The 72,089-nt window shown below is 36.9% G+C and overlaps 4 protein-coding genes and 2 non-coding genes across 6 annotated transcripts; 5 read left to right on the plus strand and 1 right to left on the minus strand.

Moving 5' to 3' along the window:
* The first annotated feature begins 9,644 nt into the window (after positions 1-9,644).
* LOC112638172 lies at positions 9,645-11,291 on the plus strand. The gene is made up of 4 exons (XM_025409313.1): positions 9,645-9,763; positions 10,095-10,320; positions 10,759-11,208; positions 11,272-11,291. Exons 1-4 carry the CDS (start codon positions 9,647-9,649, stop codon positions 11,289-11,291), a joined length of 813 nt encoding a protein of 270 aa, XP_025265098.1. The 5' UTR covers positions 9,645-9,646.
* Positions 11,292-28,466: 17,175 nt separating this feature from the next.
* On the minus strand, positions 28,467-28,538 carry Trnaa-ggc. Its single transcript has one exon. It is a non-coding gene; the product is annotated as a tRNA-Ala (tRNA).
* Positions 28,539-29,156: 618 nt separating this feature from the next.
* Positions 29,157-29,228, plus strand: Trnaa-ggc. The gene has a single exon. It is a non-coding gene; the product is annotated as a tRNA-Ala (tRNA).
* Positions 29,229-47,250: 18,022 nt separating this feature from the next.
* LOC112638173 lies at positions 47,251-49,062 on the plus strand (the record flags this gene model as incomplete). Its single annotated transcript, XM_025409314.1, has 2 exons — positions 47,251-47,932; positions 48,035-49,062. Coding segments are annotated over exons 1-2 (1,710 nt in total), but the record flags the coding sequence as incomplete, so codon positions are not given.
* A 797-nt stretch (positions 49,063-49,859) lies between these two features.
* LOC112638174 lies at positions 49,860-51,286 on the plus strand. The gene is made up of 4 exons (XM_025409315.1): positions 49,860-49,939; positions 50,083-50,176; positions 50,254-50,476; positions 50,808-51,286. Exons 2-4 carry the CDS (start codon positions 50,153-50,155, stop codon positions 51,284-51,286), a joined length of 726 nt encoding a protein of 241 aa, XP_025265100.1. The 5' UTR covers positions 49,860-49,939; positions 50,083-50,152.
* A 72-nt stretch (positions 51,287-51,358) lies between these two features.
* On the plus strand, positions 51,359-52,770 carry LOC112638170. Its single transcript, XM_025409311.1, has 4 exons — positions 51,359-51,575; positions 51,831-51,990; positions 52,256-52,355; positions 52,682-52,770. Exons 1-4 carry the CDS (start codon positions 51,516-51,518, stop codon positions 52,731-52,733), a joined length of 372 nt encoding a protein of 123 aa, XP_025265096.1. The 5' UTR covers positions 51,359-51,515; the 3' UTR covers positions 52,734-52,770.
* Positions 52,771-72,089: the final 19,319 nt, after the last annotated feature.

The following is a 72,089-nucleotide window of genomic DNA, read 5'->3' on the forward strand; positions in this document are numbered from 1 at the left end:
TGTTTGATGCAGGTGTCCAATTTTTTCATAATATATTCCTGGCGTATTATCAAATTCCGCCACTTCAAATGGAAGATGTGTTTCATTTTTCTGAGTGCGGACAGGGTTGGTTCCCAGCGTCAGTGTTCTGTAATTACATATTGTAGGTATTATATTTATATATATGTATATATGTATAAATGTATGCACTCTATGGGTGTCATGTTGTTTCTTGCCTGCTAACTTTATCAGTGTGGGATTAGTTTTTAATCTTTTTCAATTTGGCTTTGCTATGCATTATGTCGTTTTGCGAGCTTCAGTCTCTCGCTGGTCGCTGGACTGTTTGTTATAAAAAATGTCGAGCTATCCATCATCTTCTGGTGAATTTATTTGTGGTGACGATGATCTTTGTGAGGCGGATGTTCCGCGAGTGCGGGACGTGTCATGTGGCCCGCCCTTGCCACCTGGCCGATTTGAGCAGGCCTGTGCAAGGGTTTATCTGCGTGGACCTTTATCGCTGCGGGTTACCTATGACTTTGAATTGGAGGAGCGTATTATAGAGGAGGTAGTTCCTCTCTCTCTCAGTTTCCTCCACTGGGAGTGGGAGTTTTTAAACATTTTTCGGGCAGAGGAGGCTCGCCTCTTTGAAAAGATGCGGGCCCAACAGGGGGTTGGTCGTGCGGCGCGTCTTCGCCTCTTGTGCCGAGGTGGACCCGGCATTGGGAGGGCCCGTGGCCCGCTGCCTCCTGCCCACCTTCTGGAGGGATTGCCGCCCTTGGGACGCGGCCAGGGTCGAGGACCTGGTCGTAGACCTGGTCGTGGACATGGTCGCCCGTATGGGTAAGTAGATTTTTATTATTTCTAATGTTCTACGAATAGTTTTAATTTGTTTGTGTGTATCCGTATTGTTTTTCTCCCCTTTTTTATTGTATAGTTTACGTCGGAGTTCTTTTCTAAAATCGTATATGGTCCTGTCCATAGTGATTCTAGCTTTTTCGATCTTCCGCGTCGTAACGTTTCATCGTATACTAACACTTTGTCTCCTACTTTGAATTGTGTATCTTTTGTATTTTTATCATACTGTTTTTTGGCTTTATATTTTTCTTCTTTTATATGTTCTTTTGCGATTTGGTTTGTTGCGCGTAATCTTTCTTTTAATTCTTGCGCGTAATCGTCATAATTATATGTTAGTTTCGGCGGTTTTGTTAATGCGGTCGGCATCTCGGCTTGATGTCCGTACATTAGTTCAAACGGTGTATATCCCGTGGCGGTATGTGGCGTCGTATTATACGTGAACATCGCGAACGGTATCCATTCGTCCCAGTCTGTTTGGTCCTCATTTATGTAATGTCTTAGATATTCAGCTAGTGTTCGATGCGATCGTTCTAACGCGCCGTTGCTTTCCGGGTGATACGCGGTCGTTTGTATTTTATTTATTTTTAGTAATTTGCACGTGTTTTTAAATATCTCGCTCATAAAATTGGTTCCTTGATCTGTTAAGATTTTTTCCGGTATTCCGTGTTCGAGTATTATTTTCGTAACGAATTCTTTACTAATAGTATTCGCTTCTTGGTTTGGAATCGGAATAGCTTTACTAAATTTTGTTAAATTATCCTGGAAGGTCAGTAAATATTTATTTCTATTATTGGTAATTGTTAACGGTCCGACTATATCTAACGCGCATTTTTCAAATGGTTTGTCGGGCGTGTCAGTAATTATTAAAGGAACTTTATTTTTTCTCGATAGTTTATTCTTTTGACAAGATTCACATTTCGCGATATATTGTTCAACGTCTTTAGTTAATCCTTTCCAGTTATGTTGTAATCGGATTCTTTTAATTGTTCGTTCTATTCCTTGATGCCCTCCTATAGGTGCATCATGATATTCTAATAATATCTGTTGCTTCTCTTCCTCTGTATATGTTTTCATATTATCAGCGTCTGTTTCTTCCTCTTCTTTTTCTATCTTCAAAATTTCTTTATCTTTTCCTCTTGACGTTTCTGATATCGCGTTGCGACTTAGTGCGTCAGCGTTCGCGTTCGCTCGTCCGGCTTTATGGATGATTTCATATTCATATTCTTCTAATTTTAATCTCCATCGGATCAGTCTTGATCCGGGGTCGTTTACATTAAATAGCCATATTAGTGGTTTATGATCGGTAACAATTTTGAATTTTGTTCCATATACGTATGGCCTAAAATGTTTAACAGCCCATACAATTGCTAATAATTCTTTTTCTGTAGTATTATAATTTTGCTCCGCCTTTGCCAGTATTCTGCTGGCGTAAGCAATCGGTCGGTCGTTGCCTACCTCTCCTTGTGATAACACTGCTCCGATCGCATAGTCGGATGCGTCGGTGGTCACAATAAATTCTTCTGTAAAATCAGGATATTTTAGGACTGGTGCAGTCATTAATTTTTCTTTCAATAATTCAAACGCTGTTTGCTGCTCTGTTGTCCATAAAAATTTTTCTGATTTTTTGGTTAGTTTTGTTAACGGTTTTGCAATTTTTGAAAAATCTTCAATGAATTTCCTGTAATATCCAGCTAGTCCTATGAAGGATTGGATATCTTTCACTTTCTTCGGCGTCGGAAATTCTTTTATTGCCGTTAGTTTTGACGGGTCTGGAGATATTCCGTTTTCGGAAATAATATGACCCAGGTATATTACCTCCTTGCGTAAAAATTCGCATTTATCTGGCTGCAATTTTAAATGAGTTTTTCGCAATTTTTGCATTACCTCCTTTAATCGCTTGTTGTGCTCCTTTAGGCTTGATCCGTATATGACGATGTCATCAAGGTAGACTAAGCATCTAAGACCTTGCATTCCCATTAATACTGAATTCATCAGCCTTTGGAAAGTCGCTGGTGCATTCTTTAATCCAAACGGCATTCGATTAAATTCGTAGTGTCCGTAGGGAGTTGAAAAGGCAGTTTTATTTTTATCCTTTTCAGCCATTGGAATTTGATGATATCCTGACGCTAGATCTAGTGTGGTGAAATATTTTGCATTTCCCAGTTGATCTAGAATATCAGTAATATTAGGCAATGGAAATGAGTCGCCTATAGTTAATTCATTTAATTTCCGGAAGTCTATGACTACTCGGAGTTTCGGTTTTCCTGATGCATCTGTTTTCTTTGGGACAACTAATAATGGTGCGTTCCACTGACTCGTGCTTGTTCTGATAATTTCATCTTGCAGCATTTCTTGTACTTGCCGATTTACTTCCGCCTTATGTTTCTCAGGTAATCGGTATGGTTTCACGTTCACCGGCGCGGTGTCGGCACGCGTACTTATCTCATGCTCGACCGTCGCGGTGCATGTCAGTGGTTCTCCTTCCAAATGGAATATATCATCGTATTCTTCACAAATTTCTAAAAGTGTTCGTTCTTCTTCTTTATTTAGATGGTGTGTTCGCAATAAGTGTCAAATTCGCTGCTTGCGGGATATATTATTTTTTATTTTTCTTCCCGTTTCTATGAGGCTTATTTCCCTTGTATCTTCCTCCGTGTCTTCTAGTGTGACTATTGGAGTAGGTATTTCGACTTCTTTATCTGTTATATTTATCATACTTACAGGACATGCAAAATTTTTGGATTCCACCAGGCAGCTTCCAATATATACTCCTGGCGCTGTCTCGCTTGCTCGGATTATTCCAACATTATTCTGATTCACGGCTGCCTTGATAATTGTCTCGCTGCGTGGTTTCAGGATTATTTTCTTGCACGGATGTAATTTGAATATACTATCCTTTATTTTTATTTGATTTCGTCTATAATCGCAGATTGCTGTTTGTTTTTTAAGGAAATCTATTCCTAAAATTCCATCATGTTCTATCGCTATGTCGTCCTTTATTATGTAAAAAGCATGTTTAATTTTATGATCGTTAATTTTAATTGTAGCGTACAATTTTCCTAATGTATATATTTTATGTCCGCTTATTCCAGTAAGTGCAGTTTTTTCTTCGTAAATCAATGCGTCATCTTTTAAATTTTTTAATTTGATCAGAGAAATAGTTGATCCGGAATCATACAGCATGTTGATTTTTCCGCCTTTTACTTCGCGAATTGGCAAGGTTAATTGCAATAATTCGTCTTTCTGCGGTGCATGCATATTCTTGACATGCGTTACACGATACTCTAGAGCAGGTCGCGGTTGTTTCTTTCTCGCCTCCTCTTGCTCTTCTTCCTCACTATTGCTTAAAGAGTCAGTGCTCTTTTTCCTCTGTCTATACGGGGTCTTTTGTTCACGCATGCTTCCTGTATGTTTTATTTTATTAACTGGCTTGGAGTTATGGTTATTTGTACCGTTTATTTTAGGATGTCCGTTCAAGTTCCAGCATTCCTCACGGGTATGTCCTGTCTTTTTACAATGTTTGCAAAATTTACTCATAGTATTTATTCGTGTAGACTTTTCCGGTTTTGGTAATGTGAATTTATTACTGCTTCGACAATCGCGTCCGTAGTGTCCAGATTTTCCGCATTTATAACATTGTATGTTAGTATCTCGAGTTGGTCGCGTTTTAACGTCGAATTTATTTTTATAGGAGAAGCCGGATGCTCGTGTTACAGACGGGCCGATAAGCTTCTCCTCCGCGCTCGCGCCGTTTATCGCTTCTTGGAGCGAAGTATACCGTTGCGATCGTACAAGAATTTTTAATTCATCGCGTAGTCCGATTTGAAAATTTATTAGCGCTTGTTTTTTAATGGTTTCTTGTATTGCTTGTTTAAATGAAGGAGGCCGTTCTTCTCCTTCCACCATGGACTCATATAGTTTCATGGCTAACGTATCGACACGTTGGCCGAATGCATGGGCGGTTTCGCTTGACTTTTGTTTTAAAGAATTAAATTCTATTTGTAAGTGCGTTGTACTTTGCTTCGCTTGATAGCAAGTTTCGAGTTGTGTTTTCAATTCTTCAAATGTCTGGATATCTCGCGTTTCGAAATCTTGCATGGCTTTACCTCTTAATTTAGTATACAAAATTGCTTGTATTAACGATTCTTCGTCCGCGGGATTAATATTTTGTACCGCGTACGTACAAGCGTTTAAAAATTCCTGTAATTTATGTCGCGTCGTCCCATCAAACTCGGGAATCATTGTTCGCGCTTCTTTTAATGATACATAGTGCGGGGCTGCGCTACGTCGGTTTCGTATATCGCGTTGAGTGCGTCCGTACGTTACGTCGAGTGGGACAGTGTTTGCATTTACTCGCGCTTCGTTTAAATTTGCTTGTGCGGTTTGTATCTCTCGCATTTGTTCGCGCATGTACTGCATTTCGGTTTGCATTTCGCGGAAACTGTGTACGAGTTCGGCGAGTAATATGTTACTCGTTCCTTCGGCCGGCTGACCTGCGTCCTCATAGGCCGCGGCTGCGTTTAGTTCGGCCTGTTGCGCTCGCATGCGTTCGATTTCTCTATCGACGGCTTCGTTTTCCATATTTACTTGCGCACGTGGCTCGAATAAACTAATATCAACTGATAACGGTGAATAATTTCTTCGTACTGTAACGCGACTTGGTCCGTCTTGTACAGTGTTATCGTTATTACTCGGTTCGTGTTCCTCGGATGAATTAGAACTCGAATAGTGTTTTTCTAAATTTTTTCGCACGCTTTTACGAATATCGCGAGCAGCCTCTTCTGCTACTCGGATCGGAGTTACAATTCCGAATCTATTTGCCAATCGTGCTGGCACGCTCAGAAATCGCGGACTCTTAAATTTTACTTGTTTTGACGGTGCTGACATTTAAATAAAGTTCGACTTACAGTAATAGTACGGTGATTCGCATGGTCGTAACTTATCAGGTCGCTTATCGTATCGCTCGACTGTTGATGCTGCTGGTGGGTCGTTGTCCCGTTGGTGCGCTATCCGTCGGTGATGCGTTGTCCGTCTGCGTTGCGTTGCCTTGGCCGTGGATCGACGTTGGTCCTTGAGCGCTGGTGTTTCCTTTCTGCTTTCAGCTGCTTGGCCGTGATTTCCTTATCACTGTCGTCCGTGTACGTTGCTGGTTGAGACTATCTGCTTTAATGTAGCCGGTGCTCTCTCCAGTTTATTAATTTTGTATTTTCTTTTTGTTGCAGGCGTTAAGGATCCAGGATGGTCCTCGATCTCGGCTATCCCACCGCTGCCACCAATAATGTTGTGCCCGGCGGGGCACGGGGTGTGGGGTAGCCGGGAGTATAAAATAGAACCGTATTATCCTTTAGAGTTTTTATTGTATTTTTAGTTTACAAATATATATTCGCTTAATATCTTCTATTCTTATCAGTTTCTTTCGAGCCTTCTCTTCGTTGTCCTTTCCTCGAATCGTTCGTAAATAGATTTAGAGCGTTTACAATTTCTTTGGGTGTCTTCGTTGCACAATTTTAACGGTTTAGCACTCGGCACTACTTTAGTGATTGATTTATTACTTGTGACTGTCCGCCGCGGATTTGCGGTGGACGGCTTTTATTCCCTCTGTTTTGAAGGGTTTTTTGGAGGGGATCGCCTGGCAACATGACCATATATGGTCATGGGGTTTTCTGTGGCGTTCATAATCAAAATGCAAGCGAAGGAAGTTCAAAGTCGAATTCCTTCGTTAGCGTCTTTCGCGTTTCCGGTGAGCGAGGGTAGTTCGCTGAGTTAGCGGTTCTTGGCGCGGCTCGCGAATGTTCTTTACGATATTCGCGAATGTTTTATATAATTACTAAAATAAGTTATAGTCTCTCGGGCTATAACAATAATATTAAATAAAATATTATTTACAATCTGAAATATATTTAAGTTCACAATTTAATTTTACGTGTAATTTTACGTGTTTATAAAATGTATAATCGAACATTTTAAAGTAAGAAAGTTATATAACTTTTAATTTTTTTAATTATTTGTAAATAAAACACACTATGCCTACAAATTATCAACCTTGCTTTAATAACATATATCATTAACATAACATGTATCATTAGATTAGGTTCATTTTATATTTGAAATATTTTGTAGTAAACATAAACTACAATTTTTTGTAACACTGCTTTTATTAATGAACAATTATTATTTATTATATTATAAAGTTACTATATATTATCAAGTTAATGTAAATTAATATATTATTAATGGCCAGATTATTTTTCCTAACTGTTAATATAATTTTTTTAGTTTTATTTGTATTTATTGTGTGTATATTTATTTATATGTAGGAAAATAATGCAGAGAGATAATATTCATTCAGAAAAAGTGTTGAATGAATCAATTCAATGTGACGATAACATAGTACTTACCAAGAATAATGATAGCAATAGTGACAATACAAGTTACAATAGCAAAGACAGTTCAAATAACTTGGATATTTCTTTGTCTACAAAAATATATGAAAGAAATGTAGACAATGAAGATGAATTTAAACATGACATCCAAAAATGGGCTGTTAAATTTAGGATTCTCCATAATGCTATCAATGCACTATTATTAATTTTAAATAAGTATACGAGTTGTAATTTTCCAAAAGATAGCAAAAACTTGTTACATACGCCTAGATGGACAAATATTGTGCCTATAAGTAGAAGTCATTATTATCATTTCGGCTTGAAGAGAGCAGTCGAAGAATTGTTAAATAATCGCGAAAAGATTACAAATAATGAAACTGTTTGTCTTTTAATTAATATTGATGGATTGCCATTATCAAAAAATATTGAAGGCTCAATTTTTTGGCCAATTTTATGCTCAGATAACATTTCGAAACAAGTTTACATTGTTGGATGTTTTTGCGGAAAAAATAAACCAACACATGCTGAAGAATTTTTACGACCATTTGTTGATGAAGCTATCGAATTAAACCGAGACGGTTTTTTATATAACAATGTGCAAGTTAAAGTTTGTATCTCTGCTTTAATTTGTGACGCTCCTGCTGCAGCATATGTTTTATCAGTTAAACAACATACTGGTTATAATTCTTGTCGGAAATGCACTATTCAAGGAGAATGAATCAAAAGTTTGCTTTCCAGGAACATTACAAAATGCTCTAAGAACTGACGACAAATTTGCAAATGAGGAATACAAAGACCACCAAATTGGAAAGTCTATTTTAAATGAAATTCCCAATTTTGGATTAATAACAAATACACCACTGGATTATATGCATTTAATTTGTCTAGGAATTATGAAAAAGTTATTGTGGCTTTGGTTAAAAAGTCCTAATAATGTACGATTAGGCTTACGTATAATTGCAAAAATATCAAAAATAGTACAATTGTCTCAAAAAAGATGTCCAAATGACTTTGTTCGAAAACCACGAGGTCTTAAACATGCTCTACAATGGAAAGCAACTGAATATAGACAATTTTTATTATATACTGGACCAATCGTATTAAAAGATTATTTACCAAAAAATATGTACGTTCACTTTCTTACGTTACATGTTGCTATTACAATTCTTGTTAATCCTAGTTTGGTTACAGAATATTTGGATTATGCACAGAACTTATTAGAACATTTTGTTATATCGTTTTCTATTATTTATGGTAAAGAATATGTTACTTATAATATACATAATATCTTGCACATATGTACAGACGTTGAGAAGTTTGGTTCTTTAGATATGTTTAGTGCATTTCGCTTCGAAAATTATATGTCAACTATAAAGAGGCATTTAAGAAAAAATGAGAAGCCTCTTGAGCAATTAGCACGAAGACATGAAGAAATAATACGTGCAGATTATAAAAGAACACTTAAATGGCCTTTGCAAAAAGATAAATTTTCACTTAAGGATGTACATTTTGATGGACCACTTTGTGAAGAAATTGAAGTAAAAATACAATATAAAAGATGTTTTAACAATTTGTATGCGATAAATTGTAAAGATAAAAGAAACAATACCTGCATTTTAAAGGATGGTACAGCAATAGTAATTTATAATATTATAGAAAGCTGCGATAATAGAATTTACATAATTGGAACCAAGTTAATACCGATAGGAAACGTGTATTCGTCTCCATTATTATCGAGTACGCTTCATATCACAATCGTGACGAAAAATGAAACATTATGTGTATATCCTATATCAGAAATAGCAGGGAAATTATGGCTAATGCGCTACAAGAATAAATTAATTATTTTTCCGCTATTACATACTGCCTGACATAATAAAAATATAATCTTAACACGTATGTACTTGCTTGTTCGTTTGCATGCAAGGTATTTTCAAGAATGTAAATATAATTGGTATTTATATAATTTTTACATAGTGTGAAGATATTTATTATATAATTAAAAAATGTAAAGTTAAAATTGTTTCAGTGAGGTATTTGAAATTAAGTATGTTACATTTACGTTATTAAATCTAAATACTTATATTAATTTTAAATGTTGCATGTATATATTTCTACCTTTTTGTTTTTTTTTGTTGGTTTTTTCCTTTTATTTATATTAACTTGTTAGATATTTTTGATCTTGCATAATTTTTAACATCTGTCAGGTATATATATACTCAGGTAAATATATTATTGATATTAAAAGTAATAATGTAAAGTTGAGAGAGAGTGCATGAGCAATGTGCATGCTGAGAGCATGAAAAAAAGCTCTGTGTGTAAATATTCTTTTACTGTATATTCTTTTATTAAATATAATCGCTGATTAACACCTATAATTTATCTCGTAACTTTATCCAACAATAATATTAATTGTTTGTGCAGATTTCATGGCCACTAAGTATAGACAAGCATTACGAAGTTCTTGGACAAATAATTGTTTTGAACAACTAAATTGCAATTGCAGAAGCAATAACTATCAGCTGAACCAATCACGTCAATTAAAAGTAAAAATACTCAAATTCGCAATTCAAATCTGAAGATCTTTACTATTGATAATTTTTTTAAATGAAATGGATAATTGTTTAAATAAATAATTTAATTATTTATCGAATAACTTATATAAATACTTATATAAATTATATATATTATATAATTACTTATATAAATTATATATATTATATAATTATAAATTATTTGGTAAATAAATATATACATATTTCTATATTTCTTATTTTCCTTTAGCATCTATAATATACATATAAATACCTCGAATTCTTATATACTATATTACTTGCAATAATATATTTAATTATATTTATGATTTTTATTAAACAGTGCCTTTTTTCATTCATACATTGGAACATGGGAAGATTTTCGATAGTGGAGTTCGAAGATGGAATCCAACTTATTCCCACGTCTTGGATATTTAGCGATAATAAAAAATGTTATTGGCCATATTACAAAAAACAAGAAAAAATAAATCAAGCTATTTTTAATGAAGAATATCCGGACAATGACAAATGGTCATCATATGATATATTACGAATTTTTGGTACAGCAGGTATTATATTTCTTTCAATTTACAGTTTAAATTTTTAGTAAATGTCCTTTTTATGTTTTTGTGTATAATGATGTTTATGTTATTTTTACAATATTTTTATCTTTATATTTACCCTTCCCCCATAACACTGGTGGAAAAATGTCACCCAAATTGATGTTTCAAGAAAACGAATTTGTACTGGTCTTTATACATATCTGTATTGTAACGATGCGTTAAATGTATGTTATATAGACTTTATAATTTTCTAATTCGCAAATTTTTATTTCTTTGGTCGATGTTTCACTTAAATTTTGACTTTGTGAGCTAATCCGAACGTCTGAAAAGACAGAGAAATTTTCCACCAGAGAAATTAATTTTTTTCTATCCTATTTCTCACAAAACATCTTTCTCAGTTCGATATTAACAATATATATTTTATTAAATACTATATTATTTCAGATACATATACAAACGGCATGCGAAAACTGAAATTGGCTGAACAAATTTCTGATATTGAGTCTAGGAAAGATGATATTGACAAAAAAATGTGTAGACGTAATCGGGCAAACAGAAGATTCACTTCTAGTTCTGAGGAGGAAGATTTTGAAAATGAAGCAACTGAAGAGGAAGATTCTGAAGAGAAATCACGTACAACTCAAGAAATCTGTAAAAAAAAACCCAGTAAAATTCCGCCTTTGCCCACATTATCAATTGTAAAACAGACACAGACGCTACCAGAAAAGAAAAAAAAGATATTTCACAATCAAACAAGCAATACTGATATTAATTCATCATTATATAATTTTAATAAATATAGTACGAAGGAATCTTCCAGTAGCGTGCAATCTGATATTTCATGTACGGGAAAACAATCTACATCATCATGTAAAAGGCAATCTATATCATCAAGTAAATATTTAGTCATAATTAAGTATAGTTAAAACAAAATAAACATTTTTTACAAAATTTTAGGCGAACAAATTATTGAATAGAATGAATCTGCAAAATAATTATTTTTTATTATTCATTATAATCATTAAGTTATTTCCATTTGTGTACTTTTTGAATATTTGGATAAAGCACAGAATAGAGAATTGTTTATTCATATCATTTTAAATACTTTTGCAAATAATATATTTCTCAAGAAATTTTAATATTTTAATATTATGTAAAATATGGATTACAATGCTCAAAATGGGTATTTTTTACATAAAATATATATATTATTGCGCCGATTGGTCGTTCCTATGTGTTCATATAAAGGATTTAAAATTTATTATGCAGATTTTCAAACAGAAATACTTCGCAAACTGAACATTATTATTCATCAAGTAAAAATGGTGGACAAGAGACTGGAGATTCACAAAGAGTAATGTCGTTTCAGCCTTGACAGACGTGAAGATGATATTCTTCAAGATGAAGAAATAGGATTACCTTTGCATAATGAATTGGCATTGGATATTTTAGAAACAAAATTGAAGAACAAAGAATTTTTTGAAAGCATGGTATGTTATTTCTTACCTTTAAATATTTTTAAATATTGTTTTTAAATATTTAAATTTGTATTTTTAAATATTTAAATATTTAAATATTGTTATTATATTTGCTCGCGATGCAAAGAACATTTTGAATATTTAGAAAGTTATATATTTTAAAGAGAATATCTTTATATATATATACAAATTTAATATTTTATAAAGTGTACATGTTATTTATAAAATCATAAAATAAGTGCATTTAGCAGAACGTTTTTACAACTGGTGGAAATTTTCTGAATTGAGATTGGATTATTTTTTTAGACCTAGATAAATCTAATCTCAACACAGAAAACTTTCAACAGTTGTAAAAAAATGTTCTGCTAAATCACTGTTAAATTAATATTTATCAATATGTATTTTTTAAATTATTTATTTTATATCATAGGTATATACATTAAAAGGCTTGGGAGGTTTCGATGTGCATTCTTGCACGATTAATTTATTGAAAAAGTTGATAACTAATCCCTTGGCTGAAATGTACAGCATGGCTGGAGCAAAAAAGAAAAAGCTTTTCAAGATTTGATTTTGTATAAAATCATACTTAGCAAGTGTTATACTATTACAGATTTTTAAGACTTAACTTCTCCTTGATTATGTGTCAGCATGTCATATTGGTATTAATATGTTACTAATTTTATGGAACTACAATAGAAACTGTCCGCGTTCATTATAAAGATACGACTGAGACGGAGATTGCCCAAATCATCGCAAAATGGCTAGTACAAGCCAAAGCTCGTCGCGAGAGAAAGTATTGTGACGTGGCCGTCCCGTCGCGTCTATCCGCCCCGGCAATTTTGACGGGGCGGGAGCCGAGTGGCCGCGCCAAAGGTCAAGAGAGAGAGAGAGCTACCGTACTCCCCGGAGAGACGAGCGAATTGGTATAGTTGCGTATAATATTAATTGTTATTTTTTCTATTTTTATTTTGTATCGAGTTCGGCTAGAGGCACCTCACCACCGAAGAACAGGATAGAACAGCATCGCCGCTCCGCGACAGCTATAAACGACAGCCGAGGGAAATTCGGAAGAACGGAGGAGCCTGACTCCGAGAACCCGGCATCGGAAATCCGAACAGGAGAGAGCAGCATTGCCTCTCCTCGACAGTCGGGAACGACAGCCGATACGACAACCATCCTCCAAGAGAGGATCGGCGAGGGAAGGACCTCACCCGAGCCGAACAAAGGCCCGCGGCAGCGTTCAAGCTTGGCGCTATTTCGCGCGGGGCGCGATAATGCCTCGCGTGGCGCGCGAGGCGCCAGGACCTCGCGCGTGTCGGCCGCTAATTGGCCGGGGGTCCGCGCATCCCCCTGCGCGGCCAGCGACCCCGCTATCGACCCTGGATCGCGAGATCCAGGGATCACTTTTGCCGCGGCCGCTCGACTGAAGAGTCAAAAAGAAAAGTATACTGTGTATTGTCGTGTGGGCTCGAGACGGACCGTGAAGGAAGAGGCCGAGGATCATCCCCGCAGCCGGGAGAAGCCTTCATCGGTGAGGTTGCCCACGTAATTTTGTGCTCCGCGAGCGTGATTGTGTCCGCTCGCCGGCCGTTCTGTCGCCGTCGTCATTACGGCGTTTATCGCGACCGCTCGAGTCTTCTGCTGAGTCGGTCGATTTTGGGCATTTCGGGCGACAGGAGACAAGCGGCTGAGGATGCGCGGACACTGGCGACGGAAGTGCGTATCGTAGGGTAATTCTCGTCTCTCTCCGGGTGTCAGGGTGCGTAATACGCGTAGCATTCGACCGTTGGGTATCGACGTGTGCGTCGTAAATCGCGAGCGATGCGTAGTTCGCACGGGCTGTCGTTTGGTTGTCGAAGCCGCGTCTCGCACCTCTGAAATATGTCTCAGAGCGAGTCTGTGGAACGTAATTGGTCGTGATTAAGGAGTCTTCGTGTAGTATCATCATCGTTCGTGAATATTGCGTGAAACTGCGTATTATTGTCGCGTCCATTGTGTGCGTGCGAGTTGTTCGTCTCGCAAAAGGAAACTTAATTCCTCGAATTTGTCGTGGTGTGCGGGTATCGCCCGATTCTAAGTATCGATATCTGAGGTCAGGAAATTCCTGGCAAATATTGCGGCTATCGAAGGAGGCGCGGTGCGGGACTGTCGCCCAGCCTTCCTTATTGCCTTGAGACCGAGAAGATAATTAATTCTCACGCTGTTGAAGGTATCGGGGGTGTGACACGACATTGTCGCATCGCCCCGATTGCCCGAAAAATTTAAGTTGCGAGCGTCGCAGAAAAAGGCGGAAAAATCTCCGACCGCCGCCGGCTATCGAACTTCGCCGGTATCGTCCGCCAATCGTATGCGAGATCTCTCCTCGCGAAACTAATATCTTTTCGCTTATTGCGTAACTAATCGGCCGTCTTGTTTCTGGGTTGTCGACTTCGAGTACGCTCGGAGGAAATAGCGAGATACGCAGTTAATTAGTAAGATCTCCGCGAGGCTGTCGAAGCTGCGAATGATAGGCAGGTACTATCGCTCTCTCTCTCTATCGCGTATGGTACGACCGTTAGCGAGAATTCGAATTACCAAAATTCCGTTATAGAAATTATTGTTCTCAGGAGCTTCGACTTTAGGAAGCCTCCGTAATAGACGCTCTTTGTTAGACCGACTTAGAATATCGCGCGTTTTTCTAGTTTCGAGATTTATTGTCAATTCGTGGCTAGTATATTATTTCTGTTTCCATTCTGTATCGAATTTTATTTCTTTTCTGTTAATACTTTCTTAATCTCTTAATAAATCTGTTATTTTTTTATTAAATCTCGCGTTCTTTATTTGGCTGGCGATCATCCGTAATTTCTGTGTCCGTCTTTGTCTGTCAATTTAGTAAGCTCGCTCAATCAATTAACTTTTTCTTTCAAACCCCGCCCCTCTATCGTTAGGCGAGCTAGCCAGCCCGTGGCGAAGCGGGCTGTCGTATTCTTTCGCGCTTTTCGAAAAATTCGTGAAAACTGGTACGTGAAAGACCGTGCCTGGCGCCCATTTCCGAGGTATCGAGACGGCCTTCGCTCCGCCGCGGCTCGCGCGCGGACACCCTCCATCCCTGTCCCGCCGATCGCGAGTACACCAAAACCCTTGTGTTTTTGACGGCGCTTCCGCTCCCCCGCGAGAATAAAAATTAGAATTGAAAAAGCGTCGCAGTATGTACATAATTTTTTTTATATATAAATAAAATGTGTACATAATGTATAATTATACAATTCATTAATGTAATGTGTTTTTAGAAAATGTCGATATATTGAAGAAAATATACATAGATAAAGCGACCTCGTCATCATCACATAACTCATAATAATCTTTTATAATTATCAACTCATATACAGTGACCGGCAAAAATAAAAAGCCATTTTCCTAGTTATACTGTTTTGCTTAATGAAAGAGTAAAAATATTAAAACAATGAGATTTTCATTGATGAAAGAAGAAGCATTTATTATTTATTTTAAAATTTTATGTTACAATCACATAAATTATTTTTTACTTTTCAGTTTTATTTATATTTCTTAAATATTGCTGTTTATTATATTGACAAAATAAAAAAGCCATTCAGATTTGTTCGATTTAATATATACAATATTTTGTTTGGTTGTCATGTCAATATGTTCATGTTATTGCGCTCACTTCTCGTTGTTGTTAATCATTTTTGCAACATTGGCTTATCTCGATTATTACAAAAAATTCGCGGTCAAAAATGGGAGGAAGATCAATTTCCACACAAGTTCGAAACTTAATTGTGCGAGATATTCAAAAAGGTCTTTCCCAACGGAATATAGCCAAAAATTATGAAGTAAGTAGAGGAGCAATAGAACAGATCAGAAGAAAATTTCAATCAACTGGATCGGTGGCAGATAGAATCGGAAGAGGTCGAAAACGAGTAACATCCAAGCGGGAGGATATGAAAATAATCCGTGAAGTTAAGAAAAATCCAAAGATTACTGTTAGAGAAATTCAGGAAAACATTTATCTTACTGTTTCTGACCGCACTGTACGTCGAAGACTCAATGAAGCAAATTTACACAGCCGGTTTGCACGTAAACGACCTTTCTTTAGCGTCACCAATAAGAAAAAACGTTTGCAATTTGCTCGGAAGTATGCAAATATGTCATTGGACTTCTGGAAAAATATTTTATGGACAGATGAAAGCAAATTCGAGTTATTTGGACAAAAGAAGCGGTTTAGAGTCTGGAGAAAACACGGCGAAGAGCTTCAAGATCGTTATTCAGAAAACTGTAAAGTATGGCGGAGGAAATATTTTAGTCTGGGGATGTTTCTCATGGGCAGGAGTGGGAAATCTTGTCAAAATTAACGGAATTATGACAGCAGATGTCTACATTGATATAATAAATGAAAATTTGGAGGAGTGTTTGTTGAAACTCGGACTAGAAGATAATTTCATTTTCCAACAAGATAATGACTCGAAACACACAGCAAAGAAAAGTCAAGCTTTTTTTCGTTCCTGCCGAATTAAACAACTTGAATGGCCTCCGCAATCTCCAGATTTAAACCCTATCGAAAATTTCTGGGCAATTTTGGATAATAGGATTAATAAAAGCGGAGTAACTAACAAGAATTCTTATTTTGAAGCATTACAACTAGCCTGGGAGAATTTGGATCCACAACATTTAAAAAATTTAATTGAAAGTATACCAAAAAGACTGCAAAAAGTAATTGAGGCTAAAGGAAATCATATTAATTATTAATTAAAATAATATTGTTGTTTTTTTAAATCGTAATACTATGTTACCTTAACTGGCTTTTTTATTTTGTCACTCTTAAATAAATGATTATATAGAAATAAATACAGTATTAAATAAAAAATGATTTCTTTTTAATTAAAAACATTAAATTACTTAATAAATTTTCAGTTTTAGTTATAAAAAACTTTATAATGAATTTTTTTTACCTTTTAGCATCAAATCAGTTTTATAGTTAAGGTGGCTTTTTATTTTTGCCGGTCACTGTATGTATGTAACTTTTTATTATAGTAATTAATTAATAATGGAGAATAATATATATATATATATATATATATATATATATATATATAATATTTTTTAAATAAAACATCTTTATACAAATTTAACATTTTATTATGAAGTTATTTATCATGAAATCGCATAATATATATGTATAGATGTGTTTAGTAGAACATTTTATTTACAACTATTAAAAGTTTTCTTAAATTGAGATTGGATTAATTTTTTAGACTTAAAAAAATCTAATCTCGACACAGAAAACTTTTAACAGTTGTAAAAAAATGTTTTACAACTGCTAAGCAACCATTAAGTCAATATTTATCAATATTAAATCAATATTAAACCAATATTAAATCAACATTAAATCAATATTAAATAAATGTTTTTTGAATGTTGAATTGCTACATTTACAAGACATTGCAATTCAGCGGACATTAGACGTTTCTGTAATTTATTTTCAACGTTGAATCTATATTTTATAACGTTGATGCAACATTGCAAAATTGTATTGCAATGTTTCTGAGATGTTTATTCAATGTTCATGTGCTGTATGGGATGATTGTGTGTTTTGATTAGATGTAGAAGCAAAAGAATTGCTATCAAAACCTTTTATTATCATTTCTGTTTCTAACTTAGCTATTTTTCTTCGATATGAGGAACTAATTATATGTTTGTATTTATTAGAATTTTCACGCGACATTTTTTATATTCCTACAAATAAATTTTCATAATAAAATTTAAAAAATTAATCAATTAAACATTACTTTGTATAATAAAGACTAAATTCTCATCGTATCAAGTCTCATCGAATAAATACTTCATACGATGAGAAATACTTTTTAACCTTTTTTATCTTAATACAAAAGAATATATATTATATATATATATATATATATATATATATATATATATATATATATAATAAAGATTACATTATTTACATAAAAATATATTTATATATAACTTACGTGTATCATCGAAATCAGCTTAGGTCCAAAAACCTTCAAACTGATATTTCGCAAGATAAAAAACTGGTGTTAACGTATCCACCTAAAACAATGTAGAAAGAATTGCATTAAGTAGTTATGATTATTTCTTAACAAACACAAAGTAACAATAACATATATGACAATAATTTATTATAATTTTCCATTCAAACTATAACGTAAAATATGCCTTGTAACAATTACATTGAATAAGAATATGTTATGTTACTCTTTGTGTTTGCTTAATTAAAAGTTTGGATAGTTCTAAAAACATTTATTAATTAAAATTTATTCATTAATAATTGCTAAACGCTGATTTTTAACAACAACAAGCAATGAATATAACCTATTCTAACCTAATGTTTCTACAATTATTCTGTAAAAAAATATCATGTATTATATGTTTGTATATTGTTCATCTCAAGGAATAATTTGAAAAACAAATAATTAATTAATTTGCTAAAGAAATTACACTTACCTATATTCTTCCACTTATTGTAAAAAGATTTCAAGCTCCTGAAATAACCGGCAATACTGATCACAGTAATCACTATGGCGCGCTTATGGAGGATAGATCGGGAAACATTCCACCGGTACTACCCCACGTGACGATCTTAGCAGACATGTGATACGCTATTGAGGCCTGTTGCGCTGGCTTGCGCTACTGCACATGTGCAAGCTCACAATCTTTTCTCACGATTTTTGATTTTTGCTCTGCTACATTAGTGATGTACACTGCGCGTCAACGATTCGCAGGGTTGTGCAATGGCCCTAACTTATTGGCTATGTATTAATACATTAGGTTGATAAGTTAGGACTACTGCATGACCCTACGAATTGACGCGCAGTACTATATCCAGATGAGACTCGGAGTCGGAGTCTCATCTGTTGTGAGAAAAAAGATTATATATAGTACAATTTTTTAATTACATATATATATTTATTTTATCAATTAATCGCCAAACGTAGGATATCCTCCAGACATCCAAAGGACATCCAATATAATACACAAGGACAGATATCTTACAGATATCCAGTGGTTATCCAATGAACATTTATGAAACATTTATACTTTAAATTATATTAAATATTTTGTATAACTGACAATATCATGCATGCATATTAAATTTTCATAAAATATATTTATGATATTTTAAAATGTCCTGTAAATGTCCTGAGCCGTCCTGGATATATTCAGGATGATCCTGAGGATGTCTTGTGCTGTCTGGGTAGTGGCTCAAGAGGCCCTATTTCAGAAATAATATCTGGATAATGGATGTTTATGTGCATTTTAGGCGTTAGATTTTTATTAAACAAATTCAAATAGAGCGAGTGATGTTGTTTTAAAAGATCTTTTAATAAAGGAAGTATTGTAATAGATACGAAAGATGCAGTTAAGATATCAATAATTTGACGAATAATTTGATATAATTTTCAAATATCAGCATCATTAACGGAAATTAAATGACCAATCATCATACCAAACTAACGAGTAAAACATCGCATTTCACTGGCTGAGAAGGCTAATCTAATTCCTTTATTATCTTTAGTTACGAGAGGAGGTTTATTACGCTGTTCAGAAGGACCATAATAAAAACCTTGAACTAAGTTATTTAAAGTATCTATGTCAAATCTTTTTCTCTGTATCAAAGTATTAATTATACAAGTCATTGTCCGTTTCCACATCCAAGTCGTGCATAATATCTAAATGAATATTTTCAACAACATGGAAACTTTTTAATTCATTGAAAATACATTCAGATTTAATATCAGTATCACTACTGTTATCAATTATCAGATCAGTATTATAATTTACAATATTTCGACGCATTGATGGATTTGAAATAGTTTGCTTTTGCATAACTTTGTTGTGCTCTTTACGTATACGATAATAATGATTTGCTGAGAAACTTTCTACATAACCCAAAATACTATTAGCACCTAAATTATCTCCTATAAAAAGGCACATAGCGAAATAAACTTGAATAATTTCATCTTTTGTTACAATAGGAATGACAGAATCTTCTAAATATTTTAATTCATTTAAAACTTTACGAAAAATGTTTGCATTTCCAAAAACTTTATCAGTTGAATGAAACAAATTTACAAGAAATATATTTTCAAGCGATGACTCAAATTCTGGTGGAAGACAGGCAATTTTACAATAAGTAGCTCCTAGCTTGTGCACACCAGTATGACTTCCTAATTCTTTATTCGTTTCATAATCATCAAAATATAAAATTAACGGTAACACTACTTTGTCAAGAAATTTCGGAGCAATATTTTCTCTCCAAAGCTTACCTTGAATGATATTGTAAAGCGGATCTGAGATATTTTCAAGTGTTTTCATATAATCCAAAATTATTTTCAAAACATTTGGTAATTCGAGAAACTTTTAATACTGAGCGGAGAGGAATAAATTGTCCATTAATAAGAGTTGGTACGATAGCAATTTCTCCACCAGAATTTTTTTCATCTATAGTGGTTCCTATTATATATGTTTCAGGGTTAATAAATGCTCCACAAGATTCAAATTGTTTCATATGTAAATAGTGAGTTTCAAATTCACTAAACATATTTTGACATGAATCGAACATTCTTGTTACTTCATTCATCTCATGAAAAGAAATTTCTTTTTGCATTTTGGCTTTGTCCAATAATTTAAAAACATATTTTTTCAAAATCATTAAAAATCCTGCTCCTAAGAGAGTTTTATGACAATCAATAACTTTTTGAATTTCTTCTTCAGACATTGAAAAATTATCATACAACGAAGCAACATAGGTGATAACAGTATTTGTTAAAGCTTCGTGAAAACTGTTATTATTGTCAATTTCATAAAATTCAATGTTAAGATCAGACATAGTATTATTTTTTCCGTAGTTAAATGCATCTGCTGGACTTTTATTATCATTTGAATCTTGTGGTTTATTATTTGTCTGTAAGACGTGAGAGGAAGTATGTTCTAGTTGCGTATTAGATTTTTTTGATTCATGGCTTTTAACATGCCTGCTATAAGCTGATAGATTATTAAAAATTCTTATACAATTATCCCAACCATCATATTAATCTTTTCTGAGCAATTTCATTTGAATGAAAAAATCGTATATGACCAAGAACAGCATCTGCTGCATTATAGTTTCTATTACAGACAAAACACTTAAACATTTTTTTTAATGAGTATATAGTCTGAAAATATTAATATTTAACGAAAAAGATTTGACATAAATACTTTAAATAATTCATTAAATATTAATTAAATATTTAATTAATATTTAACAAAATTTATAATAAGGATTAGATTAATAATAAGGATTAGATTATGATTTGATTCAGTCGACTAATGAGTGTAGTTACATTTGTAACTGAGCGTTCGCCTAACAAGTAAATGTCGTACAGAGTTCTTGAATAAACATAGATATTGATATGCTTGAACTTGGTATTCAGTATCAAAAACAAAAAATGATTTAAAACATATGTCGACAGCTTGTAAAATACTTCCTACTTTCCATAGATTGTTGTTGACGCAGACATACACAGCAGTGATTGAATCTTCCACATTTCCGACAACAATTATATAGGGTTGAACAGTAGCACTGATAGAAGCATAATATTTATTCCGTCGTTTCATAGCATTCAATACATCACCACCAATCTAATGATAATCAAAAATAGTCAATTTGTAATAAGAAATAAGAATCAAAATAATAGAACGAAATTGAAAAAATTACATAATATTTACAGTTATTTTCTGAATAAATGCTTCTCTTGCTTCTTCTGCTGATGGCTTAAATATTTTCTTTCCAAGTTTTACTCTGCCTATTGGCTTACATATAATAGATAAGATATTTAATAAAATGTAATCTCTAATATCTATAAAGAAAATAAAAAATAAAATAATCAAAATTTTTAAATATACAAAAAAGAGTAGTTTCCATAATACTATAATTTCTATGCTACAATCATATCAAAAAATAATTATCTAAATTTTCTCATACTCACCAAATAAATCAGTCTTTTGCAAATAAGGTATAAAATCTTTTACATCATTATAACGTACAATATCAATCCTGCAATATTACCAGCGCTGTTCCAATTTTTTACTAATTGAAGGCCATTTAATTAAAATATTATTATGTTTGCCTTCCAGACAAGCATATTTGGCAATGAAAGAATGTAAGGAATTAAAATCATCCAAAATCTGAAAATATGAAAAAAAATTATTCGATCGATATATATTTTCTAAATATCAATAGTTATCCTCTAACGAAAATCACAAAAACATACTAATTTATAAGCTTGTGGTTGTTGCAAGATGTTTAACCATTGTTCAATGTACTGTTCAGTTGAAATTTTTTTATCAGCTATAAGATTAAGAAGACGAACTTTCTGGCAAATTTTCCAATTTTGTGAAACATCTTCAAATGGTTCTCTATTTCTTTTAAGCCATTCTTGCGCAGCTTTTATTTCATTTGATAAAATATCTGAAAGATTCTTGCATAAAATATACGATTTAACAATTTCAATTAAAAAGTATAAAATAATTTACCATTGATAGAAGTCGAATTATCTTTATTTTGTATTTTTTTCTTTTTTTGCGAATGTGAAATCACTCCATTTTTATGTAGCCAACATTTAGCATTTTTTACTTTTGTGAGTAATTTATCTTTAGCTAATAATTGCTTTTCTCCTTCTGTTTTTGGAGGTATATAGTAAATTGATATCTAAAAAATAATAAAAGCATGTTTAGAAAAATGTAACAAATTGACTTCTGTGGGAAATTGGAAACAAATTTTATTAGCAATTACATTATAATGTTGATGTTGTGGACTAAAAAAATAAAATTTAAACTAATGAAATAAGAATTAAATTATATTAAGTTAAAAATAAATGAATAAACATACAACTCAGTTATCTGGGGAGTAACCATTTGATAACAGTTTCTACTATAATTTTTCGATCATTTTCACTCAATGTGGCCTGACTTTGAATATCCAATAAGCACACCATTAGCCTTAGTATCTGATTTTAATAACTCATACAGATTCTTAAAAAAACAAAATATAAAACATAGTATACCATAATTACTTCAAGAATAAAAGATATTTGAAGCCACAAAATTATTCGAATTTACTGATTAGTATATATTAATATAGTGATCAAATATGACAGTATACAGAATCAAAATTTCTGATTGAAATAAAAATTAATTTTTAAACTCACTCTCACTCTAAAAGTTACTATTTATAAATGTAAATGTAATAAAAGTTTACTATTTATAAATGTGCATATATATATATGCACATTTATTTATTATATATATGCACATTTTTATATATATTATATATATGCACATTATATATATTATATATATGCACATTTATTTATTATATATATGCACATTTATTTAATATATATATGCACATTTTTACATAGACGTTTTTATATCAACTATTCGCAACACTCCTCGAGGTGTTGGAAGGGAGCGTGCACGGGCGAGCGAAAACGCCGTCACAAAAAAAAATAGCGAAATTAATATACTCGCGCTCTGAGAAACAGGGATGGAGGGCGTTCTCGCGCAGGCCGCGGCGGAGCGGAAGCCGTTTCGATATCTAGATAAGTTGGATGCAGAAAGAACGCCAGATGCTGTCTTTCACGCATCAGTTTTCCACGAAACGTCAAAGAACGCGAAAAATGATAGCCTGCTTCGCCACGGGCCGACTAGCTCGCCTAATGGTAGAGGGGAGGGGTTCTTAGAGCGAGTCACTTAATTATGCGGAGGTTTCAATAATTCGAATTGCGAGAGACACAGACACGAGTATCGACGACCACAGGGGACTAATATACCAAATAAATCACGCGAATTTAACCAGACAATATAACAGATTTATTAATTATTAAGAAAAACAATAAATAAGAGAAAAATATAAGAGTCCAATCGAAGGACAAATCAGCTTGAAACGAGGTTCACAATACTTCGATTAAAGACAAGCAAATGAAATATAAAATACAATTAAAAATAACATGAATAATGAGACGTGATTCACAGCAAAGGTTCGCTTGAAATAACTAATCGAAAAGAGAGCTAAGACTGTATAATAATGGTAAACCGAGTCAAATGCGCCAGGCTTTATAATTACGGTCAACCGACTTCAATGCGCGAAACTCTATTATTACGGAGAATAGCGATAAGCGCACCGAATATTACAATTACTGAGAACCGTAAGAAATGCGTGAGCTCTTGCAATTACGAAGAACGGGAAGAAGCGCGCGAGCGCTTTCGATTTCGGAGAACCCGAACGAAGCGCGCTATTACAAGTATGCAGAACCGAAAGAAATACCAGATCTTACAATTATCGAAAACGGAAATGCACGTTTGATATTTTATATTATTTAATTGCGGTACCAGAGATAACGCCCAGACAATGGAACCTACTGCAAAAACGGCAATCTCTGGTCGATCGGAACGCGGAATTTGCGTATCGCAACGATAAGGCGTCTCCGCCGGTGCACACACAGCACGGCGGGTGTCGACAGCTTACGCCTCCGACAGCCGATTATTCGCACGTCTGCGGTTAGCGGACTGCGAGTCGCAAAAAAAGAAAACGCACGTAGAGAGAGATGGTCGAGAATCGAGGCCCGTTTTGGTCGCGCAACTTTCGGTCGGCTGTCACAATTTCCAAGGTACTCACCAATTCGCCGCTCAAACTGTCGCGGAACGTTTCCCCTGAGGTGGCGGTCGACAGCACTTACAATCGGTCGGAGTCGCTCCACTCCGACCGGCGATAGCCTCGAGGTAAAAATTCTGCACTAACGCGCGTCACACGGATAACGGAGAGGCGAACGAGTCTATCGGGTGAGACCGATCGACGGATCACTGTCGCCCCTTGACCACGGTCGCACTCGACTTCTTTTCACTACCGCGAAATTTACGCAAACGAAACACTAATCGCGACCGGCCAGAGTGGTCGACTCGCGAGCCGTACCGGTGGACGACGTACAAATTTTCGAAATAAAACTCAAGATAGCCGGGTGACCTCACCGTTGAACTCGTCTCTCGTTGCTTCCGCCCCGTCGTCTTTTTCCGAGCCGAGCGTTCGCGATACTCTCTCTTCACTTTCTTTGAAAACTCTCGCAGAACAAGTCTTCTTATTCTCTCGAAATCTGTATTTATCCTTAACTAATCGCCCCGCACCCCATCGAGAGGGGTGATAGGCCCGTTCCCGCGCGCTCGAATTTTCGAGCGTGGCGCAAGGGCGCATCGTGCGCCCGCGGTCCCGCGCCTCCGACGGTCCGCTGTTCCGGCGCGTTTTTCTGCGCCCGGTACTCGGAAAATCTCCCGTCAGGGCCGATCTTTGCGGCCTTCGTCTCTTTCCAGCGGAGGGCAGCGACTTTTCCGGATTTTTCCGAGAAGGTTTAGCCCCTACGCGGGGTGCTTTCAGCGCCCGTCCTTGCTGGCCGGCCCTGGGATGCTGGGCCGATGGACCGAAATTGTGCGAGGCTGCTCGAGTATCGCCGATCCTTGTTTTTCACGGCCACTGTTTTGATCGGTGATGATTCGGCAAGGCCGCTTTTCTTATAGGCTTCTAGGTTGTTCTTCGGTATCGCCGCCGATGATTTATTGCTCCCGAAATCATACAATTTAGACAAATAGGATTAAGAATAAAGCTTTTGTTTATAAACGAACGCGCTCGTCTCTCTGAAAATCCCGGCGGGGCTCTCGATCTCTCGACCGGCGCGGCCGCTCGGCTCGCGTCACGCAGTCTTTTTGACGGGTGGACGTCCGTCGTGACGGCAACGTCACAGTACATATGCCAAGTTATAGATTTTCTTGGTTTGAGACTTCTATAACACCCCCTTTACTCCCCTGGAGAGATGTAGACAGGAAAAATATCGGGGCGAAGTCGCTGAATCGGGAATCGAACCCGAGTCTTTCGCTTGCCGGGCGACTGATCTTACCACTGGGCTATTCAGCCCCACACCGACACTTCTCCTGTACGTTTTTATTAATCTGTGGAAATAATGAGGACACGATAATCAGCTCAACGTGTAGTTCTAAATAAATTGGTAAATAATTCGGCTCTATGTATTTTGACAACATGATAATTAAGTAACGAGCACTAAGAGCCTACAAAACGCGGATGGCAATGCGTAAATTATTTCGAACGTTAATTGTTCGCGAAAAATTTTCAAGACATATGTACATATGCCAAGTTATAGATTCTCTTGGTTTGAGACTTCTATAACACCCCCTTTATCCCCCTGGAGAGATGTAGACAGGAAAAATATCGGAGCGAAGTCGCTGAATCGGGAATCGAACCCGAGTCTTTCGCTTGCCGGGCGACTGATCTTACCACTGGGCTATTCAGCCCCACACCGACACTTCTCCTGTACGTTTTTATTAATCTGTGGAAATAATGAGGACACGATAATTAGCTCAACGTGTAGTTCTAAATAAATTGGTAAATAATTCGGCTCTATGTATTTTAACAACATGATAATTAAGTAACGAGCACTAAGAGCCTACAAAACGCGGATGGCAATGCGTAAATTATTTCGAACGTTAATTGTTCGCGAAAAATTTTTAAGACATATGTACATATGCCAAGTTATAGATTCTCTTGGTTTGAGACTTCTATAACACCCCCTTTACCCCCCTGGAGAGATCTAGACAGAAAAAATATCGGGGCGAAGTCGCTGAATCGGGAATCGAACCCGAGTCTTTCGCTTGCCGGGCGACTGCTTTTACCACTGAGCTATTCAGCCCCACACCGACACTTCTCCTGTACGTTTTTATTAATCTGTGGAAATAATGAGAACACGATAATTAGCTCAACGTGTAGTTCTAAATAAGTTGGTAAATAATTCGGCTCTATGTATTTTAACAACATGATAATTAAGTAACGAGCACTAAGAGCCTACAAAACGCGGATGGCAATGCGTAAATTATTTCGAACGTTAATTGTTCGCGAAAAATTTTTAAGACATATGTACATATGCCAAGTTATAGATTCTCTTGGTTTGAGACTTCTATAACACTCCCTTTACCCCCCTGGAGAGATGTAGACAGGAAAAATATCAGGGCGAAGTCGCTGAATCGGGAATCGAACCCGAGTCTTTCGCTTGCCGGGCGACTGATCTTACCACTGGGCTATTCAGCCCCACACCGACACTTCTCCTGTACGTTTTTATTAATCTGTGGAAATAATGAGGACACGATAATCAGCTCAACGTGTAGTTCTAAATAAATTGGTAAATAATTCGGCTCTATGTATTTTGACAACATGATAATTAAGTAACGAGCACTAAGAGCCTACAAAACGCGGATGGCAATGCGTAAATTATTTCGAACGTTAATTGTTCGCGAAAAATTTTCAAGACATATGTACATATGCCAAGTTATAGATTCTCTTGGTTTGAGACTTCTATAACACCCCCTTTATCCCCCTGGAGAGATGTAGACAGGAAAAATATCGGAGCGAAGTCGCTGAATCGGGAATCGAACCCGAGTCTTTCGCTTGCCGGGCGACTGATCTTACCACTGGGCTATTCAGCCCCACACCGACACTTCTCCTGTACGTTTTTATTAATCTGTGGAAATAATGAGGACACGATAATCAGCTCTACGTGTAGTTCTAAATAAATTGGTAAATAATTCGGCTCTATGTATTTTGACAACATGATAATTAAGTAACGAGCACTAAGAGCCTACAAAACGCGGATGGCAATGCGTAAATTATTTCGAACGTTAATTGTTCGCGAAAAATTTTTAAGACATATGTACATATGCCAAGTTATAGATTCTCTTGGTTTGAGACTTCTATAACACCCCCTTTACCCCCCTGGAGAGATGTAGACAGGAAAAATATCGGGGCGAAGTCGCTGAATCGGGAATCGAACCCGAGTCTTTCGCTTGCCGGGCGACTGATCTTACCACTGAGCTATTCAGCCCCACACCGACACTTCTCCTGTACGTTTTTATTAATCTGTGGAAATAATGAGGACACGATAATTAGCTCAACGTGTAGTTCTAAATAAATTGGTAAATAATTCGGCTCTATGTATTTTAACAACATGATAATTAAGTAACGAGCACTAAGAGCCTACAAAACGCGGATGGCAATGCGTAAATTATTTCGAACGTTAATTGTTCGCGAAAAATTTTTAAGACATATGTACATATGCCAAGTTATAGATTCTCTTGGTTTGAGACTTCTATAACACCCCCTTTACCCCCCTGGAGAGATCTAGACAGAAAAAATATCGGGGCGAAGTCGCTGAATCGGGAATCGAACCCGAGTCTTTCGCTTGCCGGGCGACTGCTTTTACCACTGAGCTATTCAGCCCCACACCGACACTTCTCCTGTACGTTTTTATTAATCTGTGGAAATAATGAGAACACGATAATTAGCTCAACGTGTAGTTCTAAATAAGTTGGTAAATAATTCGGCTCTATGTATTTTAACAACATGATAATTAAGTAACGAGCACTAAGAGCCTACAAAACGCGGATGGCAATGCGTAAATTATTTCGAACGTTAATTGTTCGCGAAAAATTTTTAAGACATATGTACATATGCCAAGTTATAGATTCTCTTGGTTTGAGACTTCTATAACACTCCCTTTACCCCCCTGGAGAGATGTAGACAGGAAAAATATCAGGGCGAAGTCGCTGAATCGGGAATCGAACCCGAGTCTTTCGCTTGCCGGGCGACTGCTCTTACCACTGAGCTATTCAGCCCCACACCGACACTTCTCCTGTACGTTTTTATTAATCTGTGGAAATAATGAGAACACGATAATTAGCTCAACGTATAGTTCTAAATAAATTGGTAAATAATTCGGCTCTATGTATTTTAACAACATGATAATTAAGTAACGAGCACTAAGAGCCTACAAAATGCGGATGGCAATGCGTAAATTATTTCGAACATTAATTGTTCGCGAAAAATTTTTAAGACATATGTACATATGCCAAGTTATAGATTCTCTTGGTTTAAGACTTCTATAACACCCCCTTTACCCCCCTGGAGAGATATCGCCCCGATATTTTTCCTGTCTACATTTCTCCAGGGGGGTAAAGGGGGTGTTATAGATGTCTCAAACCAAGAGAATCTATAACTTGGCATATGTACATATGTCTTAAAAATTTTTCACGAACAATTAATGTTCGAAATAATTTACGCATTGCCATCCGCGTTTTGTAGGCTCTTAGTGCTCGTTACTTAATTATCATGTTGTTAAAATACATAGAGCCGAATTATTTACCAATTTATTTAGAACTACACGTTGAGCTAATTATCGTGTTCTCATTATTTCCACAGATTAATAAAAACGTACAGGAGAAGTGTCGGTGTGGGGCTGAATAGCTCAGTGGTAAGAGCAGTCGCCCGGCAAGCGAAAGACTCGGGTTCGATTCCCGATTCAGCGACTTCGCACCGATATTTTTCCTGTCTACATCTCTCCAGGGGGATAAAGGGGGTGTTATAGAAGTCTCAAACCAAGAGAATCTATAACTTGGCATATGTACATATGTCTTAAAAATTTTTCGCGAACAATTAATGTTCAAAATAATTTACGCATTGCCATCCGCGTTTTGTAGGCTCTTAGTGCTCGTTACTTAATTATCATGTTGTTAATGAATTCAATTATAACATTAACACAATGTAATTCTTTTTTCACGCATCAGTAATATTTAAAAAAAGAAACTAAAATATTTAACACATATATAAAATATTTAGAGAATCATTGAATAAAATCATTACATTCAATTAAAAATTACAAAATTATTTTAATTAAATCTATATAGAGAATTATCCTTGAATATATCAAAAAGAAAGGAGAAAGATCATGCTTACAAGTTTATTTGAAACCATAAAAGAAGTGTATTTGTGTATAAATTTCAATTGATCCCCTATAGTAAAAGATGAAGTGGGAAATAATAAAGGAATTTGACTCAGAGTTAAATTTAAAAATATATTAATATCCAAAGTTGTCTAGAGAAGGGAAAAATAGGTTAGATTAGGTTAAAATAAATAAGATTTATATAAACTGTAACGATGCATTCCGGTGCATCGTTACGATTCCCGGCATAACATCCGCTGGAGGCTGCCACTCGGCAGAACACCCGCCGGGCAGAGGCAAGGGCGCGGTGCACCTACCTTTTTTAATACTTCTGCAAAACCGTTCGGATCAAAATTCGACCGAACACCGCTGAACAGAGCCGATGTGGCCCGAACCGCCGACCGGCGAAAGCCCGCGTTCGACTCCTACTCGAATCCTTCCGAACGGGCCCGACCGTACCGTTTTCCGAAAACCCGTTCGGAAGAGATTGTACCGCCGCGCGCCGACGCGGGCAATTAGCCCGTATAAAAAGGGCCACATTTTAGCTTTAATCACATTTTCCTGATCCGCTCTAAGCAGTACGCTTCAGAAGCAATCCTGAAAATCCTCTCAAAAGCACTAAGTAGCCGAAGACAAAAGGTGGAGCGAGCTCCGTCTCAGACGAGTGATCTCGGTTCTGACGCACAAGTGCAATCCGCCTGATCCGCAGCTGAACTCTCCCGGAAGGTGGAGCTCTGGATGAGCCGCCCTGGATCGAGTGATCTCGATTCAGCTGCATCGCGCAATCCATCCTTCGCGAAAGAATCCTAGATCGCACGTGCCGACTACCGCCGCACGCGTACTTTTTGTATTATCGTCGACACCATCATTTTCTAAGCGCTCTGCGCACCTGATAATCACGTCATCCGCCGCCGCGCCTAAACGCGTCTTTTGTAATTAAGCGAGCGCATATCGAGAAATCCAGCACATCCAGAAATAATTGTGTAAACGTCGCCGAATTAAAGCGCATAGCTTATGATCATACGCGGACTTCAAATCGCGGCGCCTAGAAATAAATAGTACGGCGAAAACACCCGTCGATTCCGAGAACCGAAGCATTCTCGGAATACCCGCGAGAAAAAGCACCACAAAAACGCGCGCCGTCTCGCGCTTTCATAAACACTCGCCGGCGTTCGAAATTAGATCGAAATTAAATCAGCTTTTATTTTGGCGTAATTACTATTACGCCGAACTACACGGCGGGTGCAATAGAACCTCCCATCCAAGCTCTCGGAGCTTCTGGCGCGTCGTTAATGATGTGTGTGGCCTGGCGTTGTCTTGATGGAACACAACACTCTTCCTATTGGCCAATTCTGGCCGCTTCTGGTCGATCGCCTGCTTCAATCTGGTCATTTGTTCACAATAGAGGTCCGAATTGAGTGTTTGGCCCGATGGGAGCAGCTCATAGTGGATGATTCCTTTCCAATCCCACCAAACACACAGCAAAATCTTCTTGGCCGTTAATCCGGGCTTGGCGATCGTTTGGGCCGGCTCACCGCGATTAGACCATGATCTTTTTCGGCTGTTGTTCTCGTATGTGACCCATTTTTCATCACCAGTTACCATCCGCTCCAAAAATGGGTCGATTTCGTTACGTTTCAGCAAAGAATCGCAGGCATCAATTCGGTCCAAAAGGTTCTTTTGCGTCAATTCGTGTGGCACCCATACATCGAGCTTCTTCTTGAGACCAGCCTTATGCAAATGGTTCCAAACGGTTTTTTGGCTAATCTTCAGTTCCTGGGCAATGGAATAAGTGCTCACATGCCGGTCCGACTCGACGATTTCCATGATTTGATTTTATCGACATTTTCGACGATTGGCCTACCAGAGCGTGCCTCATCTTCGACGTCCATATTACCAGAACGGAATCGTTGGAACCACCGCTTTGCTGTTGCATTTGATACTGTATTGGGTCCATAAACAGCTCAAATTTTTTTGGCCGCCTGCTCCGCCTTTTCACCTTGGTCGTAGTGGTACTGAAGAATGTATCGAATTTTCTCTTTTTTTACCTCCATTTTGGAACGCTGTAACACACAACTGGCTTGACCAAACACAAAACTGTCACAGAACCTTTTTGAAGCGTAATGTCACCTTTCAATCGCCGTATCGTATGACCCGATGCGATGTATACATCGTGAGATATGGTTCATTAAAGACATCTAGCGGAAAACGCTCAGAACTTTTTACTTCACCTAATATAAAATTTGTACATATATTAAATAAATTATAACAAATTGTAATATTACAAAAACCTTTGAATAAGAAATATTAACAAATATTTTACCTTATATAAAAATTAATAGTTTTTATCAAAAATTTTTTTAAAATTGATAATTTATTAATTATTTATTATTAAACATCGATTAAATTATGTAAATTGAAATTTGCACTTAATCTTTTAATGATATAATAAATCAAATATAAAAATTAACAAACAGCTATTTAAATTGTAATCATATTTGATAATAAATTAATTAATAAGTTTATAATTTATAAAAAATTTTTATTAAAATATATTAATTTTTATATACGAGAAAATATTTGTTGATGTTTCTTTTTATTCAAATGAAGATCTTTATAATATTACATTTTATTATCTTTTATTTGATATATATACAAATTTTATATAAAAAAATTTATATATATTTTTTTTTCAGTTTTGTAATTTTAAAAGATATGAATATGTAATACATAAATTAATATTTATATATTTGTATATTTATTGATTTTAATTTGGAAACAATTTAGTTTCAAGTGAATAAATTCTTTTACAATATATGCTAATTGATTTTATCAGGATTCTTTAAATTTATTAGATTATATTATTTTTTTATATGTTTTCATGATAAATAAAGCATTGTTTATTTCATAATATGTATACTATTTTTATAAATAATTTATTAAAATTTTTAAATATGTAATAATATTTATTTAAAGAAAATTAAAATAATTCTTATTTTAAAGCTTAATAATATTATAAAACTTATATATTGTATTACTTAATTTATATTAATTATTATTATTGAGAAAGGAGTCATAAACTAAAATATTGCAATAAAATTCAATATTAAATTCTATAGAATCAATTTAATTTTGATTTGATATAATAACAAATGTTTCATTTAAATATGTATAACGTGTGTGAAGTAAATATGCAATTATATAATATGTAAATTATATTATACAAAATAAGTATATAAATACTATATTATATAATGAAAAGTATAATTGAAATCTTTCACAGGTTCTGATACAAATATATTTCAACTATTCAAATAGAAGTAATAGAGCTCTATACATTTCGATTTATTTCACATTCTTTTCAATAGTTCAAATTAAAAACAAAGTAGCTAAGTTTTTGATGTTATTTTTATATTTTAATATTGAATTTATTTTTCGTTTGATGTTCTACAACTTTTTTATTATAATAAATTTACAATATCATGTTTTGTTTTATACATCTGTTATATATTATAATTTTATGCGATAGTATATTTATAATTTATTTATTTTTATGTCTATTGTGCTTACTTAATCATACTTATAATAATTTTATTATTATTATTATTATATACACAGTTATATATACAGCGTAATCAACATTTTTGTTGCATCGTACCAAATGTAAAAGTATTATAATACTTTTTTTTACAATTTAATTTATTAAGAAGAAATGTCTAGATTTCTATTTTCATTTATTGTAATGTACTATATAGCATGAGATATTTATTAATTTATATACTTGAGTTATCAATTTGTAAAAAATTATATGCTATATGAAAAGTTATCATATATAAAAAAATTGAATGATTTTAAGCAAATGCTAATTATGTATTATATTTATTTTTTATAAATGAAAATTTATAACTTTTACAAGTAAAAGTTTTATATTTTATAGATTTGAAGATTAAAAATTTCATTTTTTTTTAAATCAAACTCTTAAAGTGAATCTTACTTTTTTATATAATTTGATTTTGTAATATTTAAGCAATTATAAGGATAAAATAAGTAAAAATTGAATAATTTACTTTATTACCTATAGTTTGTATATTTTATTTTAAAAAAATATAATTGCAGAATTTTGATTTAAAAATTTTTTTGAAATGTTTATGTTATCTTGCAACTGTGTTGACATTTTGTGGATTTTTCTGTGCAATTACATTGTAGCAATGTCTTTGTAATGTTTTATTGTAATTTGCAATATTGCAATGAAACATTACAGAGATATTGCTACAATGTAATTACAATGATTTATATTGTATAGAGGTTTTCTCGTTTTTAAGATCAAAGCTATAATAATATTTTTAACTTACCCCAAAACGTAAGTCTAGCTACATCTATGGTATTCTGTTCCGCCTACCATGCGATATGGTAGGAGATAACGATATAATTTATATTGATGAGAACTTGCCATTTTCCAATTTAAATTATATATATATATATATACAGGGTCTACCAAAAGTGTGGAAACCCCTAAATATCTCGGAAAATATACGTTTTACAGAAAAGTGTTTCCAACAAAAGTTGTAAGGTTTAAGAAGATCTATATACTGATTCTATCAGTTTGACCTTGGATGGCGTCGTCAAGGTCAGGTCAAGGTCACATTGACTTTTTTAAATGACACCCCCTACATTTGATTGCATATTCTTATAGCTTAATTCAAGAGCTTTCCAAAACACTATAATAATGTTCATTTTTATTAAGTACTTTGCGAGTTATGAGGGTTGAAATAATTTCTTAATTTTACATAAACCATAAAATATCTAGTAAACCATTCATTTTTCGATTATCTTACCTTCATACTTTTATGTACAAAATAATGAAAGGAATCAATTGGTGTAAAGAAAACATACAGTTGTTTTTAAGAAAAAATATGGAATTGTTAATTGCAAATTACATATTTTTTCTTAGAAACAACTATGTGTTTTCTTTACACCAATTGATTCCTCTCATTAATTTGTACATAAAAGTATGAAGGTAAGATAATCGAAAAATGAATGGTTTACTAGATATTTTATGGTTTATGTAAAATTAAGAAATTATTTCAACCCTCATAACTCGCAAAGTACTTAATAAAAATGAACATTATTATAGTGTTTTGGAAAGCTCTTGAATTAAGCTATAAGAATATGCAATCAAATGTAGGGGGTGTCATTTAAAAAAGTCAATGTGACCTTGACCTGACCTTGACGACGCCATCCAAGGTCAAACTGATAGAATCAGTATATAGATCTTCTTAAACCTTACAACTTTTGTTGGAAACACTTTTCTGTAAAACGTATATTTTCCGAGATATTTAGGGGTTTCCACACTTTTGGTAGACCCTGTATATATATATATATATATGTATATATATTATATATATATGCAGTATCAATTGTAATAAATAAATAGCGCGCGCGTAGCGCGCGCCTGTATTGTTCTAGTACAACAAATTCTATATGAATATCGTTAAAACAAACTAAATTAAAAGAAACAATTACTTAATCAAATCAGTAGGAGGACAGGGTCGGTTCTAACCCAGGATCTCTCAGGGGGGGTGAGGCGCGAGGGGAACCGTGGTGCGGGGGGAGTGACGTCACGCGCGGAGAAGGAGGAACCATGGCGCGCGGTGGGTGACGTCACCCGCGGGGAAGGGGGATCCGCGGCGCGAGCGACGGACGAGGGGGTCCGCGAGGTGAAGGGGAATCCGCGGCGCGACCGATGGACGAGGGGGTCCGCGCAGTGAAGGGGTATCCGCGGCGCGAGCGATGGACGAGGGAGTCCGCGCGGTGAAGGGGGATCCGCGGCGCGACCGATGGACGGTGGTGTGAGAAGGACAGCGCTACGTATGGGAAAAGGACAGTGCAAAGTGTGTGAAGAGGACAGTGCTACGAGTGCGACAAGGATGGCGTTAACGTGGGACAAGGACGACGTATAGGTGGGAGAAGGACGACGCAAAGGTAAGTGAACAACGAGTATATTCTAAGCGAAAGAGAGAGAACAATAGCGCGAAGACGTGCGAGGCGTGCGAGAGAGAACGATAGCGCAACGTGTGAGAGAACAATAGCGCGAAGACGACGCGTGCGAGAGAGAACGATAATACCGCGAAGACAACGATAATACCGCGAGACTTACAATTCGCGCGCGTGAAAGAGAGAACGATAATATCGAGATTAACGCATGAGAGATAACGATACTTAAAACTAGCGCAAGAGAGACGCAGGGATGGGAACACATGGAGAGGCGCATAAATAATTAGTTTTTTTTTTTAATTAAAATATAAATTTATTTTAAAATGTGTTTTTATACATTTTGTGCGTGTGTGCGTGTGTATGTATGTACTTAAGATTATGACTAATAATAATATAATAAAATATAAAATAAAAATTTTAAAATATAAAATAATAATATAATGATATTGGGGAGGGGGACGCCGGACTAAGGGGAAGTCGCTCCTGGAAGGCTAAGGGGCGATGCGCCGGGCTAAGGGGACACCGCTTCTGTAACAGAAAAAAGACATTTCATTAGATTTAATAATTTATTTTAGGATACTTTATGATATAATATAAATGGTATGTTACCAGTAATATTTTCCATTCTCATCTATACGCAATACGCTCAATTTATATTTTCGTGCAGGTTTGGATTCACATATCTGTTTATACTCTCGACTGTTCATATATTCTCGTAAATTCTGAAATTAAAGATAATAATTGTAAATGTTTTAAATTTATTACACATCAACAAAAATATTTTTACCTTCAACGTTTCCAAGTCATGTCGTAGCATATTCTCATGCCAATCTTCATCGAGTTTTTCTATACCTTTCATTGATTCAAGAATTTTACATAGTCTATTTCCGAAACATTTTACTTTAGTATGACCAGGATCTCTCTCGTACACGCACCAACTTGTATCACATTTTACAACTGAGTTCTCACAAAGTTCTCGAGATTTGAGAAATCTTTTCCACGAAATTGTGCGGGTTTTTTTCAAGCCGAGCTCTCGATTTCTTATAAACTGAACGACTGAAGTTTCCAAATTCTTCTTCGAAAGTTGTTCCCGTTCATACTGAAGTAATTTTTCAACATCACTAGTCCAAAAATCGAAATAAGGTTCATTATCGGATGATTCTTCCTTCGCATACAATTTCCTCCATTTCGCTCTCCTCTCTCTCGCAATTACAATTCTTTCCACCTCAGCAGGATCCATCCAGTCATCATCATTCATATCTTCATTACCGATGAGTACGTCTTCTTCAGCCATTGCACTAATGTAACACACAAGACATGCAAAGAACAACGAAATAATATTCTAATGCCGCAGACTCCTCTTCATTATATATCTTTTTAATATCTCGCGTCTCATTCCAACTAGAGCATCGCGTCTCATCTACCTCAGCATTTCTCTACATCTTTAACGGAGCGTGTTGAGAAAAATTGTCGACTATTCTTATTCATATGGAAGGAAAGAAATAAAATTCATAGATGGAATAAAAATAATTATTTATTGCACGCATCATAAAGAATATCATTTACAGCACATGTTAATAATTCGCAATCGATCAATGATTCGCTGTTAAAAACATCACTCTCGCGTATCGTTTTTACAGCATCGCATACAGTAGTAATATTACTACGTTGTAATACAGTTTCAAATTATTTAAATTTTTCATTCACGAGATACGTATTCTCGCATAACCAATTATGCATATGATCAATACAATTTTCAAAATTAAATAAATGTAATAACGCTTCTGGTTTCATGTACAAAGAATTTTCGCATAACGTGAGTTTTACAACTTTCGATTGATACATTTCAATCGTTAAATCTCCAATCCTTAATAGGGGAGCAGTCGATTGTAGAAATTGTTCAACGTCTGCTTGCTTCCGCATCAACAAATTCCACATTGAAAAAGGCAACACTATTTGATTGCCTCGATTGTCGCCGAGAATCAGACATACGATACAGCTCCAACGCTTATTCCAATGTCCAAATACTTGTACGACGTCGGGGTTAGAGCATACCTTCTTCCAAGTATGCGAGCCGTACGACGAGGTAGAATACTATAAAAATATAAATAATTAGACCAATATATTTATAATTTAATTTAATATAACAAATTTTTTAAACGATTTAAACTTACATGTCACATTTTTGCTTCTTACATGGCGGAGTTTCGCCGTTTCGAATCGGAACGTAGAAATTCATATTTCTTCAGCGATGAACCTTTCACACGCGCGATTGATGCAAGTAGTATAACAAGGAGAGTTCTAATCCAGGTCCTCTCAGGGGGGGTGAGGCGCGAGGGGAACTGCGGTGCGGGGGGAGTGACGTCACGCGCGGGGAAGGAGGAACCGCGGCGCGCGGCGGGTGACGTCACCCGCGGGGAAGGGGGATCCACGGCGCGAGCGATGGACAAGGGGGTCCGCGAGGTGAAGGGGACCCGCGGCGCGAGCGATGGACGAGGGGGTCCGCGAGGTGAAGGGGACCCGCGGCGCGAGCGATGGACGAGGGGGTCCGCGAGGTGAAGGGGGATCCACGGCGCGAGCGATGGATGAGGGGGTCCGCGAGGTGAAGGGGGATCCGCGGCGCGAGAGATGGACGAGGGGGTCCGCGCAGTGAAGGGGGATCCGCGGCGCGAGCGATGGACGAGGGGGACCGCGAGGTGAAGGGGGATCCGCGGCGCGAGCGATGGGCGAGGGGGTCCGTGAGGTAAAGGGGGATCCGCGGCGCGAGCGATTGGCGAGGGGATCCGCGCGGTGAAGGGGGATCAGCGGAAAGAAAACGGCATGTGAGAAGGACAGCGCTACGTGTGGGAAAAGGACAGTGCAAAGTGTGAAGAGGACAGTACTACGAGTGCGACAAGGATGGCGTTAACGTGGGACAAGGACGTATAGGTGGGAGAAGGACGACGCAAAGGTAAGTGAACAACGAGTATATGAAAGAGAGAGAACGATAGCGCCAAGACGACATGTACAAGAGAGAGAACGATAATATCGCGAGACTTGAAATTAGCGCGTGCGAGAGAGAACGATAGCGCGAAGATGACGCGTGCGAGAGAGAACGATAATATCACGAGACTTACTACTAGTGCGCGAGAGAGAGATAGCGCAAGGGATGGAACTCAAGGAGAGACGCGTAAATAATCACATTTTTTTATTGAAACAACATTTATTTTAAAATCTGTTATACATTTTTTCTGTGTCATAGCGCGAGAGATTACTTATTCTAAGCATGAGAGAAAGAGATAGACTTACAACTAGCGCGTGCGAGAGAGAGTACTAATTCTAATCGTGAAAGATAGACTTAACGCACAAGAGAGAACGATATCGCGATGCTTATAACTAACGCAGGGATGGGAACGCAAGGAGAGGCATACAAATAATTAGATTTTTTTTTACGGATATAGAATATATAAAATTTATTAGAATGTGTACGTGTTTTTATACATTTTGTGTGTGTGTGTGTATGTGTGTGTGTGCGTATGTGCTTTGTGAAATTATAATTAATAATAATATAATATAATATAATAATATAATATAATAATAATAATATAATAATAATAATAATAATTTGGGGGTGCGGGGGGGGGTGGAGGGGTCAGGGAAGCCAGGTGAGGCGGCCGCTCCTGTAACAGAAGAAAGACACATCTCATTAGATTTTAATAATTATTTTATAATAATTTATTTAATATAAAAGTAATACTTACAATGTTATCCATTTATTTAATTTGTGCAAATGGGGCACATATTGCATGGTAATATTTGATGTAAATTTTTCTTGCACTCTTTGCAATAAGTGCCCATTAATAGAGCACAATAATCCGTTTTATGTTTTCGAACGGAGTATACGTTGTGAAATGATGATGCTAATCTTAAAAAACAATCGGAACAATACTTAGTTCCATCTTCCATATCGTAATAATAATATTTAATGCGACACATTTTTATAGTAACATCCAGATTATTTATTTCCATCACGTTTAAATGTTTATATTTTTTCAGTCTTAATTCTTCATCATTATCACTGGCATAATCTGAATCCACTAAGAATGGTATTTCCTCCTCTTCGGATTCTTCCTCAGAGCCATCGATATCCATTTGATTTCCATCTTCGACTATAACAACCTCTTCAATGTCCTCATCAGCGATAATAACATCTTCGTCTTCAATGTTGATGATGATTACATCTTCGTCTTTATCATCGATGAAAATTACGTCTTCTTCAGCCATTGCACTAACGTAACACACAAGACTAACGAAACGCAAAGAACAACGAAATAATATTCTAATGTCGCAGACTCCTCTTCATTATATATCTTTTTAATATCTCGCGTCTCATTCCAACTAGAGCATCGCGTCTCATCTACCTCAGCATTTCTCTACATCTTTGGCGGAGCGTGTTGAGAAAAATTCTCGACTATTCTTATTCGTATGGAAGGAAAGAAATAAAATCATAGATTGAATAAAAATAATTATTTATTGCACGCATCGTAAAGAATATCATTTACAGCACATGTTAATAATTCGCAATCGATCAATGATTCACTGTCAAAGACATCACTCTCGCGTATCGTTTTTACAGCATCGCATACAGTAGTAATATTATTACGTTGTAATACAGTTTCAAATTGTTTAAATTTTTCATTTACGAGATACGTATTCTCGCATAACCAATTATGCATAAGATCGATACAATTTTCAAAAATAAATAAATGTAATAATGTTTCTGGTTTCATGTACAACGAATTTTCGCATAATGCAAGTTTTACAATTTTCGATTGATACATTTCAATCGTTAAATCTCCAATTCTTAATGGGGGAGTAGTCGATTGTAGAAATTGTTCAACGTCTGCTTGCTTCCGCATCAACAAATTCCACGTTGAAAAGGACAACACTATTTGATTGCCTCGATTATCGCCGAGAATCAGTTCCACGTACGATACAGCTCCAACGCTTATTCCAACGTCCAAATACTTGTACGACGTCGGGGTTAGAGCGTACCTTCTTCCAAATATGCGAGCCGCACGACGAGGCTGAATACTATAAAAATATAAATAATTATACAACAATATTAAAAATCAATAAGTAACAAATTTTTTAAACGATTTAAACTTACGTGTCGCATTTTTGTTTCTTACACGGTGGAGTTTCACCGTTTCGAATCGGAACGTAGAAATTCATATTTCTTCAGCGGTGAACCTTTCACACGCGCGATTGATGCAATACTGCAATCGTGTTAGAATCAATATCAATTCAAATAGTATCCCAAATTGCGATGTAGAGGGGATTATTGCTGACGCAACATTTTAATTTCCTCCAAAATTTTGTCGCGCCGATGTATGGCTGCGATGACATCATCATCTTCGGAACAAAGATTTAGCTGAATTTGCAAAAATCGAGCGCCGATGTACGGCTGCGCCTGATGCAATCACGTCAAAATTATTCAAATGTACGTGACAAAACGGGAAATTTTCAAGGTTAAGATCTGCATCGAAACTAAGATTTAGCTGAATTTGCAAAAATCGAGCGCCGATGTACGGCTGCGCCTGATGCAATCACGTTAAAATTTTCAAATGTACGTGACAAATAGTGAAAAAATAATTGCCAAGGTTAAAATGTGTATCATCCCTAGACAAAGATTTAGCTGAATTTACTAAAATCGAGCGCCGATGTACGGCTGCGCCTGATGCAATCGCACCAAAATTATTCAAATGTACGTGACAAATAGTGAAAAAATAATTGCCAAGGTTAAAACATGCATCATCCCTAGACAAAGATTTAGCTGAAAGCGCTAAAATCAAGGGCCGATGTACGGTTGCCCCTGATGCAATCATGTTAGATTTTTCAAATGTACGTGACAAAACGTGAAATTATCAAGGCCAAATTGCACACGGTACTACGGGGAATTTTTTGTAAGATGAAATCGTTCTAGAATGTTCGATGATAAAACAATACATGAGACGGTATATAAATCATGATAGAGAGACGCACCCCACCAGTAGCTAAAGTGCATCAGACCTGTCATTAGAAACGCTAAATTTTGCAAGTGTACGTTAGCAATATGGAGGAGCAAATTTTGCGAGAACAATCCGCTTTGCTTGATTCATTGGAAAACTACATTGTGTGGGAGCAACGATGCGACGAGTACATCGAGTCGCTGGAAGAGCAAAGTCGAATCAAACGGCCGCGATTATCGATCGGAAATCGACAATCACTGATTGCTCGGATCGCGCGCCTCGAAGGTTTGAAAAATTCGGTACGTGGACGTTTCGTACACGGGGGTGCCGGATGTAGTGCGCGTCAAAATGCACTTGTGTGGCGCGAAATTGATACGGCGTTCGAGAGTCGCGTATCGACTGGTGCGGTGATAAACTATAATCACATTGAACCGCACCAATTTCTCGATGACGCTAAAGACATTGTGTTGGAACATGTGCAGGACGCTTTAAAAAAACACAGCAGTGTAAAAGTGAACACTATATTCAATGGTGAATTTGTGTCGGGTGATAAACACGCGAATAAAAGTGTGAATATGAGAAACTATGAACTCTTTCGCACATCTGATTTACGCGAGTGGTACGAACGGCGCGTTATCGAGTCCACCCTAGCGTCTCTGGAAGAGTTTCAGGAACGCGATAGCGGGTGGGTATTGTCGCGAATACTGAACTTGACTGTAAATATAAACAAGTACAATCCCATGCGCGCGGGATGTCACATCAAGTTACCGCGGGAGATTATGATAAAGAGAGCGGTGGTTAACGTGCAATCAAAGGACAATGCGTGTTTCGCGTGGGCAGTGGTCGCCGCTCTGTATCCCGCCAAAAGTCATGCGGAACAGGAATCATCGTACCCGCATTACGCGACAGTGCTGAATCTCCGGGACATTGAGTTTCCAGTGACTGTTAATCAGATTAAGAAATTTGAACTTGCAAATAACATTTCAATCAATGTGTACGACATCGAAGACAAAAACATTGTCCCGATACGTCTTTCGCAGCAGAAACGGGACAAGCATGTGAATCTGCTGTACACTGAAGACGGCAACAGCGTGGGACATTTCGCTTGGATCAAGAATTTATCCAGGCTCGTGAGCTCGCAATTGAGCAAACACAATGGCCAAAGATATATCTGTGATCGGTAAGTTTATTTTATATTATTTGAATAATTATAAGTTATACACTTTGTTACATAAATCTTAATTAAAATTTTTTTCCTTTACAGATGCCTTCATTATTTTGATTCGGACGACAAGTTGCAATCGCATACGGTCGACTGCGGAAAGCTAAACGATTGCGCTGTCCGGTTGCCGAGCGACAAGGACAAGTGGCTCGAGTTCAGCCACCCTAATCGAAAGGAGCGGCTTCCATTCATCGTGTACGCCGACTTGGAATGTGTCCTGGCCAAGACGAAAGAAGAAAAATTATATCAACACCATCGGGTATTTAGTTTAGCTTATTATGTACATTGTTCGTACGACGAATCGTTATCAGCGTATCATTCGCGTCGAAGCACCGATTGTATAGCATGGTTCGCCGAAGACCTTAAAAATTTGGCGTTACGTGTAAAAAATATTTTAAAAACAAATGTCCCCATGATAAATTTAACGTCCGAAGAGTGGGAAAAATTCCATAACGCCACTCGTTGTCATATATGCGAAAAGCCATTCGCGCAAGACGATACACGCGTTCGCGATCATTGCCATCTGACCGGGCGGTACAGAGGTCCTGCACATTCAAATTGTAATTTAAATTATAAAGATTCTTTTTGTATTCCGATAGTGTTTCACAATTTATCCGGTTACGATTCTCATTTTATCATCGAGGAAATAGCCACAGCGTTCGAAGGGAAAATCGAGTTATTACCGATAACCAAGGAAAAATATATTTCGTTTACCAAAAGTGTTGATCTTAAAGAAGAAGAATCAAAAAATCAAATAAAATTACGTTTCATTGATTCATACAAATTTCTCGCATCGAGTCTCGATAAATTGGCATCATTTTTGGACAAAGATAAACTCAAAATTTTAAAATCGGAATTTCAAAATTTATCAACAGAAAATTTCAATTTGTTAACGCGAAAAGGTGTATTTCCGTACGAATACATCGATTCCGTCGACAGGTTGCATGATACGTGTTTACCATCGCGCGAATCATTTTACAGTTCCTTGACTGGTGAAACTGTATCCGAGAGCGATTACGCGCACGCCGAGAACGTCTGGACGCGATTCTCCATTCGGACGCTAGGCGAATATAGCGACTTGTACCTCAAAATTGATGTCTTGTTATTAGCCGACATTTTCGAAAACTTTCGAGATAAATGTATCGAAAGTTACGGACTCGACCCCGCGTATTACTATACTCTCCCCGGATACACGTGGGACGCCATGTTGAAGCATACAAAGATCACGTTCGAGTTGCTTACAGACATCGACATGGTTATGTTTATCGAACGTGGTATACGCGGTGGTCTGAGCCAATGTTCGGGTAGATACGCTCGCGCTAATAACAAGTACATGGAGTCGTACGATCCATCGAAACCATCATCGTACTTGATGTACTTTGATGTAAATAATTTGTACGGATGGGCAATGTGTCAACCGCTGCCCTATGCTGATTTTCGATGGGTCGACGATGTGTCAAATTTTGACATATCATCCATCGCACTAGATTCGCCTACGGGCTATATCCTCGAAGTGGACCTCGAGTACCCGCAACATCTTCACGATGCGCACACTGACCTACCGTTTTGCCCGACACGTGACAAACCACCTGGCAAGCGGGAATTCAAGCTGCTTGCAACGTTATACGATAAGAAGCGTTACGTGATACACTACCGCAATCTGCAGCAGTGCACGCGGCACGGCCTTCGTGTAACAAAAATACATCGAATTTTACAGTTTTCACAATCTCCCTGGCTTCAAAATTATATAGAATTAAATACACATTTCAGAACATTGGCTAAAAATGATTTCGAAAAAAATTTATATAAATTAATGAATAATGCGGTGTTTGGTAAAACGATGGAAAATGTGCGCAATCGTGTCGATGTAAAATTATTAACAAAGTGGGACGGTCGGTACGGCGCAGAGGCGATGATCGCGAAACCAAATTTCCACAGCAGAAGTGTTTTTTCGGAAAACTTAATCGCTGTGGAATTGCGTAAACTCGAGGTGAAATTCTACAAGCCGATTTACGTGGGTATGTGCATCCTCGACATATCCAAGACATATTTGTACGAATTTCATCATGAGTATATGACACCAATGTATCGCGACAAATGCCGGGTAATGTACACCGATACGGACAGTCTCATATATCACATCGAGTGCGAGGATGTGTATGAGAATATGAAGCGTGACATTGTTAGATTCGACACGAGCGATTATGCGGTGGACAATGCGTACGGTATACCGCTTCTAAATAAAAAGGTGCCGGGTCTGATGAAGGACGAAAACAACGGTGCCATAATGACCGAATTCGTCGGGCTCAGAGCAAAGATGTACGCGTTACGAGTGAATGGGAAAAAGGATACAAAGAAAGTCAAAGGCGTCAAGAGCAACGTTGTCGCGAGAACGATAACGTTTGACGATTACACGCGGTGCTTGAACGAAGAGATTGAAATGACGCGTCAGCAGTCGTGTATACGATCTAAATTACACCAAGTATACACTATTCGCGAGACGAAAATTGCTCTGAGTCCGTACGACGACAAGCGGTATATCGTACCCGATACCACCGATACATTACCGTGGGGACATTATCGGATACCGTTGTAAATAAATGTATATTTCATTTATTTATTGTATATTTTGTACATAATCATGTATATATTTTGTACATTTTATATTATATATTTTTATATTTATATATATTTTATATGTTTCAATAAATGTTTACAACACATTATTTTTATGGATCCAAGAGTTGTATGATTTATCCATTCCCAACCATTTCACGTAAACCTCGTCACCCTTTTTTTGTAAAATTTCTTCCACGAGATATACGTCGGGATTGGCGACGCGTTGTAACTCATATTCGTAGAATCCTCCAGCGACGGGATTTCCCCGCGAATCTTCGAGTATAAATGTCGCGGGATTAGTTTTCTGCACCTCGATAATCTTAAAAACTTTGGTCGTCCAATTTGGTGTGAAACCTTTTTCAAAGATGGTCTTGTATTTGCTCACGCGTACCGAATCGCCTACTTTAAATTTTGCAGGAGCCGCAATTTTTACGTTGCTATACACCGTATTTAAAAGTTTTTCGGCGATCGTCGGAGTGATGTCGACAGGTCTCATACCGATGGTGCGATGTTTTCGCGTATTGTACTCTGCAACGAGTCGAGATAGTTCATCGATCCATTTATAATTTCCATTCAACGTAAACATTTTCCACATATTGTTTTTTAAAGTACGATTGAATCGTTCCACGACTGAGGCTTTCATAACGGAATATGTTGAGTAATGATTAATGTTGTGCTTCTTCATGAGTTTCTGCACACTCGAGTTGTAAAATTCTTTTCCCCTGTCGGTTTGAAAATTTTTCGGACATCTTTTATCGTCTCCAATAGTCTTTGCGATCGTTTCGGACATTTCGTTCCCGCTCTTACTCTTGAGCGGTACGGCCCACGCATACTTGCTCAACACATCGATAACCGTGAGTATGTATTTATGACCCTTGTTGAGTCAAGAGTACGAACGCATGTCCACCACGTCCGCCTGCCACAGATCATCGTATCCGCGTACAATGACGCGTCTTCGTGGAAAATTTCTTCTCGCCGGAGCATGTAATTCCTCGACTAGTTGTCGCTTTTCGGAGGTGCTTTTGTTCTTTCGCACGTTTGATCGAGGCATAATTAATATGCGATATTAGTATATCTCGCTTACTGTGTCGAGTTAGATGTTGCATATCTCAGCACATTCTTTATCTCATCCATCATTAATTGCAGCGCCTGCACGTTTGTTTCGAGCGCGATAATTTTTTGCTCAATTTCTCCCTGCCGATCTCTCAAAAGTTTATCCACGTATAGTTTGTTGACGACGTCGCCCGCACAGCACCTTTCATTGTAAATATATATTAAATACGTAACAATATTGCATTTACATTGCATTTCATTTCATATCAAACATAATGTATTAAATACATAATTAGCGCAATAGATATAAAATATCCAAGTCAAAATATATATATATAACATGCAGGTATGTTGCGCATATTATATAAACATATAAATGTATCAAACACGTAGTTGATATATAGCGACAGATAATTATAAAAACGCATGCGCGCGTAGTCATATTTAATCGGTATGAGAGGTTTCCTAACCTTAAACAATTGTGATCTTAAATGTCAGCTGAGTTTTTGATAAATTTTTTTTTAATTAAGAGTGTTTCACGTAATATTGTGAAATTTTCACAAAATCAATCGTAGCTAGGAAATCCCTCTTCTTCACAATCACCTTTAAATTAAACAGTGAATCTAATTAAGGTAAGTTCTTATTTTGCAATAGAATAGATATGTAATTGCTGTACACAGTTAATGCGTATTTGATTACGTGTTTTATAGATACATAATAATTTTTATAATATGGATAAAAGAAATAACTGTGATATTTCTTCAAGACATAAGAGACGATTAGCACAAGAAGAAACGAAAAAAGATTATTTGTTACTAGAATCGTCAAGCAGTAATGTGACTGATTTTGATGGTCCATCTGTCGAATATATAAAAAAATGTCGAATTGAAAATGTAAATGATCAATTATCAGTTTCAACATCACCTTTTAATATTGATCACAAGCACATCAATCAGTATTCGTCAAACATTAGTAGCAATAATAAAGAAGAATTTTCGTCGGATGAAATACATAACTCATCAGAAATGGACACAGATCACGAAGATTTGATTGATATTGAGGAAAAAAAAGAAGAAATGTTATCGTTATTGTATGACTCTGATGATTCCAGTGACGCTGCAGAGGATATGGATAGTGAATATATTGACGATGAAGATAAAAGTAAGGATAATGAATTGTTGCACAATCTTCGAAATTGGTCTTTTGCATTTAAAATTAGGCATAACGCAATTAATGCTCTGATTAGAATTCTGAGGCATACTCCACATTCACAATTCAATACATTGCCGAAGAATGCAAGAACGCTTCTAAAAACACCTAGAAAAACTGCTGAAATAGTTACATTATCTGGAGGATCGTATTATCATTTTGGTGTTTCGAATACTTTAGAAGTACTCCTGCTACACTATAAAAGTATGTCTTTGAAAGTATCTGAAGTTAATTTATTAATTAACATAGATGGTTTGCCATTATCCAGATCATCGCCAAAGAGTTTCTGGCCAATATTACTTTCAGACGATATTTCAAACCAAGTGTACATGGTCGGACTATTTTTTGGTCAAAAGAAACCAAACAATGCCAATGAATTCTTACAACAATTTGTGAAAGAATTAATACCATTAATACAGAGAGGATATCATTCAGACATGTTAAACTGTGATATTAAAGTTAATATTAAAGCCATTATTTGCGATGCTCCAGCAAAATCTTTTATTTTAAATGTTAAAGGACATAATGGTTATTCAAGCTGTACTAAATGTACCATTAGCGGAGATTACATTAACTCTAAAATGTGCTTTCTTTATGAAAAAAGATCAAGTGCACTCAGAACTGACGAAGATTTTGTACATCAGACAGACTCTGATTATCATCAAGGAGAATTGCCCACAATTTTGCTCTCTGTGCCTCATTTAGGATTAGTGTCGAATATTGCTCTTGACTACATGCACTTGATTTGTTTGGGCATTGTAAAAAAAATTATATTGTTGTGGATAAGTGGACCATTAGCTGTTCGCATTCGTGCTCAAGCAAAAGATAATATTTCGCAAGCACTTATTAATTTAAGAAGTTCTGTGCCCAAAGAATTTTCAAGACGACCTCGAAGTTTAAATGAAGTAGCATACTGGAAAGCCACAGAATTTCGGCAATTTTTATTATATACTGGACCTATTGTTTTAAAAACAGTTTTAAATAGAGATATATACACACACTTTTTGACCTTACATGTGGCTGTATCAATACTCATCAGTCCAATGCTAATAGTAAATAAAAACAATGTAGATTATGCAGAAAAACTATTGCAACATTTTGTTGAATCATTTGAGAAAATTTATGGCAAGGAATATATGTCTCATAATGTACATAATTTGTTACATCTCTCTAACGAAACTCGAAAATTTGGATCACTTGATTCTTTTAGCTCATTTAGATTTGAAAACTTTTTACAAATTTTAAAAAGTTTTCTGTGTAAAGCAGAAAAACCACTGCAGCAAGTTATACGACGATACATGGAAAGAAGACAAAATCGGTATGAGAGTATGAAGAATAAATCATTTCATTCACTTCATAAATTTGAATTAAAAGGAAAACATACTACTGGTATAGTGGCCGATGAAATTCAAGATATTATTAAATCGCAATACAGGAAACTATTATTATTAGAAAATTATGAAATCGACTGCAACAGCGAAGCAAATAATTGTATCATGACAAAAGATGGAAACTTACTTACAGTTAAGAATGTCGTGAAATGTACTAATAATATAACGTATGTTGTTGGTTATCAATTGAGGAAATTAGATGTTTTATATTCACGACCATTTTCATCAGAGAATTTGGGCATTAATGCTGTTGAAGAAATAAATAGTAATGTGATATGTTATCCTTTGAATGAAATACAAGGAAAGATGTGGAAAATTAAATTTAATTCAAAATTATATGTCATTCCTATTCGACACGTTTGTGGATAATAAAACTACTTTTGAAGCGCAATATAACATTCTAACAATATAAACATAATATAAGAACACATGATTATCGTAATGCGATAATTGCAAATATGAACAAGAAGAGTTAAAAAGTTAATATTTCATTCAATTTTCTCTCAATTATTATTTATGATGTTTGCAATAATGGCATGATTGACAATATTCTGATTTCAATAAATCGATAGTTCGAACGACTAACTATTGCGACCAACTTTATTGCTTTCGTCCGACTAATATCCAACTTGTGTCTGCTGGTTGCTGCATCTCGTCAAGGTTGCAATAAATGAATAAGTTAAAAGTGTGCATATATGAACCAGAAGGATTTGCATATTTGTGACCATTCTGTGGCGATACTTGTCCATATTCATCCTTTGTTGTCTTTGTTTTTTTCTTGTCTTCGTCTCATTCTCGAAATTCGAGAATTTGTAGAAAGGTAAATGTACATATGATTAAAACATGAATAACAGATAACTTTAAAAATTGAATAAAAATTAACTGAATCTAGTTTATGCACACGCGATTACATGTCATTATTTAAAATTGAACTAATGTAATAAACCGCTGCTTTTTTTGTAGGTTATGTTTTGAACATTTTAAGCCATAGTTTTCAATACTTCTGAGACGCGAGCAGTTTCCTTCCTAAAAAATGAAGAAAGGATCTTCTTTAGAGGTAAATATAGAAATGCACATGATTAATATTTATTGTCAATAAATTAATTTATCATTATACATATATTTCATTGATAGTTTACAGAAAACTTCTATGTAGTTGAATTTAATGACGGGTTAGCACTAGTTCCTAATAACTGGTTGCGGATATCCGATCAAAAGCAACAGATTTGTTTCTATCCAAATTACGATGTGAAAAAGAGGCTGAATAAGACTATACAGAGTAAAGAAATACCGGATTTAAAAAATGTAAAAGCTGGTTGGATGATGTATGACGTTCTACGCATTTTTGCTTCAGCAGGTATATCTACAATTATTTACTGAAACTTGTCTTCCCTTCTTTGTGTTAAAATAAAATTCATTTTTTTCCTTCTTGAAAATATTAATTCAATGAATAAAATCAATGTAAACAAAGGTTTATATCAACAACTGATATAATAAATGAAATTAAATGTTATTTTGACTTGATTCATTGGACCGATATTGCCGAAAAGAAAAAAAAAATTAATTCCATTTATTGGAAATTTTGATATTTTCTTTTAAGATCAAGCTGTCGACACATAATTCTCTATACTATTCTTGATTGTCTATCTATGTGTGTGTTTTGTATTTATATTGTTAATTATACTTAGATACTTTTGAACGAGGCCAAGAAAAGTTAACGATGGCTGAAAGTATATCCGATATAAATACTGAGGATGAAGAAAATATAAAACAAACACGGCATGATAGAGCTGCTGCAAAAAATTTAACGTCATCTGACGATGAATCTTCTGGTGCAGAAGTGGATTCTAGTCTACTATCTCCTTTACCAGATCCGAAAGAATTTTCTGGATCACAATTGTTTCGTTCGAAAAAATCTGCACAGATTTTGGCGACCTATGAACATCCGATCATTTCATCCGAAAAAATCGAAATAATTAAAACTCATAAGAAAAAACAGAGTCTTCAACAAGAAATTGAAGTTATTGCTAAACGTAAGAAAACAGAGTTGGAAGATAACAATGAAGGAGGTTTTATCGATGAAGATAATGTTCATTCCATCGATGAATATAATAAAGAAACAACACATCTAAATAAAAATAATGAAGATCAATTTCAGAAAGGTTAAATATATTAATATAAAAACTTTTTTAATGTAATATTTTTAAATATAACTCATGATATGCTAATTTTCAGTGTTGAAGGAAATTTTGAAAAAAGTTAACCGCATCTTAGTTGAAGTGATATACATCGACAAAAGGCTCAGTAGATTAGAAAATAAAGCAGACCACATTACAAGTAAAGAAATTAATATTAATAATGTCGAAGAAGATTTTGCTTTCAACACTATTTCTTCAATGGATGAATTACAACAGTTAGAAGAAAATTTAAAAAACGAAGAATTTTTCGTTAAAATGGTAAATGTTTATATTTTTACTTAATAATTATAATTATTATTAATAATTAATAATTATTATTTGATAATCAATTATATGAGCGATTATACATAATTGCATTTCATATATATATATATATATATATATATATATATATATGTATATGTATATACACATATAACTTCACACATTTCATACTTATATTTTAATTATTTCTATTTTATAATATTATTTATATTTATATTTTAATTATTTATATATTTCAAATTATTTCAGAGAGACTTTTTGAAATTGAAAGGTGGAACAAACTTACAAGACAAGATAAAAAATATTTTCAGAACTTTAATAAAGGACGAAATATTAATGTTATTTAGCTGGAAAGGAGCTCGAGGAAAAAATGAATTCCGAAGTTTTAAGATTGTCAGTTTAATTATAGGTAAAAAATTTCAAAGCCATTTATTATCAATAATTATATAATTGTGGTTGTTTTTCGAAATTAACAATTTCTGCTAATTCCTTCTGTCTCTTTTGACACTATAATCATAATATGAAACAAGTATTGATTAATACTACAAAAATCGTTATAGCATTGTATCAGAAATAGTTATACTACAGAATAGTTATATTGGAACAAAGCATAAATGAATATCGTTTGTGATGATAATGTATATAATATTATAAATTGATATATATATTTGTAGCTGTTGTTCGTTCATACGACGCATATTCAACCGAGCAAATAATTATAAAAATTATTATCAATTGGATCGTTCAAGCTCCTGCACGTGTTCGTAGAATTGCGTAAGTAAACATTATTTTTTTTAAATATTAATATTTATTAGAAAAATTGTATATATCAATTCAGAGTTTTTTTTAAGTAATTTGTTTCTAATAATGATGTTCATTTTTTTAAGTAATTTGTTTCTAATAATAATATTCAGATATGATATTCATTATGTTTTTCTATTCAAAGTAAACATATATATTCAAATGAATATTGAAAGATTATTGTACGTTTCTTATAATTATATTTTAGAAATTATTTTATTATATATTTCTTTATATGATATTTCTATATTTAATAATAATTATATTACCTTAAATATTAAATTTATTGATTATTTCAGAAACAAAGAAAGAAACCAAACTGATAATATTCAAGATCAACATCAAGAATGATATACAAAAAATGAAGATATAAATATTTTAAGAAAATCTGCATAATGAACATTAGAATTTTGTTTTATTTGTTATAATTAGATATTTTTCTTTTTATTTTTTATTAAACTATGTAACATACATGTATATAACATGTATATAACAAACAGCAGATGTTTCGTTCTTAATAAGTTTGTGCAATCATTAATATAAATATATAATTAATATAAATAATTATGCGTTGAACATTAAAAGTTTTTTTATAATTATATTTTAATGTTTATTAACAGTTTTCTATTCATGTTTATTAAAAATTTTTTATTATATGATGTTTTCTTAAGAACTAAAAAATATAATATACTATTTATGTAATAACACTTTGTACAAAATGTAAAACTATATATTTAATCTTTATATAAAAATAAAATTAAAAAGACTGAATGAGATATATATATGTTATATGCATTTCTTCAAACTTTTTATTTTATTTAGTTTTGGATCAAATAAAATATAAAATTTATAGTAATATAAATACTTTATATCATTAATATATTTCTAAATATTAACATCAAACATTTTAAAAATATAATTATATAGTATCGGAACATTATTTTTATTACTTTAAACTTTATGTATATATATGTATATATATATATATATATATATATATATGTATGTGAATATATGTTCCTAACAGCACACATGTCCAAGGATCATCCAGAGAACAGCCAGAGGATATAAAACATTCTCTAGCTGTCCTCTGAATGTTTTTTGGACATGTGTGCTATTAGGAGACTCAAACAGTCAAAATACACAGTACATTGTAAACGCGTATTTGCAATATTATAGATACGTATCAAATGCATAATTCATGTATTTAACACATATCAAATTGTATATAGTCATATGTATGTGATATATAACGTAAATTACGTATCTATAGCGCGGACATTTATTGATATTAAAGATGTATCTGGTACATGATTTATACGTATTATTACGTATTTGCTATATAGTAATATTTCACATTTTATGTATCTGCTGTGTATCTGAAATATAAAGTGATGTGCGGGCGGTATCAGCTTCCGGTTGCGCTACGCGTTGAATCTTGCGCGACCTTGCGTCAAAGCCGGTAGTAGTTTGGCAGAGAGCGTTATCGCGAACGTAATTTCTCAATAATCCATTCCATACATAGTACAAATTGTTCGACGTTCCCAATGATAATCCGAATTTATTAATCGACATTTCGGTACCGAGAACATTGACCGAATGACACGTATCGCCGACGCATAGTTTAATTTATAATAATGCCGGCCTCGCGAAGTTCTTCGATAATCGACAAGATTTCATTGTCGTGAGCATTGTTGCCGGCTCGACGCGAGGCGTCCAGCAATCGCAAACGATCCACCAATTCGTTGGGATCGTTCCAATGCACGTAATCGATCATGTTGTCGCTTAACGTCATGGTGCGCGGCGCGTCTATACCTCTTCCCATCTTTCTATCGGGGAATAATGGTGCAATTATATATTTGTACTTGTACCCTTTATTAGTTTTAATAGGATTATTAACTTTGTTGTCACGTTTATGCGCATTTGTTATCTTTAATATACTTTGATATTTATGCAAATCATCTCGAGTATATTTTTTATGATTGGGAAATTTTTTAAAAATCAAATCGTAGATACCTTCGGTTCCCTTATATTTTATTCCATCGATAATTATATTATCTTCCTTGTCCACATCGAAACATTTATCACCTAGCATCATTCCTTCATTGGTAAATTTAACACCGTAGACGTAATCCATACTCTTATTTTTATCAACACTCATAATATCTCCTATATATTTTTGCGCCAGTGAACCTAAATGCTCTCGGAACGTTTTCTGACCTCCGGACGTTTCTAATTCGTGTCGGACCGATGTTACAAAAGAATCGGGTGTGGTCTCGTAAATTTCTTCGACGGACGTGGATGGTATTGTTTGACGCGGTTGTACTTTTATCGGAGTAGAAACAGTAACCATATTAGAAAATTGCTTCCTTCGCTTTGATCGATTCGGCGTCGAATATATCGGTGAATCGTTTATCGGCATATTTATCTGTGCTCGCTTTAGTCCTTGCTTGGACTCTTTTATTTTTTCCTCATGCTTCTCACCAAACGTCAAACTCAACGGTTCGATTTTCGACGCATCAGATTCCACAGTATTTTCTGTTTTAAAGGCTCGGTAATCGGTTTAAATTGTCTTTCCAATATGATATCTTCCTCCATTTTACCAGTTTTCAAAGCGCGATATTTTTTGCGAATCGATTCGCTCGTTTTTGCAATCTCTGTCACAATCTTTTCATGATCGTCGTTCATGATGCTCGATCGATGTGTCGATGATGACTGATCGCTTTACGGTATCGCGAAATCATTAAATCCCCTTCTATATCGTCCATTGATCAATGTACTATCTTTATCAATGACTACGAAGCCATATTTGCGTTGCCAACATTTCTGACACAATGCATGGAAATCGTCGTAAGACATATCGGTATTCACGTGATCGTTGTACACATGTTTCAAATTTGTACCGTCTTGTTTAAACAGGATCAGCAGGTTCGCGTTGTCGCGTATAAGATGCTTAGGTATCTTGGCGTACGTCTGACAAAGATAGAAACAGTCAACGCTCGAGTGTCGACCCATTGCAAAATACTCTCTTATCGTATCCTGCTTGTCGCATGCTACGTCATCAAAGATAAAGATGGAATTCGGAAGCGCCTCACTCAGTGGAATGACATCGCTGTTATTAGAGAATGTAAAGTAGCCGATTTCATCTATAGGCTGCTAGTAAATTTTCCAAGTATTTGTATTTCGGCTGTTGAAGCGATTTCGAGTATACGTACACGTTCTCGAAACGTACACCGTGTGGACTTTCTATCAAACTAATCAACACGTTTGTCTTACCACAATTTGAAGGGCCGCAAACGATACCGCGTATAGTAGTCGGCAGCATGTTTCCATGCTTGCGTACTTTTTTCTCCGATATTAGTCTATCATCGAAATTTGATACTTTGATTACTCGCGCTTATCGCACGAACCGCATGTTTTCTCTTTCAAATCAATTTTGCGAATGATCGCGAGGGGGAGACCTATTTATAGAAGTGTCTCGATTCGAAACCGGTCAGTATCAAAAATGTTTCTCCTTCTGTCGGATGAGAGAGACATTCTCGGGCTTACCACCCAACAACTGCAGTATATCCCAAAGATTTTATTACTTCAAAATTTTGGTGATTACGTGGAACGATTGTGGGACAAGCTTCCAGAATATATAAAGGCTGATCCGGAGGTTCGACAATATCGTTCGTGCATGCGACATTACAACCAGCCGTGGCAGCGAACGCACATTGACGGTCCACCACCGTTGATAAAAGATTGCGACGTATGTCAGCGAGAATTGTAAAAGGCAGCGGCCTCTTAAATCGTGCGATAAACGCGCTTCCCATCGAATTACATATTCCCAGCTATTAGTTTTGTGGGCCGGGAACTCGATTAGAGAAACGATTGGTTAGAGGTGATCGAGGCATCAATCCATTGGACGCGGCGTGTCGTGAACACGACATTGCTTACGCGCGAAGCAATGACCTCGACCAACGTCACATCGCTGATCGCATACTAGCTGCAAGAGCGCAAGAACGCATTACCGCGAGGGATTCGACTCTCGGTGAAAGAGCAGCCGCTACGACTGTTTGGGCGGCAATGAAGGCAAAGACAAAACTCGGCATGGGGATGAAAAAGAAATCGACGACAAAGAGGAGGAAGAAACGAATACTTCCAGTAGCGAAACGTGGTGGTATTTTACCACTTTTACCGTTATTGGGAGTTGTCGGTTCATTGGCCGGCGGTGCGGCGGGAATCGCAAAGGCGGTAAACGATAGCAAGGCTGCGCAACGTCAGCTGGAAGAGATGCAGCGTCACAATCGCGCTATGGAAGGTCGCGGACTTTATCTCGCTCCGTACAAGCGTGGACAGGGATTCTCAACAAAGTCTAAGAGAAAAAAAAAACGTCGAAAAAACATTAAAAATGCCTACGGGTGCGACAACTAACGTGCAATTGGATCAATTTGCGAAACGTATGTGTATACCTTTCTTTAGAGGTGTTTTCATGCGCAATAATTTACCGATAAGCGGCGTACGACGAAACGAAAGCGGTATCGTCAATTTGGATGACGTTGATGGTCCCGGTACTCATTGGGTAGCGTACGCAAAGAGGGACGGTCGTGTCGTATATTTCGACAGTTTTGGAAATTTGCGACCGCCCAAGGAACTTGTACGATATTTCGGACGAGTGAAAATTGAATACAATTACACATCTTATCAAAGTTATAATCAGAGTATCTGTGGACAGTTGTGTTTAAAATTTCTTCAAACGATCAATTTAAAGCCTGACAATCCATCGTCATGACTCAGTATTCGTTCGACATGTCACTGACACTTACGTTGACTGGCAGAAGCAGCGTTCTCGCTGTAAGCTATTTCCCCGCTATAGATTTGACCGATGCCGATTACGAGCTCGGATTAACGGATTTTGAAACTTATCACACGATTCCGAACGTAAATTTTTCGAATAATAAATTTTATTTTGGCAACGACAACAAGGAAATTACAATTCCCGAAGGATCGTACGAATTGCACGCCATAAATGATTATCTCAAACGCGCAATTTTGCGAGATGAGCACCTTTCCAGAGATGGTGAAAACAATTATGATGAGGAATATCCAATAGTGCTCCGCGCCAATCACAGTACGCTAAAGAGTGAAATCAAATGCGCCTACAGAATAAACTTTACCAAACCCGACAATGTAGGATCCTTGCTTGGATTCTCATCGAATCGTATATTGCAACCTCGCAAGTGGTATGAATCAGACGAACCTGTTAATATTATAAACGTAAATATTATTCGTATAGAATGCAACGTGACTACTGGTGCGTACAGCAACGACATGCGCGTACACACGATACATGAATTTTCACCGAGCGTACCGCCAGGATATAAGATATCGGAAACGCCGGCACAGATCATTTATCTGCCGATCGTTGTACGGATGTTTGATGAGCTTCGATACGAACTCGACGGAGTAGAGATTGATCGCAACAGAAATGTTGGAATAACATCGACGCTCAAAAATTATGTCTCTCTAACACATCAGAAAAGTATAAACTTGAAGAATGCATCGTGGGATTTGACGTACAACGGTGACAAAAATTATTTCAACTTTTGCGTGCCGTTCAACATGTTGCTGGGATTTTGCGAAGATTATAAACGCGTTGTGATTAACGCTCGTCATGAATTGATTTTGATACGTTCGCGCAACGATAATAATTGTCTATTCGGATATCCGTCGTCGGAAGCTGAGATTGAATTACTCAAGATACAGTGGCGTATGCCTCATGTAATATTGAACGAGATTAATAAATTATCAATGTTGCGAATGTTGGAAAGCGGACGATATTTGAACATGAGTTTCCGATCTTGGGATTTATACGAATTTCCTCTGTTACATAGCACGACCAAACATTCGTGGACCGTGAAAGCCGCCTCCCAGCTAGAGAAACCGCGATACGTGATCTTTGCACTACAAACTGGTAAAAAGAATTCGGTGTCACAAGATGTTACATTGTTCGATAACTGTAAATTGACCAACGTTAAACTCTATTTAAACTCGGAATTTTATCCCTACGATGATTTAAATTTAGATTTTGAAAAAAATAGATTCGCCGTCCTATTCGACATGTACTCTCGTTTTCGCAAATCGTATTACGGATGCGATAATAGCACCGCGCTATTAACCATTCCAAAATTTCTACATTGCGGTCCTCTAGCGGTCATTGATTGCTCGCGACAAAACGAGTCTGTCAAAACTGCTACCGTGGATGTGAGAATAGAGTTTGAGTGCAGGGAAAATATACCTGCGAATACTACCGCCTATTGTCTCATCTTGCACGATCGGGTTGTCGAATATAATCCATTGACTAATGTAGTCCGCAAAATTACATAGGTCAGCAAATATCCCCTCCATTGCATATGAAGAAAAATATAAAAGATTGAGATGTTTGATGATTGACATCAGTCTGCGATCGGATCTTATCATCATGGCTGTGCCAACGTTTGTGGATCTGCAAGGATTTATCGTTGGGAAAAATTTTGTCGTGAAGGAAGCTGCGGTTTTGAGAAATGGATCCGTACTTTCTCATTACATTTTTACATGCCCGGTACCATGGTACATGCTCACAAAATCTGAGAGATGTCAGGTTTTATGGCTCATTAAAAACCACCATGGATTATCGTGGAATGATGGACACGTTTCATATTGGAATTCGAAACGTTTAATCACGACGGCGGTGATGGGTGCAACGGAGGAGGATGATGCGTCACCTCTCGTGTACGTTAAAGGCCATAAAAAACGGCAATGGTTGGCTGATATACTGGACGATGATGCGAGAAACGATGTGATTATCGAAACTTTGGATGCAGACTACGAGGATGTAGCTTCTTTAAATAAGTTAGATGTTAAGAATACTATGCGTTGTGAAAATCATGTAAAAAATTGCGCTTTACAAAATGTATTTAAAATTTATAATTGGTGGTTGAAACATCATGATTCTTCGAATCCATACTTATAATAAATTGATGATGTGATATATTTTTATCGTCTTTCTTATTCTCTCCTTTTTTTCCTCATCCCTATCTATGCGTGTGCGCAGTATCATGTTTCCATACGTGACACAGCTGCCACAGATATTGTATTTCAATACTACATTGTGATATATTGTAATACATTGAAATATTTGTTTGATAAGTGAATATAGTTTTGCGTTCAATTACCGTTCGTTTCCGTTTAATGGCCGCTCAATTACCGTTCATTTCCGTTCGATGACCGTTCAATTACCGTTCATTTCCGTTCGAAGAGCGTTCAATTACCGTTCATTTCCGTTCGAAAAGCGTTCAATTACCGTTCGTTTCCGTTCGAAGAGCGTTCATTTCCGTTCGAAAAGCGTTCAATTACCGTTCGAAAAGCGTTCAATTACCGTTCGTTTCCGTTCGAAGAGCGTTCATTTCCGTTCGAAAAGCGTTCAATTACCGTTCGTTTCCGTTCGAAGAGCGTTCATTTCCGTTCGAAAAGCGTTCAATTACCGTTCGTTTCCGTTCGAAGAGCGTTCGATGACCGTTTGGCGAGCGTTCGTTTCCGTTCGATGACCGTTCGAAGAGCGTCCAATTCCGTTCGAAAAGCGTTCAATTACCGTTCATTTCCGTTCGAAGAGCGTTCAATGACCGTTTGACGAGCGTTCGATGACCGTTTGGCGAGCGTTCAATTCCGTTCGAAAAGCGTTCAATTACCGTTCAATTACCGTTCAATTACCGTTCAAAGACCGTTCAATTACCGTTCATTTCCGTTCGAAGAGCGTTCAATTACCGTTCGTTTCCGTTCGAAGAGCGTTCATTTCCGTTCGAAAAGCGTTCAATTACCGTTCGTTTCCGTTCGAAGAGCGTTCATTTCCGTTCGAAGAGCGTTCAATGACCGTTCGTTTTCGTTTGATCGGTTGATGCATTACATTATATCGTGCTAATTTGCATGGGAACATGCATACTTTTGTCTTACGACGCGTTTTTGGTAAAGTGATAATGATACCTCCACCGTTTATCTGTTCGCAAAGTCGTGATATTATATTATATTATATTATACCGCGCTGAGTTGCGTGGGACCGCGCGTACTTTTGTCTTACGACGCATTTTTGACATGGTGATAATGTGGTATCTCTACTATAAAACCTCATGCCGGGACCTCGTTGCCGCATCAGAAAGTTTCAAAGAGTGCATACAAGTACGTGAAGAAGACATAAAAATGGAGTACATTTATGAAAATTGCCCGGAATGGAAGAGGCGATTTTCTAACCTGCTCTGCGTCTTATTAGTGAAACTGGCGTTTCACTGGGAGGTAAGTATCGCATTTGCTAATATTTTATAAAAAAATTTGTATATCTATATTAATTATATTTTTTATATAGTCCCAAGATGATATCCAGATTCCGGGATTTATAAACATACAGCGCAGACAGTGGGTGCGGGCGGAGCGGCGGTGGAGGAGACAGGACCTCTCCTTCATGTGGGGTGACGCTCCGGAGAGTCCACCGGATGAAGAGGACATCTTTGACCTTCGGCGGCTCTTCGGGGAAGAGCCCTACATGGAGGAGGAGATTTGGGTGCCCGGGGAGATTCGGGCACCCAATGGTGTACAGAATGGGGAGCACAGATGTAAGTATTTTTTTATAAATTTTATTATAACTATATATATATATATATATATATATATATATATATATATAATTTTTTTCTGTTACAGGAGCGGCCCCCTCACCTGGCTCCCCTGGCCCCTCCACCCCCCCCGCACCCCCAAATTATTATTATTATTATTATATTATTATTATTATATTATTATATTATTATATTATATTATATTATTATTAATTATAATTTCACAAAGCACATACGCACACACACACATACACACACACACACAAAATGTATAAAAACACGTACACATTTTAATAAATTTTATATATTCTATATCCGTAAAAAAAAATCTAATTATTTGTATGCCTCTCCTTGCGTTCCCATCCCTGCGATAGTTATAAGCATCGCGATATCGTTCTCTCTCGTGCGTTAATCTTAAGTCTATCTTTCACGATTAGAATTAGTACTCTCTCTCGCACGCGCTAGTTGTAAGTCTATCTCTTTCTCTCATGCTTAGAATAAGTAATCTCTCGCGCTATGACACAGAAAAAATGTATAACAGATTTTAAAATAAATGTTGTTTCAATAAAAAAATGTGATTATTTACGCGTCTTTCCTTGAGTTCCACCCCTTGCGCTATCTCTCTCTCGCGCACTAGTTGTAAGTCTCGCGATATTATCGTTCTCTCTCGCACGCGTCATCTTCGCGCTGTCGTTCTCTCTCGCACGCGCTAATTTCAAGTCTCGCGATATTATCGTTCTCTCTCTTGTACATGTCGTCTTGGCGCTATCGTTCTCTCTCTTTCATATACTCGTTGTTCACTTACCTTTGCGTCGTCCTTCTCCCACCTATACGTCGTCCTTGTCCCACGTTAACGCCATCCTTGTCGCACTCGTAGTACTGTCCTTTTCACACTTTGCACTGTCCTTTTCCCACACGTAGCGCTGTCCTTCTCACACGCCGTTTTCTTTCCGCTGATCCTCCTTCACCGCGCGGATCCCCTCGCCCATCGCTCGCGCCGCGGATCTCCCTTCACCTCGCGGACCCCCTCGCCCATCGCTCGCGCCGCGGATCCCCCTTCACCTCGCGGTCCCCCTCGTCCATCGCTCGCGCCGCGGATCCCCCTTCACTGCGCGGACCCCCTCGTCCATCTCTCGCGCCGCGGATCCCCCTTCACCTCGCGGACTCCCTCATCCATCGCTCGCGCCGTGGATCCCCCTTCACCTCGCGGACCCCCTCGTCCATCGCTCGCGCCGCGGGTCCCCTTCACCTCGCGGACCCCCTCGTCCATCGCTCGCGCCGCGGGTCCCCTTCACCTCGCGGACCCCCTCGTCCATCGCTCGCGCCGTGGATCCCCCTTCCCCGCGGGTGACGTCACCCACCGCGCGCCGCGGTTCCTCCTTCCCCGCGCGTGACGTCACTCCCCCCGCACCGCGGTTCCCCTCGCGCCTCACCCCCCCTGAGAGGACCTGGATTAGAACTCTCCTTGTTATACTACTGATGCAATACTACAATCGTATTAGAATTAATATCAATTCAAATAGTATCGTAAATTGTGATGTAGAGGGGATTATTGCTGACGCAACATTTTAATTTCCTCTAAAATTTTGTCGCGCCGATGTACGGCTGCGATAACATCATTATCCTCAGAACAAAGATTTAGTCGAATTTGCTAAAATCGAGCGCCGATGTACGACAGCGTCTGATGCAATCATGTTAAAATTATTCAAATGTACGTGACAAATAGTGAAAAAAATAACTACCAAGGTTAAAACATGCATCATCCCTAGACAAAGATTTAGCTGAATTTGCTAAAATCGAGGGCCGATGTATCGGTTGCCTCTGATGCAATCACGTTAGATTTTTCAAATGTATGTGACAAAACGTGAAATTATCAAGGTCAAATTGCACACTGTACTACGGAGAATTTTTTGTAAGATGAAATCGTTCTAGAATGTTCTATGATAAAACAATGCATGAGACAATATATAAATCATGATAGAGAGGCGCACCCCATCAGTAGCTAAAGTGCATCAGGACAGTCATTAGAAACGCTAAATTTCGCAAGTGTTACAATATGGAGGAGCAAATTTTGCAAGAGCAATCCGCTTTGTTTGATTCGTTGGAAAATTACATTGTGTGGGAGCAACGATGCGACGAGTACATCGAGTCGCTGGAAGAGCAAAGTCGAATCAAACGACCGCGATTATCGATCGGATATCGACAATCGCTGATTGCTCAGATCGCGCGCCTCGAAGGGCTGAAAAATTCGGTACGTGGACGTTTCGTACACGCAGATGCCGGATGTAGTACGCGCCAAAATGCACTTGTGTGACGCGAAATTGATACGGCGTTCGAGAGTCGCGTATCGACTGGTGCGGTGATAAATTATAATCACATCGAACCGCGCCAATTTCAGATGACGCTAAAGACATTGTGTTGGAACATGTGCAGGACGCTTTAAAAAAACACAACAGTGTAAAAGGGAACACTATATTCAACGGTGAATTTGTGTCGGGTGATAAACACGCGAATAAAAGTGTGAATACGAGAAACTATGAACTCTTTCAAACATCTGATTTACGCGAGTGGTACGAACAGCGCGTTATCGAGTCCACCCTAGCGTTTCTGGAGGAGTTTCAGGAACGCGATAGCGGGTGGGCTTTGTCGCAAATACTGAACTTGACTGTAAATATTAACAAGTACAATCCCATGCGCGCGGGATGTCACATCAAGTTACCGCGGGAGATTATGATAAAGAGAGCGGTGATTAACGTGCAATCAAAGGACAATGCGTGTTTCGCGTGGGCAGTGGTCGTCGCTCTGTATCCCGCCGAAATTCATGCGGAACGGGAATCATCGTACCCGCATTACGTGACAGTGCTGAATCTCCGGGACATTGAGTTTCCAGTGACTGTGAATCAAATTAAGAAATTTGAATTTGCAAATGACATTTCAATCAATGTGTACGGCATCGAAGACAAAAACATTGTCCCGATACATCTTTCGCAGCAGAAACGGGACAAGCATGTTAATCTGCTGTACATTGAAGACGACAACAGCGTGGGACATTTCGCATGGATCAAGAATTTATCCAGGCTCGTGAGCTCGCAACTGAGCAAAAAAGATCACAAGAAATATATCTGCGATCGGTAAGTTTATTTTATATTATTTGAATAATTATAGGTTATGCACTTTGTTACATAAATCTTAATTAAAATTTTTCTTTTACAGATGTCTACATTATTTTGGTTCGGACGACAAGTTGCAGTCGTATACGGTTGACTGCGGAAAGCTAAACGACTGCGCTGTCCGATTGCCGAGCGACAAGGACAAGTGGCTATCATTCAACAACCCTAATCGGAAGGAGCGGCTTCCATTTGTGGTCTACGCCGACTTGGAATGCGTTCTGGCCAAGAAGGAAGAAGAGAAAAACGCGTATCAACATCATCAAGTATTTAGTTTAGTCATCAAGTATTTAGTTTCAAGTATTTAGCTTACTATGTACATTGCATCAAGTATTTAGTTTCAAGTATTTAGCTTACTATGTACATTGCTCGTTCGACGACTCATTATCGGCGTATCATTCGCGTCAAAGCGCCGATTGTTTAGCATGGTTCGCCGAAGACCTTAAAAATTTGGCATTACGTGTAAAAAATATTTTAAAAACAAATGTCCCCATGGTAAATTTAACATCCGATGAGTGGGAGAAATTCCATAGGATAATCATGGGAATTCATAGCGCCACTCGTTGTCATATATGCGAAAAGCCGTTTGCGCAAGACGATACACGCGTTCGCGATCATTGCCATCTGACCGGGCAGTACAGAGGTCCAGCATACTCAAATTGTAATCTAAATTATAAAGATTCTTTTTGTATTCCGATAGTTTTTCACAATTTATCCGGTTACGATTCTCATTTTATCATCGAGGAAATAGCCACAGCGTTCAAAGGGAAAATCGAGTTATTGCCGATAACTAAGGAAAAATATATTTCGTTTACCAAAAATGTTGATTTTAAAGAAGAATCAAAAAATCAAATAAAATTACGTTTCATCGATTCATACAAATTTCTCGCATCGAATCTCGATAAATTGACATCATTTTTGGACAAAGATAAACTCAAAATTTTAAAATCGGAATTTCAAAATTTATCTACGGAAAATTTCATTTGTTAACGCAAAAAGGTGTATTTCCGTACGAATACATCGATTCCGTTGACAGGTTGCAAGATACGTGTTTACCATCGCGCGAATCGTTTTACAGTTCCTTGACCGGTGAAACTGTATCCGAGAGCGACTATGCGCACGCTGAGAACGTCTGGACGCGATTCTCCATTCGGACGCTAGGCGAATATAGCGACTTGTACCTCAAAATTGATGTCTTGTTATTAGCCGACATTTTCGAAAACTTTCGAGATAAATGTATCGAAAGTTACGGACTCGACTCCGCGTATTACTATACTCTCCCCGGATACACGTGGGACGCCATGTTGAAGCATACAAAGATCACGTTCGAGTTGCTTACAGACATCGACATGGTTATGTTTATCGAACGTGGTATACGCGATGGCCTGAGCCAGTGTTCGGGTAGATACGCTCGCGCTAATAACAAGCACATGGAGTCGTATGATCTATCGAAACCATCATCATACTTGATGTACTTTGATGTAAATAATTTGTACGGATGGGCAATGTGTCAACCGCTGCCCTATGCTGATTTTCGATGGGTCGACGACGTGTCCAATTTTGACATCATCCATCGCGCTAGATTCACCTACGGGCTATATCCTCGAAGTGGACCTCCGCAACATCTTCACGATGCGCACACTGACCTACCGTTTTGCCCGACACGCGACAAACCACCTGGCAAGCAGGAATTCAAGCTGCTTGCAACGATAAGAAGCGTTACGTGATACACTACCGCAACCTGCAGCAGTGTACGCGGCATGGCCTTCGTGTAACAAAAATATACCGAATTTTACAGTTTTCACAATCTCCCTGGCTTCAAAATTACATAGAATTAAATACACATTTCAGAACATTGGCTAAAAATGATTTCGAAAAAAATTTATATAAATTAATGAATAATGCGGTGTTTGGTAAAACGATGGAAAATGTGCGCAATCGTGTCGATGTAAAATTATTAACAAAGTGGGACGGTCGGTACGGCGCAGAAGCGATGATCGCGAAACCAAATTTCCACAGCAGAAGCGTTTTTTCGGAAAACTTCGCTGTGGAATTGCGTAAACTCGAGGTGAAATTCTACAAACCGATTTACGTGGGTATGTGCATCCTTGACATATCCAAGACATGTTTGTACGAATTTCATCACGAGTATATGGCGCCAATGTATCGCGACAAATGCCGGGTAATGTATACCGATACAGATAGTCTCATATATCATATCGAGTGCGCGGATGTGTATGAAAATATGAAGAGCAACATCGCTAAATTCGACACGAGCGATTATGCGGTGGATAATGTGTACGGTATACCGCTTGTAAATAAAAATGTACCGGGTCTGATGAAGGACGAAAACAACGGCGCCATAATGACCGAATTCGTCGGACTCAGAGCAAAGATGTACGCGTTACGAGTGAATGGGAAAAAAGATACGAAGAAAGTCAAAGGCGTCAAGAGCAACGTTGTCGCGAGAACGATAACGTTCGACGATTACACGCGGTGCTTGAACGAAGAGATTGAAATGACGCGTCAGCAGTCGCGTATACGTTCTAAATTACACCAAGTATACACGATCAGCGAGACGAAAATTGCTCTGAGTCCGTACGACGACAAGCGGTATATCGTACCCGATACCACCGATACGCTACCGTGGGGACATTATCGGATACCGTTGTAAATAAATGTATATTTCGTTTATTAATTGTATATTTATATTGTATATATTTGTATATATATTTTGTACATAACCATGTATATATTTTCTACATTTTATATTATATATTTTTATATTTATATATTTATATTTTATACGCATATTTTATGTTTCAATAAATGTTTACAATACATTATTTTTATGAATCCAAGAGTTGTATGATTTATCCATTCCCAACCATTTCACGTAAACCTCGTCACCCTCTTTTTGTAAAATTTTTTCCACGAGATATACGTCGGGATTAGCTACGCGTTGTAACTCGTATTCATAGAATCTTCCAGCAACGGGATTTCCCCGCGAATCTTCGAATATGAATGTCGCGAGATTAGTTTTCTGCACCTCGATAATCTTAAAAATTTCGGTCGTCCAATTTGGTGTGAAACCTTTTTCAAAGATGGTCTTGTATTTGCTCACGCGTACCGAATCGCCTACTTTAAATTTTGCCGGAGCCGCAATTTTTACGTTGCTGTCCCGTATTTAAAAGTTTTTCGGCAATCGCCGGAGTGACGTCGACAGGTCTCATACCGATGGTGCGATGTTTTCGCGTATTGTACTCTGCAACGAGATAGTTCGTCGATCCATTTATAATTTCCATTCAGCGTAAACATTTTCCACATATTGTTTTTTAAAGTACGATTGAATCGTTCCACGACCGAGGCTTTCATAACGGAATATGTCGAGTAATGATTAATGTTGTGTTTCTTCATGAGTTTCTGCATACTCGAGTTGTAAAATTCTTTTCCTCTGTCGGTTTGAAAATTTTTCGGACACCTTTTATCGTCTCCAATAATCTTTGCGATCGTTTCGAACATTTCGTTCCCGCTCTTACTTTTGAGCGGTAGGGCCCACGCATACTTGCTCAACACATCGATAACCGTGAGTATGTATTTATGACCCTTGTTGAGTCGAGAGTACGAACGCATGTCCACCACGTCCGCCTGCCACAGATCATCGTATCCGTACAATGACGCGTCTTCGTGGAAAATTTCTTCTCGCCGGAGCATGTAATTCCTCGACTAGTTGCCGCTTTTCGGAGATGTTTTTGTTCTCTCGTACGTTTGATCGAGGCATAATTAATATGCGATATTAGTATATCTCGCTTACTGTGTCGAGTCAGATGTTGCATATCTCAACACATTCTTTATCTCATCCATCATTAATCGCAGCGCCTGCAGGTTTGTTTCGAGCGCGATAATTTTTTGCTCAATTTCTCCCTGTCGATCTCTCAAAAGTTTATCCACGTATCGTTTGTTGACGGCGTCGGTATCAGCTTCCGGTTGCGCTACGCGTTGAATCTTGCGCGACCTTGCGTCAAAGCCGGTAGTAGTTTGGCAGAGAGCGTTATCGCGAACGTAATTTCTCAATAATCCATTCCATTCATAGTACAAATTGTTCGACGTTCCCAACGATAATCCAAATTTATTAATCGACATTTCGGTACCGAGAACATTGACCGAATGACGCGTATCGCCGACGCATAGTTTAATTTATAATAATGTCGGCCTCGCGAAGTTCTTCGATAATTGACAAGATTTCATTGTCGTGAGCATTGTTGCTGGCTCGACGCGAGGCGTCCAGCAATCGCAAACGATCCACCAATTCGTTGGGATCGTTCCAATGCACGTAATCGATCATGTTGTTGCTTAGCGTCATGGTGCGCGGCGCGTCTATACCTCTTCCCATCTTTCTATCGGGGAATAATGGTGCAATTATATATTTGTACTTGTATCCTTTATTAGTTTTAATAGGATTATTAACTTTGTTGTCGCGCTTATGCGCATTTGTTATATTTAATATACTTTGATATTTATGCAAATTGTCTCAAGTATATTTTTTATGATTGGGAAATTTTTTAAAAATCAAATCGTTGATTCCTTCGGTTCCCCCTTATATTTTATTCCATCGATAATTATATTATCTTCCTTGTCCACATCGAAACATTTATCACCGAGCATCATTCCTTCGTTGGTAAATTTAACACCGCAGACGTAATCCATGCTCTTATTTTTATCAACACTCATAATATCTCCTATATATTTTTGCGCCAGTGGACCTAAATGCTCTCAGAACGTTTTCTGACCTCCGGACGTTTCTAATTCGTGTCGGACCGATGTTACAAACGAATCGGGTGTGGTCTCGTAAATTTCTTCGACGGATGTGGATGGTATTGTTTGACGCGGTTGTACTTTTATCGGAGTAGAAACAGTAGCCATATTAGAAAATTGCTTCCTTCGCTTTGATCGATTCGGTGTCGAATATATCGGTGAATCGTTTATCGGCATATTTATCCGTGCTCGCTTTAATCCTTGCTTGGACTCTTTTATTTTTTCCTCTTGCTTCTCCTCAAAACGTCAAACTCAACGGTTCGATTTTCAACGCATCAGATTCCACAGTATTTTCGACAAGCTGTTTTAAAGGCTCGGTAATCGGTTTAAATTGCCTTTCCAATATGATATCTTCCTCCATTTTACCAGTTTTCAAAGCGCGATATTTTTTGCGAATCGATCCGCTCGTTTTTGCAATCTCTGTCACAATCTTTTCACGATCGTCGTTCATGATGCTCGATCGATGTGTCGATGATGACTGATCGCTTTACGGTATCGCGAAATCATTAAATCCCCTTCTATATCGTCCATTGATCAACGTACTATCTTTATCAATGACTACGAAGCCATATTTGCGTTGCCAACATTTCTGACACAATGCATGGAAATCGTCGTAAGACATATCGGTATTCACGTGATCGTTGTACACATGTTTCAAGTTTGTGCCGTCTTGTTTAAACAGGATCAGCAGGTTCGCGTTGTCACGTATAAGATGCTTAGGTATCTTGGCGTACGTCTGACAAAGATAGAAACAGTCAACGCTCGAGTGTCGACCCATTGCAAAGTACACTCTTATCGTATCCTGCTTGTCGCACGCCACGTCATCAAAGATAAAGATGGAATTCGGAAGCGCCTCACTCGGTGGAATGACATCGCTGTTATTAGAGAATGTAAAGTAGCCGATTTCATCTATAGGTGCTAGTAAATTTTCCAAGTATTTGTATTTCGGCTGTTGAAGCGATTTCGAGTATACGTACACGTTCTCGAAACGTACACCGTGCGGACTTTCTATCAAACTAATCAACACGTCTTACCACAATTTGAAGGGCCGCAAACGATACCGCGTATAGTAGTCGGCAGCATGTTTCCATGCTTGCGTACTTTTTTCTCCGATATTAGTCTATCATCGAAATTTGATACTTTGATTAACCGCGCTTGTCGCACGAACCGCATGTTTTCTCTTTCGAATCAATTTTGCGAATGATCGCGAGGGGGAGACCTATTTATAGAAGTGTCTCGACTCGAAACCGGTCAGTATCAAAAATGTTTCTCCTTCTGTCGGATGAGAGAGACATTCTCGGGCTTACCACCAAACAACTGTAGTATATCCCAAAGATTTTATTACTTCAAAATTTTGGTGATTACGTGGAACGATTGTGGAACAAGCTTCCAGAATATATAAAGGCTGATCCGGAGGTTCGACAATATCGTTCGTGCATGCGACATTACAACCAGCCGTGGCAGCGAACGCACATTGACGGTCCACCACCGTTGATAAAAGATTGCTACGAATGTCAGCGAGAATCGTAAGAGGTAGCGGTCTCTTAAATCATGCGATAAACGCGCTTTCTCATCGAATTACATATTCCCGGTTATCAGTTTTGCGGGCCGGGAACTTGATTAGAGAAACGATTGGCTAGAGGTGATCGAGGCATTAATCCATTGGACGCGGCGTGTCGTGAACACAACATTGCTTACGCGCGAAGCAACGACCTCGACCAACGTCACATCGCTGATCGCATACTAGCTGCAAGAGCGCAAGAACGCATTACCGCGAGGGATTCGACTCTCGGTGAAAGAGCAGCCGCTACGACTGTTTGGGCGGCAATGAAGGCAAAGACAAAACTCGGCATGGGGATGAAAAAGCCATCGACGACAAAGAGGAGGAAGAAACGAATACTTCCAGTAGCGAAACGTGGTGGTATTTTATCACTTTTACCGTTGTTGGGAGTTGTCGATTCATTGGCCGGCGGTGCGGCGGGAATCGCAAAGGCGGTAAACGATAGCAAGGCTGCGCAACGTCAGCTGGAAGAGATGCAGCGTCACAATCGCGCTATGGAAGGTCACATCATTTATGGCGTGCAATTTGTACGATCCTTCGGGAATCGTAATTTTCTTGTCGACGTTGCCAAAATAAAATTCTATTATCCGAAAAACTTTACGTCGGAATCGTGTGATAAGTCTTTTCAAAATCCGTTAATCCGAGCTCGTAATCGGCATCGGTCCAAATCTATAGCGGGGAAATAGCTTACAGCGAAGAACGCTGCTTCTCTGCAAATCAAACGTTAAGTGTCCCAGTGACATGTCGAACGAAACTTGAGTCATGACGATGGATTGTCAGGCTAAATTGATTGTTTTTGAAGAAATTTTAAACACCAACTTGTGCACAGATACTCTTGATATAAACTTTGATAAGATGTGTAATTGTATTCAATTTTCCACTTTCGTCCGAAATATGTACAAGTTCCTTGACCGGGCGAAGGATTTCCAAAAACTGTCGAAATATACGACCACGATCGCCCTCTTTTGCGTACGCACCAATGAGTTACCGGGACCATTCAACTCACTCCAAATTGACGATACCGCTCTCGTTTCGGTTCAGGTACGCCGCTTAATCGGTAAACTTATTGCGCATGAAAACAACCCTCTTAAAGAAAGTATACACATACGTTCGGCATAATTTCTTCCAATTGCACGTTAGTGTGTCGCAACCCGTAGGCTTTTAAATGTTTTTTTCGACATTTTTTTTTTTTCTCTTTAGACTTGTTGAGAATTCCCCTGTTCCAGCGCTTTACGGATATGATAAATCCCGACCTNCTCCAAAATTGAGACACTCTAATTTTACCATATTTATCAGAAATTAATCGAAGAACACAATTGTTATTCGAGAATTATTTCCAGCTATAAGTCCAATTAATAAGCATCATCATTTAACTCATTACCCTCAGTGTATATCTTTTTCTGGTCCTTTACGTTGGTTAAATTGTTTACGATTTGAAGCGAAACATAATGTTTTAAAAAAATATGGATCTATTGTATGTAATTTTAAAAATATTACAAAAACCTTAAGTAATTATTGTCAGTTATCTCAGTGCGCAGTT

Source organism: Camponotus floridanus, unplaced genomic scaffold (genome assembly GCF_003227725.1).
Source record: "Camponotus floridanus strain SB8 unplaced genomic scaffold, Cflo_v7.5 scaffold257, whole genome shotgun sequence".
In the NCBI taxonomy this organism is placed as follows: domain Eukaryota; kingdom Metazoa; phylum Arthropoda; class Insecta; order Hymenoptera; family Formicidae; genus Camponotus; species Camponotus floridanus.

Coding starts and splice junctions, on each gene's coding strand:
- LOC112638172 (XM_025409313.1), top strand. CDS start 9,647: ATGGCCACTAAGTATAGACAAGCATTACGAAGTTCTTGGACAAATAAT. Junction 9,764..10,094: donor ACCAATCACGTCAATTAAAA/GTAAAAATACTC, acceptor TTTATTAAACAG/TGCCTTTTTTCATTCATACA. Junction 11,209..11,271: donor AAGGCAATCTATATCATCAA/GTAAATATTTAG, acceptor ACAAAATTTTAG/GCGAACAAATTATTGAATAG.
- LOC112638174 (XM_025409315.1), top strand. CDS start 50,153: ATGAAGAAAGGATCTTCTTTAGAG. Junction 50,177..50,253: donor AGAAAGGATCTTCTTTAGAG/GTAAATATAGAA, acceptor TTTCATTGATAG/TTTACAGAAAACTTCTATGT. Junction 50,477..50,807: donor ACGCATTTTTGCTTCAGCAG/GTATATCTACAA, acceptor AATTATACTTAG/ATACTTTTGAACGAGGCCAA.
- LOC112638170 (XM_025409311.1), top strand. CDS start 51,516: ATGGATGAATTACAACAGTTAGAAGAAAATTTAAAAAACGAAGAATTT. Junction 51,576..51,830: donor AAGAATTTTTCGTTAAAATG/GTAAATGTTTAT, acceptor AAATTATTTCAG/AGAGACTTTTTGAAATTGAA. Junction 52,356..52,681: donor GCACGTGTTCGTAGAATTGC/GTAAGTAAACAT, acceptor TGATTATTTCAG/AAACAAAGAAAGAAACCAAA.